This window comes from Arachis stenosperma, chromosome 3 (genome assembly GCF_014773155.1).
Source record: "Arachis stenosperma cultivar V10309 chromosome 3, arast.V10309.gnm1.PFL2, whole genome shotgun sequence".
Lineage (NCBI taxonomy): Eukaryota > Viridiplantae > Streptophyta > Magnoliopsida > Fabales > Fabaceae > Arachis > Arachis stenosperma.
The window spans coordinates 49,796,643-49,868,731 of NC_080379.1; the positions used below are offsets into that span (position 1 = coordinate 49,796,643).

Here is a 72,089-nt window from a genome sequence, read left to right on the forward strand (position 1 = left end):
TTTAACGCCCAGCCAGATATCTTGGCTGGCGTTAAACACCAGGAATCCTTCCTTACTAGGCATTTTTCTAAATGCCCAGAATGCTGCCCATTCTGGCGTTTAACGCCCAGAATGATAGCTTTACTGGCATTAAACGCCCAGAAGGATAGTCATTCTGGCGTTTAACGCCCAAAGTTCCTCTTTAATGGCGTTTTAACGCCAGTGAGCTCTTTTTCTCTGTGATTCTTCTGCTTTATGTTCTGAATCTTCATTTCTCTATATTATTTACTTGAAAAGATATATATTTTTGACTTTTTTGAATTTTTAATGAGGAGAGAGAAAAACACAAAATGACTCAAAACATAAGAATTTAAGATCAAACCAATAATGCATGCAAGAACACTTTAAATATCAAGATGAACACCAAGAACACTTTGAAGATCATGATGAACATCAAGGACATATTTTTGAAAGTTTTTAAGAAAATAGAGACATGCAAGACACCAAACTTAGAAATTTTGAATGTTTAGGCACTATGAATTCAAAAATGCATATGAAAAATAACATAAAATACAAAATAAGAAAATCATGAGATTGAACAAAGGAACTCATCAAGAACAACTTGAAGATCACAAAAGAACACAATGCATATATTTTTTTTTCGAAAACTTAAGAAAATAAAAAAAAACATGCAATTGACACCAAACTTAGGATTTGACACTAGACTCAAACAAGAAACGCAAAATATTTTTGGTTCTTTTATGATTTTATTAATTTTTTTTGTATTTTTCGAAAATAAAAATAAAAAACTTAAACATAAAATAAAATTACCTAATCTAAGCAACAAGATGAACTGTCAGTTGTCCAAACTCGAACAATCCCCAGCAACGGTGCCAAAAACTTGGTGCACGAAATTGTGATCACACTTTTCACAACTCCACACAACCAGCAAGTGCACTGGGTCGTCCAAGTAATACCTTACGTGAGTAAGGGTCGATCCCACGGAGATTGACGGCTTGAAACAAGCTATAGTCATCTTGTAAATCTCAGTCAGGTGGATTCAAATGGTTATGAGGATTTGATAATTAAAAGATAAATAAAACAAAAAATAACATAGAGATATTTATGTAATTCATTGGTGGGAATTTCAGATAAGCGTTTGGAGATGCTTTGTTGCTTCTGAACCTCTGGTTTCCTATTGTCTTCATCCAATCATGCGTCCACCCTTCCATGAAAAACTGTATGATCCTCTCAGTTAAAATGGTCCGGCTACGATTTCTGTATCGCTAATTAACTGTCGGATTTCTCGTCTCGGATGAAAAATACCAGGCACAGCTACTTCAAGGCTAATCATCTGTCGATTCTCACTTGTGTCAGAATAGGATCCCTTGATCCTTTTACACACTGTCACTACGCCCAACAGTCGTGAGTTTGAAGCTCGTCACAGTCATCCCTTCCCAGATCCTACTCGGAATACCATAGATAAGGTTTAGACTTTCCGGATCTCAGGAATGTTATCTATTGGTTCTAGCCTATACCACGAAGGTTCTAGTCACGAATTCGGATTCTCTGTTGTCAGGAGAGGCGATGCAAATCCGTGAATCAGAGACCCAAGAGAATATACTCCGGCTGTCATCCAATGACTACGTTGAACATCATGTAGACCACTTTGTGGTTGTCAGGCACGCGGATCTTGGTTAAGCGAGTAACGAAGATAGTGGGTGATTGTCACGGGTCACCCCCTTCATTCTGACTTAACTAAATTAAGTACAAGAGTATATCTTGGAGAAGAAGTAGGTGAGAATTTAAAGAAAAACAATAGTTCTTGCATTAATTCATGAGGAACAACAGAGCTCCTCACCTTAATCTATGATGTGTAGAAACTCCAACATAGAAAATACATAAGAGAAGAAGGTCTAGGCATGGCCGAATGGCCAGCCTCCCAAATGTGATCAAAAGATCAAACGATGATCCAAAGATGTTCCAAAGATGAAATACAATAGTCAAAAGTGCTATTTATACTTAAACTAATAACCTAGGTTTATAGAAAATGAGTAGGTAGTGCAGAAATCAACTTCCGGGGCCCACTTGGTGTGTGTTTGGGCTAAGCTTTGAAGCTTTCACGTGCATAGGTCATCCTTGGAGTTAAACGCCAGCTTGGATGCCAGTTTGGGCGTTTAACTCCAGTTCTGGTGCTAGTTCCGGCGTTTTATGCTAGAAAAGGGTCTCTGATGGGCTTTTAGACGCCAGTTTGGGCCATCAAATCTCGCTCAAAGTATGGACTATTATACATTTCTGGAAAGCCCAAGATGTCTACTTTCCAACGCATTTAAGAGCGCGCCAATTGGGTCTTTATAGCTCCGGAAAATACACTACGAGTGCAGGAGGGTCAGAATCCAACAACATCTGTAGTCCTTTCTCAGCCTTTGAATCAGATTTTTGCTCAGGTCCCTCAATTTCAGCCAGAAAATACTTGAAATCATAGAAAAACACACAAACTCATAGTAAAGTCCAGAAATGTGATTTTTTCATAAAAACTAATAAAAAATATACTAAAAAGTAACTAAAACATATTAAAAACTACCTAAAAATAATGCCAAAAAGCGTATAAATTATCCGCTCATCAGTTTACTTTCTTATTCTAGTTCCCATTATGTAAGTGTTGCCTTTTTTTTCTTTTCGCGATTTTGCTTAAAACCTTCCTTCAAGACTCCTCGTCATAAACTCTTTTCAACTTTATATATAAGTCGTAATACCTCACCACATCTGTTTTATGACTTAAGCATAAAGTTCTGCGTGGTAGAGTGTTATACTAATGGTCATAACAATAATGCAGCGATGATTTGTAGAACAAAACAGGAAAGATCAATTTTCTTAATCAATGCAAACAACTACTAAAGTTACAAAAGTACAAATAATAAAAGAAAAAAAGTATTCCTTTACTGCAGTAGATTCAAAATTAAAGAAAAAAGATTCACTCTTGGAATTTGGCCATCATTATATAATTAACAATCCTTTAAGAAACTCAAGGAAAAAGAAACAAACACAAAGCATTCATACTTTTGAATAATCTTATTTCATTTTTTCTATTTTATCTTTCAGTAATTGAAAAATGTTTATTCATATTTGAGTGAGAAATCACAAAAAAAGCCAAGAATGATCAAAGATAAGAGAGATTGTTTTGAAAATAGTCATAATATTCATTATATTTGTAATGATGTTTTTGATTGCTTAAACTAGGATTGGTTCTCTATTTCTAAGTTGTGTTAGAACTTAATGATTTCTTAGCTTTGTTTGAAATGAGTGGTATTTTAGAGGTGTGAGCTCAAGAAGAGTTCATGCAATCTCCTTTTCTCTAAGTTGGGTGAGTACTTTGAGGTATTCTAAGCTAGATATAACTTAGGTGTGAAATAATTAGTTTGACTTTTGTATTAGTTATTGTAATCAAGTTGATTATATATAGTAGAAATTCTATCGTGATTTGTGGTGGAGACTGGATATATCGTAGTGTCATCTTCTTCGTTATTTCTATTCTGCCATATTCAACAAAAAAAACTAAAATAATCTCTTCTTTTATCAGTTCCATTGCACTAAATGTTTTAAGTTACAAATTCCTTTGTTTCCTTAATTCAACTCCTCTTTTTACATCTTTAAGAAACATTCATTTCTAATAGGTAACAAAACCTATTTTGAGAAAAAATGGGTGATTCGTGTAACACCCTACCACACAGAGCTTTATACCTAGGATATAAAAAAGAGGCCGCGAGGCGCTATGACCTCTAAAATAAAATATAAATATGTATAATAGCTGAAAGAATGTAGTATACTAGGAGCATTGAAAAATAGGTAAAACAAAATCGCAAAATTAAAAGCGCAACGCTTAGGAAAGAGATTACCTGCGTAGGAAGAAAACTAATGGTCCATAAACATATATATAAAAGCAAGAGTAAAGGGTCAAGAATACAAAATATCAAGCTCCGAACTCAGCCTGCGAAGCTAAGGCTGGCCAGAGAATAGTTACATATATATATAATCCATAACCCAAGATACATAAAAGTAACCCTAGTTCTCCATAAACCTCTATGAGGTGTAAAAGTAGAACATATATACATAGGGAGAGTCTATACATATATATAAAAGCAAAACAAAACAAAAGTATAATCCCAAAAAGCCCACCTCGCTGCGGAAAACTCCATATGCCTAGCGAGGTGCCTCTCGACTTGCATCTGAAAAACACAAACATCGTATGGGATGGGAACCAGGGGTTCTCAGCATGGTAAAGGTGCCACGCACGTAAGATATAAGGTCCTGCGAATGCCAGAGGCAATCTTAGAGCGCTGACACTCAGATTATAAAACTTAAAAGATTAAAACAGAAACCATAAATCAAGGTGGTTTTCTAAGGCTTTCTAAACTAAACTAACTCCTTACATCTAACTAAAACTTAACTAGAACACTAACTCTCTCTTCCTTTCCTCCGTTCTTCCATCTCCAGTGAAATTACAGAAATAAACAAGCAGACAATGGCAAACACAGGTAGAATATAAGTAATACAGATAGAAAATATAACAAATAGCATGTTATAATCACTTAAACAATCCCAATTAATGCACAAACAAGCAATTCAAACAATATGCATATGATGCATGCCTGTCCTATAGCTGATGAGTCTCATCTGTTGTTTATCAAGCCAACCCGACAAGTCCAGCTGCTAAACACTAGATTGTCCCTCGTCGCGCATCCCGATGAGTTTATGCATAGTTTTTTCTATATATAGTTAACCTGAGGGATGACCCGATTATACTTCATTACATACTCTGTGTCATTTTTCTTTTGTGCTATTTAGATATCTATTTGATATGCATAGCATGCTTGTTTGTGAGCACATTTTAGGATGATTGAAGTACTAACCTTGAGATATTGAGACTGATCACCTTGATATCGATTGTATGGTGTGGATAGGAGAACCAAATGGTGCCTTATAGGCAAGGTCGACCATGTACACGAAGAGAGAATGAGAGTAACCACATTTGATTTTGGTTTACGTATAGATTATAGGGTGATTGATACAACACTAGGTAGATGGAGGATTGTTAAGTGTTGAGATAAGTAGAGCATGTATTAAGCTTGAATTTAACTAGGTTTGACATTGAGTGGCCTTTGATTTTAGCTATAATAAGTAGAAATTCATTAGTTTTTTTTTGTATATTTAAGGGAGATTGAATTGTATACATTGATAAAATTCTAAATGAATTGAATAATTAAATGCGGAATAAACGGTATGGTGGTATTGTGGACCTTGGGATTTTGTTGAATGAGTGGAGAAAATGGAGAATAGAATATTTTAGTTGTTGGAATGATTGAGTATGTTATGAGTGTGATTGTGTGGATGGTATTGAAGTTTTTGTTAGTATATAAACTATTGTTGGGTTTGAGTGATTTATTGTAGTGAATTGAATTTGAATTGTTAGGCTTTGAAAGTGTTGGATGGTTGAAAATTGATGGATGAGTACTTGAAACTGTGAAAAATTATTTAGGATTAGAGTTGGTATAGTTGTAAATAGCAGTAATAGTATGGTGACCGAAAATATCTTAGGTTTACCTGAAAGGTTAGCGAATTAATGAAAATAATGATTTTCAGTAAACTAAGTTTGAATTTGACTGTGAGATTAGATTGATTCCGAAATAGTTGTGTAGATGAGTGTAGGTGAGTAAATTGGATTTCGGTAATAAGTGAGTACAATTGCCATGTTTGAAAGATAAGGATTGTGATATTTGCTCATGATAACTTTGGTTTAGATTGAAATAGGAAATGATTGATTTGAAAGATGGATTTGGAACATATTGAGTTGAAATGTTAATGTAGTATTGAGGTTGATTTGAGTGAGCTAAGAGTGAGAAGGATGAGTACGGTATAGGCTTAAATTTGATTAAGTCATGGCATGGTAATTAGGAATAAAAGGATGTAAATATGAATTTGAGCCGATGTTGAGGATATAAGCATAATTCGTTTTAAAGTTTAGCAAAGAATTAAGGAACTAGGAGTTGGAGAAAAAGAAAACTAAGTTTGATTAAGTTTCAAATTGGTGCCATTAGACATTGCGGAAAGGAAGTTCCGCTTGTTAAGGTTGCTCAGAGATGAGCCGGAATGGATGGAACTACCATCGCGTATTTTTGTGGAGACTAACATTTTCGAGAGCGAAAATTTTATTAGGATGGGAGAATGTAAGAACCGAGAATAATTAACGTAAATAATAATCAATGAATTACTTGGAATAGGTTCGAAAAATTAGAAATATTAATTAGAAAATATATATGTGAAATTTAGATTCAGTGAATTTTTCCAAGCGGAAAAAAGAAATTTTCTGCTGAAAAATACATAAAAACGTACCAATAATTTAGGTGGCAGTACCGGCTTAAGTCTGTCCAGTATCGTGTATGAGTGGATAAATTTAGGAAATTCAATTTATTAATTAGAAAGATAAAAATAATTTAGATTTGAAATCCGGACGCTAATTCTAAAAGTTTAGCCCAATGGACCTAAAATGCTAACGAGTTGGACCAGGCCTAAGTTGGGTATATATATATATATATATATATATATATATATATATATATATATATATACAACTTTTGATGAACAACTCATTTTAATCTAATTTGAGAGAGAGGGGTGCTGAACTTGTGAAGAGGAGAAGAAAACCCTTTTTCACTATTCATCTTCATCTTCCTTGAGCCATAACTTGAGCTATGGAGATCTGATGTACAAGCCATTTCTGGCCACACAAAGCTCTCATTGAGCTTTTCAATTCTAGCTAAACAAGTTAGTAAGGAATTCGATTTCTCTGGCCCAATTCTCTCTTCCCAATAAATTTAAAACTTTGGTTATGGTTAATGAGTGATTTTTGTGATTTTTGGTGTTTAGGTACAATCTAGCACTTGATTGCTATTGGATTTTGTCCCAATCAACATTGGGTAAGATGAGCATATTCGAATCCCTTGTAGTTTTGTGTATATATGAAACCCTAGGTTTGATTTGTGAAATTTTGTGTATTTTCTAGCTTAAATTGGTTGTGTGAAGTGTATTGGTGAATTGGTTGCTTGGAAGTGGACTTGGTAGCTGAGCTCATTGAACTTGGTTGAGGATTTTGGTGTTTTGTGCATATTAGGAATCGGCCAAGGTATGGTTTCGGTTTTCTTTATATAATATGTAATCTTTCGTGACACTTAGACTAATGGTCTTTAAGATAGATTTGAATGATGTGGTTGTATGATTAATTGCATGTAAATATTATGGTTGATGATGATTTTGATGAAAATTGAAGGAGTTGTATATGGTGGAGTATGAATATTGATCATTATGATGATTGTGATGATTGGATGAATTATGATGTTAATAATGGGTGGTTATTGATGTGTTGATGATCGATGATGTTGTTGTTGATAGATGATGAGAAATTTGAGAATTTATGATAATACATTGATAAACAATATTTGTGATGGTTTAGAATGGTGTATATGTGAATTGTTTGATGTTGGAATTGTTGATTATGTTTAAGATGGTTATATTGAGAAGACATTAAAGAAATTATGAGGATTTGATGGTTTGGTAGCTATATGTTTGAGAAATAGTTGGAAAGTGTTTACTCTGGATATTTGAGCTGTGTTGAGTGTGTTTTGTTTGGGTTGGTTTTGAAGTTTTTGAAAACTAGAGCATTTTGGTGATTTTTTGTAAAACCTTATTTTTAATGAACCATGGCAGATCCTAACTTGAGCCTCGGATTTTGAAATTGACATGGTGACAGAATGGAGGATGGTTTCTCCTTTGTTTTAATTATGCTTTATTTTGGTATAGTTACTTTCTCATCCTTTGTATTTATATAACTTTGTTGCCTTAGAGGCTTTTGCTTTAATGTTTTTGAGAGATAGAAAGTAAGCCTTTTATAAAACTCTGTTGTATCTCTCGACTAGTCGGCCTAAACTCCGCAGGTTGTGACTAATTTTCTTTTTGTATATCATACTTATATATATCTTGTCTACTTTAATTATTACCTTGTGTATCATCGAGCTATCTACAAGGTTATATATGTATGTATTATGTTTTGTATCTTTTCATGCCAATGTGTTTAGTTATCGTTTATGAACCCTTCGCGCTTTATAATTCCGCTTTATTTGACTTTGAGCTTTTATTCCTTTATCGGTCTTCTAGTATTAATATTTATTTCTATATATATTACTATACAAGTTGTAGAACTGTCGTGACACTTTGTTATCCTTCGAACCTTTACGGCATGAGGTAAGGCCTAGGGTAATAGGATGTTACACTGTTGTCGTCTTATGCCACTGCAATAAGCAACACTACTGTAATAAGAACCATATTTTTCGTACATGTGCGTGCCATCGATAGAAACAAATGGCTTGTAATACTTGAAAGCCTCAACACAAGTCGGGAAGGCCCATAATACTTTGTAGAACATGCTACAGTTACAGACCATAAGGTGCTCATCATAGTAAGGTAAGGCCATGAGCTCACATATTGTTCCGGGACAACAACTCTGAAGTGCTTGTAGTAGCTTTGGCACCTTGTTGTATGACTCCTCACAGTCTCCGTATATCTGCACAATTGCCTTTTGCTTCGCCATCGAAATCTTTTTCTACTAGGGTTTGAAGTGATAGCTTTGCTAAACTGCACCTTGTAGGACACGGATACTAACAGATGGGTTAGACTATATCAACGGCGGCAGGATGACATTGCATATGAGGGTGCTGTCCAACTGTCAATGGTCTTAGGACATGGTGGGTGCTAAAAATATATATGCACTTCACCAACCCTCCGGACCTCCCTAACGAAATAAAACATTCATTATTGGAAAGTACACCATATATAACAATCATAAATGAGTAAGTACTCCACAATTAAATTTGACCTTACCAATATCTACGATTCTATCGAAGGGCTACACGGAGACTCCAGGGACATTCAGTTGTAGATTGGTGGTAATGCACATGGTACTTTAATAGGTCCGATTCAACAACTCGATACTTAGCACTTTTACGAATACTGTAGTTCTTCACACTCTACATTACTGTATTTCTACTTTTGAATCTGTGGCTAACCCGAAATTTTACCTCATTGTAATCTTCTTTCCCGGTGTTGAAAAATGGAGATTTCTCATGCATCACGTATAGATCCAATGCATGATAGTGACTTGTTACATCTGATAGCGCCGGAATCGAGTTGGGGGAGGCAAAACATAGCGCACCGCTGTCTCGGCCGGTGTCTCTGATACAAACTCCTCCTCATCATCATCTTCAGAAGAATCACTATCGTTGCTATCCGTAACATAGTCCTCATCGGAGTCTTCATCATCCACGTCAATGTCTTCCACTGGACTAGCAACATGAATCGGTGGTGGTGTGAGAGGCGGGTCATCCTGCACCAAGGTTGAGTAGGCGGATCCGCCGCCACCAATATCACCAACCTCCGTGAAAAGCTCCATCACTTGTTCTGCTATGATTCTTCCATGAATGTCAAACATGAGGCGCACATGCTCGTCGCTATGGAGCCGAAACAGACGAAATTGAAAAATTCTGTTTTCCAACAGTACTAGCAACCTATACCCCACCCTTCTGATCTCTTTTCTTCGTAAACCACAAAGGTTACTCAATATTAGACTCTTCAACTCGAACAAGCAACTTACTCACCGAGTGCGCAACAGTAATATATTTATCACACTCAAATATCACCCCATTGTCATTGTTTCTCATACAATAATTAGGATACACACAGACAACCAAATATCCGCTACTACTGGACATTTTTGCCTATTTTTTGTAAGAAAGACAGAGGAGAAGAAGATATGAAATGTATATAGAGAATACCAAGGATTGTACATCCTTTTATAGCTGTTGAAAATTTGTCTTACTGTATCTCATTTATACTGTAAACGTTATAATTTATCACATATCTCATTTACAGTGTCTTGTTTACAGACATACTACGTATTTTTGTAATTATTTTACAAATTATTTATTTCAATAAATAAAATATTTTTTATTTATTTAAAAAAATTCTCAATTAAGTCCAACAAATAAATTATCATCATTAAAAGCAAATTAATCTAATGTAATTAATATTGATGATGTTGTATATTCTACTCATTCTGCTTTGACACAAAATTTGTCTACGAGTGTGAGAACAATGCTAAGACACCTTACCTCTCCTCTAGTGCCACGCCTCTTTAGCATGGGAGAAAAAATTTTTCCTTTAGCATAGTAACATTACCCAAAAAAAAGTATATGAGATATGGTGGGTAAGAAGATGACGAAAAGAGTAAGGAAAAGGAGATGACAGGTAAAATAAAAAAAAAAGTTATCTAAAATGAGGAGATTGATAAAGTGGTTAAATAATATTATAATTATTTTTAAATTTATAACTTTTTATTATGTATGAGTTCGTTTTCTTAATTTTATTAAAAAATTACTTTGTTACTTTACCAATGTTTTTATTTTCGAAAAGCTTGATCCGTGACTAGGGGTGGCAATGGGTAGGGTAGGGTAGGGTTTGAACCCAACCCTAACCCTACCCGCGGGTTGAGTTTTTGACTAACACTCAACCCTATCCTACCCGCGGGTTGAGAAATACCCAACCCTAACCCTACCTGCGCTCAACCCGCGGGTATCCGACCCAACCCGCGGGTTGACAAAAAAAATATTATAATGACACAAATATCTCATAGATAACACAAGTATCCTTGGTTCAGTGGCTAGAAACCTTTTGCACATGCTTAAGGTGGTTCAACTCCCATATGTAACACATATTATGGGGGGTGCGGGTAGGGCGGGTAGGGTTGAGACTCAACCCGCACCCTATCCGCAACGGATCGGGTTGGCAACCCTACCCGACCGGGTTGGGTCGGGTTGGGTATCCGCGGATAGGGTCCATGCTGCCAGGCCTATCCGTGACAAAGATCCGAGGATGGAAGATGGGAGAAAGAATCGGCTACAGCAGGCAATGGGGAAAAAGTTCTCTTTTTTTAGTCGTTGTCATACATGGGTTATTAGTTATGTTTTCTTTCAGCCCCAAGTTGTGTACGTTATTGGGATGTATTGTCTTCTGTCCAATAGAAAAACGGGCTCAGCCAACACAAGTAGCTGAGTCCACAACGAGCCCAACAAATACTGAAAAGCTTGAAAGGACGGCAACCGCGAAACTCAGGTCAAGAGAGACAGATACAGATAGAGACACGCACATCCGCATTAACAGGTTAAAAGGAAATGATAGGCTGATATAGGCTGATAGTCCCACCCCAAAGACAAAAAGCAGATTCCACAGTCTCCTACTCTCCTCAAATCAAATCATCTCCTCTCCCATTAAAAACAAAAACAAACACACTTGACTTACTCTCTCTTCTTCCCACTGCCACCTGAATCCGCCAGTTACTTCCGACCACATGGTCCCCTCCCTCATACTAGTACTGTTAAACCCCCTCCTCCAATTTTCATTAATTAACTAATTAACACGCTGCTGCCACCACACTTCAATGCTCATATCTTTACATGTTTTATATATTTTTTATATATATATTTTGCAGTTTCTATCAGCAGAGAGAAGACAATCTATGATCTCGTCGTAGTAATTGAAGTCGCTGCTGCTTCTTCGCATGGCACCAACTCATAATCGTTTCTCGGTTACCACGCTTTTTTATAATCCAACAATCTGATCTAACCTTCTATTCCCCTCTCAACTCACTCTTCTTCTCTTTCAAAAGAGAAAAAGAAAAAGAAAATGCTGACTTGCATAGCTCGGCCGAAGAAACTCGGGGAAGACTCACTGAGTCACCCGGACGATCCCAATTCCAGCATCGGAAAGAATCAATCCGTCAAGTCCATCACCTCTCAGGTAACTTCTATTAGAGAAAAGGAAAAGAAACAAAAAAAAGTGCAAGAGCTCTCTCTTTCTCTCATTGCTTTATCTAAGTGTCGTGATTTAAACTCTCCACCGCGGGCGCGTGTGTTTGTTCTTTTTGGTTTTCTACAGTTAAAGGATATGGCGTTGAAGGCGTCGGGTGCGTACAAGAACTGCAGTCCGTGCGCGCCGCCGAGTCGACTCAGGACAGCCAGTGGAGTGGGCGGTGCCAGTATTGGAAGCGGTGGAGACTCGGATGGGGACTCGGATCGGTTCCGGTGGTCGTACAGACGGACAGGGAGCTCAAGCTCGTCGGCGGGGACAAGGACAGGGTGGGGAAAGGAGATGGAGGCGAGACTTAAGGGGATATCGAGCGGCGAGGGGACGCCGAGCTCCGCCGGAGGGAGCGGGCGGAGGGCGGAGCCGGTGGTGGTGCTAGTGGAGGAGAACGAGCCGAAGGAGTGGGTGGCGCAGGTGGAGCCCGGCGTCTTGATCACGTTCGTGTCGCTTCCCCGTGGCGGGAACGACCTCAAGCGCATACGATTCAGGTGCGCGTATACGTATATTATATTCCGAAAAAACTCGAACGCATTCTTTTGTTGTCGTTTGCTTGGTTTATGTTGCCGTTTTGTGTTGTATATTGTATGTAGGGAATTTTTTAGGGATGGTATTTGATAGTGACTGTTCATTAAGGTGAACGTGGTGATGGTCGATGTTATCGGAATCGCCACATTTAGTGCTATTATTTATTAATTTATTAAAAAAAATATAAAATCCTAAAAATTATTTTGGCCGTTAATTTGTTATTTACTAAAATATGTTATTGGACTATTTAACTAAAGAAATTGACTTTATAATTAAAAATAATAATAAAAAATAATAAATTTTGATGATCTTTTAAAAATATTTTTTCATTTATTAATTATTATGTAATTTCTAGAAATAATATTTTAACATAAAAAATAATTTTCTTAAATATTATCTAATATTAGCCACTACTTAGTATCCTGTTACTACTGTATTTATGTTAAATTATGGGGAATGGATATGGTCAAATGTCACTCCTATTTTACAAATTTATAAAAATAGATATAAAAAAATATGTGTAAAGTGATATTATTAAAAATAAGAGTAATAATAATAGTATTTGTTAAAATTATATATATTAATTAATTATGAAATTTTAATGGACACAAAATTTTAAAATTTTAACGCCACTTAAAAAATACAGTTAAAATTAATGTTACACTTTTTAATTTCACAACACTTTTTAATTATATATATGAGAAATTGTTATATGTGTGTATTTTTGAAAAATGTTGTGTGTGTTAGATTTATTTTTCAAATTGTATGAAATAAAAATGATGAAATTGTCATTTTTTCCCCATAATTTTAAATTAATAGTTTAACTATAAAATTCATACATTTATTTGTTATGTATAAAAGTGTGAAATTGTTAATTCAACAAAAATTATTTTTAATATAGAGATGAAAATAACGTTTTAGTTGAATATTAATATTTAAAGTATATTATAGTATTATGAATGTGCAGAAAATGTGTCCAATACACACTTTTCGTGTTGAATGTTGACACATTTAACACCATCCTACGTATTGCCAGAATGATGACACGTGTCCAACACGTAACTTGCATGTTGACTTTCCATCTGATAAATCAACCTGTAATTACACCAAATAATCTCATTTTCAACACAAAAAAAATCAATTTGAATGACAATGCAATCAATTTGAATGTGGGGATAGTGCTATAGTGATAATGACAACGGTCAATGGGTGCCTTGTGTTTTGGGGTATGGTGGACTGTCAACTTCCCTTGTCATTAAGTAGGTACTTCTATTTTTACTAACTTTTGGGACATCCTCATTTTCTTCGTTAAATGCATGGACATATATAGGAGTAGTAGTATAGTACTTATAGGTTATTAGCTTATGGTAGTTGTTTCTTCTTTGTTCTTAACCTTGTTTCGTTTGTTGGGAGATTAACGCCTTGAATTTCTGGGTCTTGTTTTGTTTGGTTTATGGTAACAATGAAATGAGTTGGGATTTGTTTCCTTACATGTTGATTTTTTTTTATTAATTTTCTCTTTATTGAAATAACAACCTGATTGAAAATTTCACCAACTTTGTTTTGATCGTAGTATTTTATTTGGAACGTTCAAAAAGTATAATATGGTATGATGTGAATAGAATTTTTGTTAGGTAGCAAATTATTATTTTATTAACCTAAAAAACTCACATTCCACCCAAAAAAAAAAAGAAGCAGCAATTTGATATGATTATGGAGTTTGAATTCACAGAACATTTAACAAGTCGGGTACAAGACTGTCTTTACTATCTAGATGTAAAACATTTAGTGCAATTAAAGTATCATTTGTCTTTGAACCATGATTCTGAATGAGGTGAATGATGGTCCACAACCAGACAATTAATGATTTCTGAATCCCGAAAATAATCCAAAATTTTAAAACCTTCTAGATATTAATCACAGCTTATTGTCTATTCTGTTTTGGTCAAGAGCGTTGCTTGGATTGGAAAAGAGGTAACAGAATATAGCTATAACTATTTTTGTGATCACTATTATCAATCATGCTCAGTCACCACACCAATCACTATTGTCCTTATTTTTGAAGCATCCTAATTCCAAAGTCTTCCAATTTCCCAAAGCCTGAATCAATCAACCCTCCTCCGTAGAGGAGTAGATATATGAAAAATGGGTTATTAGGTAGGGGTCCACAGTTCCACTGTTATTTCACGCCCTTGCCAAAAGCAATCTCAAAAAGTGGGTCCTAAAGAGAAAGAAAGAAAGAAAGAAAGAAAGAAAGAAAGGAAAAACTGACTGTGGCTTTCGTAAGTGGTGGTGGGTCAGTGTTCATTGTGCTGGTAACCTTTTTAAAACCGAGCCTTGTCGTTTGGTCGGATGAAGATGCTTATGGTTTCTTTTCTTGTTGATTCCTTATTATTAGTGACTTTGTCTTCCTCTATAATACAAGATTTTATCTTTTAATCTGCAATTTGCTGGGGGTAAGTGCTCTGAATTCTCATCATCTTCCATTCAAGAAATATGTATATATATATACAAGACAAAATTGGAATGAAATGAACCAGTACTAGGTGGGCATAAAACAAAGTTAAAGTGAAGATAACATAGTATTTTACCTTATTTTTTTTGTCTTTCTTTCATCATATCGTAGGATAAAAGCACCAGTGGTGTCAAGTGTAGTTTGGACCTACATGGTTCCTAGTAGTGCCATCCTAACCATATGGTGCTGGTGGGTGGGTCAGTGCACAAATGATTTTTCTTTTTCTTTTCTGCCGATATGTTTCTGAGTTTAATTTCTATCTACAATTTTTGTAAACTCTTTCACACTGACGATATATCATAAATCAAACCTTTTGAGCTGGTGTGTGTGGAAATTAATTGTTTTTTTCTGCACTGCAGCACTTGATTAGATGTCTTTCATAGCAATTAACTCCATCTTTCTTATTCTATTTCTTTTATTTTCTGTTTTTGAATTTAAACTCAACAATTTTAGGCTTAGAGTGTTCTTAAGCTAATATTAGAACCTAACGAACCGTCTGAATCATTACATATTTAGGCGCGCCTAGTAGTGCATTTAGTTGACACTAAAGTTTGGGACCCACTTGCATTCGTTTGCTTGGACAACTCCACTGTACGTAAGGTCAATGTTGGCCTCTTGGCCTTAGAGCAACTTTAATATTCACGCACAGAATGGCCGGTTTGCCTTTAATTATTCAAGTGAGAATTCTTTGTCAAAAAGCATCTCCAATTGAGTGACCTAGTCTAGCATGATTGGCTACAGTGTCACACACCACTAGAAATCAAAACGATTCCTATTAAAAGAGAAAAAAATGGTGGTCAACACAATTAACATAATCATAACATTAACAAGTAACAACTTGTTAGTTGGATGTTTTAAGCTTTGTTTGGTGGATCAGTCATACGCTGATGCCCACATTGGAAAAGCTTAATTATATTTGCAAATTTGAAGAATTATTATTTGGGTCTTGGTAGTTGCTACTTGCTATGGTTAGAAATGTTTAAAATTTTTTCTTCAATAAATGCATTAAAAAAGTATTGGAAAATTCAAATATTTATTTTTCAAAAAAAGCTTTCTACATTATGCATCTTTAGCAAAACTCTTATTAATTTACCACTTAATGTCCATCCTGCAAACAGAAGAAAAATGTAGAACGAGGGGGTGGTAAAGAAGAAGAGAAGAAACCCTTATTTCGCCGTTGTTAAATTATGGTTGAACTGCACTTTTCCGAACATTTCAAAGATCAGAAGTAGTGGATTAATATATGTTTAGTTTTATTGTATAGTCGGGAGATATTTAACAAATGGCAAGCTCAAAGATGGTGGGCAGAGAACTATGACAAGGTCATGGAACTTTACAATGTTCAAAGGCTTAACCGCCAAGCTTTCCCTCTTCCAACTCCACCACGGTCTGAAGATGAGGTAATTTTGAATTGAATAGCTCATGATCATTATTTGTCGTGCACAATGTAGTATTTGGAAGCTAGGTGTTACTTAGGATAATGTTTATTTTGGTCTTTTGGGAAATTCTATTGCATATCAAAATGTAATTAAGTTTTAATCTGTTACTGTATCTGCAATTTCACTCGATCACTTTCAGTATGGTGCTAATAACAGATTTTGTTCTAGTGGGTAGTTGGTTATACTTTACCATAATGTTCCTCTGTTAGGGACTTGGGTATTATGGGTGCTCAAAGTCCGACATCGAGTAGTATGAGATGCTTGATGTTGTATATAAGGAGAGTGGTTCTTCCCCCTTAGCAGCTAGCTTTTAAGGTGTGGTTTCCCACTTTCCTTAGATACCTAGAGTAAGAAATTTCGCACCTGAAAAAATAAAGAGTTGATCGTTGGATAGACTAAACTAGTATAACCCACCTAATGATTTAAGTGTTAACCAGCAGTATGTCATATCATTTGGACAAAAAGCAGAGTAAGATGTTAATTCTTTTTTCCATTATATTTGCATATTAGGCAAATGTTGAAACAAACAAGCTTTTGTAGTCGCTGTCCTCAGTTTTGATGAACTACTGGGTGGAAGTTAGTACTTAGTATTTTACTGTATTTTGATTGATGCATTTCTGGGTTGAAAACAGAGTTCAAAGCGTGAATCAATAGAAGACAGCCCTGTAACACCTCCACTAACCAAGGAACGGCTACCTCGAAATTTGTACCGCCCAACAGGGGTGGGAATGGGGTACTCATCCTCAGATTCCTTTGATCATCAGTCGATGCAATCCCGGCATTACAATGATTCAAACGGTCTGAATTCAACCCCAAAGGTTTCAACCATTAGCGCTGCCAAGACAGAGATGTCATCGATGGATGCTTCTATAAGTAGCTCATCCAGAGAAGTGGACCATTCCGGGGAACTATCAATGAGCAATGCTAGTGACTTGGAGACTGAATGGGTTGAGCAGGATGAACCTGGAGTCTACATTACCATTAGAGCACTCCCAGGTGGCAAACGGGAGCTCAAACGAGTGAGGTTCAGGTACAATATCACCAACTTCATGGCTAGATAATTCCCTCATGTATGATGATTTCGCTCACTACTATTTAACTAGGATGAAGTATTAGACATAATCCTGGGAGTTTGGGTTGTTCTAAACTTCCATGTTAGACATAAAATTGTGTATTTGCCTCTAAATAGTGGTCCTAACAATTTAAATTTTTAGTAATTATAGTTGACAAAAATTTCTGTCAAATGGGGCCCCAATTTTTATAGGTTAAAATTTTGGGTACAAGTAAGCATTATTTCAACTCAAGTTTTTCAGGGAGATGGTCTTTCAAAATTGATAGGTCATAGTTGTTTACTTCAGAGATTATATGACATTAAGAATATGCTTTAGGATTAGCTCAAAAAGTTGAAGTGAGAATCAATTTTTACTTGTTGGCTGATACAACAAAAATCTAAAAGGACTTAATGCAGAGTACTGTAAATTTTTCTAACTGGGATTTCAAGTTAGAAATATTGGTCAAGCATCCTATGTACTTAACTATGTTTGACCCTGTCGCTAGTTAATCTGTTCTGTATAATACAGTTAGACACTCTACTCTCCCGGTTTGAATTTTTTAATCATTTGTGAAGCAAGAATGAAGCTGCGCATTTGAGTTCATTTTTGTGGTTACATATTAAAACTGTTTGGAATTTTTCTTCTTATTCCCTTGAATGTGGTACAGCCGAGAAAAATTTGGGGAGATGCATGCTCGACTTTGGTGGGAGGAGAATCGTGCCAGAATACATGAACAATACTTGTAAGATTTATCAAGTTGGTGGCTCCTGCTGATGCTGTGGAATATGTGGAGGTGGTGTTGCTTATTTAATTAAATTTTTTCGCATCTCTTGTTATACAAGGTATCTTTATAGATGATCAGATGTTAGGGGCTGGCGCTACTCGTGCCACTTCCTTTTTTGGGTTTATACACACATCCTAGACCTTCGCACGCTGGCGTCTCATCTTCATGCCATCGGTTCTGGGTATTACCATGGACATGGGAAGTAAATTTAGCATCTATTAGTCAAAGATATTGGTGGATCAAGGCAGCAATTGCTTACTTGAAAGTTGAAAACTTCTGAGTCTGGTGGGTGTAAATTACATGGCCGTTGAAATTGGATACAAAGAAATCTGCTCAATCATTTTTGTTTCTACTCTACATATCTAATTTCTGCATCCAGTTTGCAATAGCATATCTACTCATAATACTAACTTCAACCTGTCTATCGCTGGAATAGCCTACAATGGTCATCAATACTGATAATATTTGTCCTTACTTTTGTTAACAATTGACATTATTCACCACTTTCATCTTTGCTGCCATGCTATTCATCTTTGCAAATGACTGTGCAACGCCTCAGTTAAATAGTTGTATGTATTTGCACACTCTCGTGTTCAATAAATATGACCTTATTACATATCTTCATCCTTAATTTATAGCTCTTATAATATAAAAGAAAAGGTTAAGGAAAAAAACAATGATGGAAATCTAAACATGACAACTTTGTGTCTGTTATGGACAGTGTATTCAAATCTTAGTTGTATTGTGTTCTCTCTACCAGAATGAATTTAGAGGAATGAAAAAGTAAAGTGGCACACATGGGAAAATTAGTTAAAATTCATTTAAGTAGATATTATTCTACCTTATGTTTGGATTGCCTTTCCCACCTTTTGTTCACCAGTTACCCATTCGATCTGAACAGAATTACTGGAGGCCGAAAAATTCTATGCTTCACTTGACACTCAAAAAAGTGAAAACACAAGTTTCTACTTATACATTTGTTAAGTAAATTCCTCTAAAAAAGTCCCCGAAAAATTTTAAAAATTTCAAAACAGTCCCTACAAAATTTTAAAAATTTTAAAATAGTCTCTTTGAATATTTTTAATCTTTTTTAAAAGTGATTGTCTTATAATATTTTTATTAATTAAAAAAATAAAATATTATTAAAAATATACAATAATAAAGAATATTATATAGTAAAATATAATTTTATTTATTAATACTAAAATGTCATGAAAAATAATATTATTTAATTATTAACATATGATATTTATGTTGAGATGATGTAGAAACCATAATAATAATAATAATTAAATTTAAGAAGTTATTGAATTATGAAAATTATTATTTATATACTAACTTTCTAAGATATTGACATTAAATAAATTTAGAAAGATATTTTCAAGTAAAAAAAATATGTTTTTTTTTGGCATAATTGTTAACTATTGTAGCACAAATAGTTTTAACTCTAAGCCTATTTTGTGTAATATTTCAACAACTAAATTTTAAAATTTTTTAAAGAATATGAACAAAATACTTGGATTTGTTAAGACATTTCTTCTTCAAGTATTACAAAGTACGAGGAGTTTCATATTGGGATTTTGTAAATCTACATTGATCTTGTGGTTGACCAACACTTATAAATTTGACTTCATAGATGACTTGGTTCACAACGCATGCAAGTTCTAAAGTGTTAGTCCATAAACATTTGCACAAACATTTTTAATTGTTTATGTTAACAAGTTTATGTTAAATGAGAGTTCTCCTATCTCTTTAAACAACAATAGCTCATTTTTTTCTTCATTATTAAAGAATAATCATAGAATATGACACCTATAAATTACATTAAATTAATATCTTGCATGATAAAAAATAAATATGGATTTATTTATTTTAAAAATTATTTCTTTTTGAAAAAATGCCTTTTTAAAATTAATTTATAATTTATTTTGAAAATAAATAAAAAATTTTGTATATAAATAATCAAATTTGAGATAAATAGATAAAAAATATTAAAAATTAAAATTTATTAATTTAGAAATAATTATATATAAATAATTCGAAAGGACTATTTTAAAAAATTTAAAACTCTTGTTAAGTACTGTTTTGAGATTTTTTAAATCCTTTGAAGACTATTTTGTACTTCATCCTAGAGATTGATTTGTCCATAACGCACATATGGACACTTAATGGCAATGTATGTAAGTTAAAGTTTTACGTCAGCAGTCATTATTTGTCTAATGAAAATAATATTAAAGTATTTTTTATATCTTAAAACTTGAAGTACGTTTTAAAAATTTAAGGGATTGATTTGGATAATTACTCTAAAAAATTTCTATACTTATATTAAATTTTATCATTAATATTTTAAAAATAATAAAATTTCAACAAATTATAATCAGAAACTTATAATTCGGTTATTATTAAATAAGTATATAAAATTTTAGTAACTTTTCATAATAAATACTTTTTTAATTTTATTTTTATATTAAAGTAAATTTTTTTATTTTAATAACTAACTAATTAGTTTATATTTATTATATTGTTATATACTATATGTATTTATTGAAAAATAATATTAATAAATATTATATAATCATAAAAAAATATAATTATATTGTAATTAATAAAAATATTTAATATTTTTATTTATATATTTAATTATATTTATATTAATAATTATGAATAATAAAAAATATAATTAATTTAAATATAAATGAGTATAAAATTAAAATAATATTCTAAAAAAATTATTATATATTTTTATTATATAATTAATAATTAATATTTAAAATAATAAAAAATAATATAGTTTAGTGGCAAAAAAACCATGCAGGTTTAAACTACAGTTTCATTAAATTAAAATTTTTTTTCGAATAGTTCAATTGAATCGATTTTTATTGGTTTTAGACAATTTTTATCCATTTTAATCGGTTCTAATCTTTAAACAGTTTAAAAACAAGACTGGACTGAATCAGTTAAAAGTCCAATTCCCTAATTTTGTATCGAATCGGCGGCCGATTCGTTTTTCTCACAATTATAGTTTCTTATCTTTTGGAAAGTGAATTTTTTCATATTAGGATAAAACTCATAAAAAGCCAAATATCGTAATGTAACATACATCTTTGACCAATATTAAGAAAATTTAGCCGATTATATGTCTCTTTCAATTAGTCAAGTTAGATAGGAAAACTTATCTGATTCTTTTCATTTTTCCCTTAATAGTTTTATTGGTTTATCTTTCTTTTATCCGAGACAAATGAAACGTTTTGGATCAAGATAGAAAGAAAAGGCATAATGTGCAATGTAATGGTTTTTCAACATCTAAGGCATAATGTCTTTTTTGATGTATAATGTTTGAAGGCATTTATCTAACTGCAAATTTAGGCTAAATTTTTAAAGTGATCTCTGATCAAAATTATTTTTGAGATTTTAATTGTACTAATTATATTTTTAAGATTGAAAAAATTACATCATATTAGTCATTGACCCATTTTCTCTTAACAACATGTCGACGTGGCTTGATGACGTGGACCTTTGGAGATACGTGTTAACTCATGGTTTGGCCACATATAACAATATGATGACGTGTCAGTCAGCGACATGTAGCATGCTGACATAGATAGTTATACCATGTGTTACAATATTATTTGTCCACGTGTCATCCACTATGTCATCGTTACGTATGCACCAAATTGGTCTATTTGCATCAAATGACTCATTTTAATTCTTAAAATTGAATATCGCGCACCAAATTAGTTCATTCATCAGTTTTTTCTCTTTTTTTTTTATAAATTCAAAATTTTTAATATTTTTAATACACTAATTTTTTAATGCACGCCCTTCAATTTTAGGGACTAAATGAGTCATTTGACCAATGCTAACACGTCATGACCAATGCTAGCCGCAAGGCGTTATTACACGGCTTTTTCTAGAGACTTTAGACCTTATACTTATATATATTATATATATATATATATATATGAGCCTGTAACGCTAGTCGAGATTGCGTGTCAGATATATAGACATAACTAAATAGGTAATAGTTAAATAGATAATATATACATGAAGCATAGAAAACACAAGAAACATAGTAATATCATACATATATACCCGAAGGCTCATTTAATACATCATAATTCATAGCGGGTTACGTCATTGCTTATTCATGAAAATATTTACAAACTCTATATTTAAACTAACAAGTCTCGACTCACAAGAGTCACTCTAGTTTGGGACCTGTTCTAACTTTTTTATATAGGTATTTACAAAAGTACCTAGCCCTCTAAACGTCTATACAGAGTGAGGGCAAAGACTACTACCACTACTGCTACTATTATAACTATTGCTGGTCATCGATTCCTAGTAGCTGAAGAAACACGAAAGTGCTGTGTGAAAGTAAAAGAAGTCGTTCTGACCCTCCGGTAATGCTACTGCTGCTCGCTAGTCCCAAGGTTGGAAACTCAAAGAAATCATCGATTTACATCTGTGGAACGGGGAAATAAGGGGTAAGAATCTAAGGTTCCCAGCAACTTACTACACAAGAATCCTAAGGGATTCTGTAGCCTAAGTCTAAAACTTCACGCAGTTAGGTCGGTAAGTCACACAAACAAGTACAAGCACAAGTATATAGCAGAATAGTAAACAAACACAAAATACAGCAAGTAGAGATAAATCACAATCACAGATAAATGCAGCAACCATGTATGATGCATGTCTGGTCCTATGCAGGCCATGAGCTCATGCGTCGGTTGACTACCCGCAACCCGACTTTACCTAGGAACTAGTCCTAGATATGGTTTTCCAATTGCGTCCGTCCATGCTTACGTGTCGATGTGGTTAAAAATACCACCATTCCGTGACAACAAAAAATCGTCGCAAAACTTGACGCCATAATATACACACAAAGAGAAAATGGAGTTTAGCAATCAGTTAGTAATACCCGCCTTTAAACAACCTCAAGCACCTTAGGATTTACAGTTCTTTTTCTGCAGCACATCTCAATAAAATTTATCTCTAAGGGACTTCTCTGCCCTTCTTTTTTAAATAAAACTTGTGTCCGATCCTTTCTTAAAATATCTCAGTCTTGTCACATATTTTACCATTTTTTTTTGATATTTTTGTACATTTTCAATTTTGTCCTTTTTGTACATAAACTTTATTTTTCTAGTTTTCTTTAGACTTTTAGTGACACTTTCACCACTAGTGTTATTACTTCACTATTTTACCCTCATATTTTTTTTTCTAAAAGACCTTCTTACCCTTCATTAAGTTAATTAATAATTTTTAATTTTGACTTTTATGTCTAAAATTACTAATATGCACCTAAGTACAATAGTTTTACCGTTTAACTTGATTTACCGTCAAAATGTTACCGGATTAATCCTAATATTTTTTTATGACCAAATTATCTATAATAATTTTAGTTAATACCAATTCTAACCTTAGAGATTTAAAAGATCATTTTGTCCTTTATTAATTTATTTACTTATTCTAGTTACCGTTTTTTACCGTTTTACTTCTAATTTTTACTAAAATTTTTATTTAGACCTAAAATTTTATTGTAATTATAATTTTGACTCAATTAATTTATATAATTACTAATTTATCCTTGATGATACTAAGTTCAGAATTTTAATTATCTTTCAATTAAATTACATTTTTAGCCCTTTTTTTTATCCAAAAATAACCATAACACCCTTTTTACTTTTACACCTTTGTTCCATAGGATTAAAATCGGTTTTCTAACCTCTTATTAACCCTTACCCTCGTGACTTTCATGATCATTTAGTGGCTGGATTTTCAGGAGTGCAGTTTTTCATTTTTATCAACATTTAGTGACTTTTAAGACTTGAAACTTAAACTCCAAGTGCTCCAAATAATTTCAGTGATTTCATGCAATTTTCAGAGGCAAATAAGCTTTATATATCACTCAAATAACAGTCCAAAAATAGAGAAGCATCATCGAATTTTCAAAATTAAAAATCAAGTACAAAATCACCACAAAGTGGCTCATATGAAAACCAAAAACAAGCACAAACAAACTCTAACTAATCCTAACCCTTACCTCTTATGTCATTCAGTTATTAAACCTTTCACACACTAGAAAATGTGCACAAAAGGACAGGATCACAGTTGGTGATGGTGCAGTTTTGTTTTTGGCCCAAAGTATCGCAAAAACGTCGAAATTCAACCACTTTGAGCTCGAATCTCTCTAACTCCTTAGGTGTGCTCCATGAGTGCTTCAAGAGGAGTTTTCTATATATGAAGGAGAGTAATAATTCATCATGGCAACTATTTTTTAAAATAAAAGGAAAGGAGAAAGAATCAAGAATTTACCTAGCCGAAATTTCGATATAAACGCAAGAATTAGCGAAAACGGACAAGAGTTTGTGTTTGTATGAATTGAGTACTTGAATAACACATAAAGAACAATGGAAGAAGAGTTGAAATAGGGGCTGAGACTCAGAGAATAAGTGCAAGAATTTTCTCTCTTTCTTTCTCAAAAATTCTGTTAAAAGAGTGTAAAAATGTGTAAAGTGTTTTGTGAATTTTGTGGCCAATGCTTCTGGTGCACGAAATTGCAATCACACTTTTGCAATCCCGCACAACTAACTAGCAAGTGCACTGGGTCGTCCAAGTAATACCTTACGTGAGTAAGGGTCGATCCCACGGAGATTGTCGGCTTGAAGCAAGCTATGGTTATCTTGTAAATCTTAGTCAGGATATCAGAAATTATCAGGGTTGATTGTGAAAAGCAAAAGAACATGAAATAAGTACTTGTTATGCAGTAATGGAGAATAGGTTGAGGTTTTGGAGATGCTCCATCTTCTGAATCTCTGCTTTCCTACTGTCTTCTTCATCAAACACGCAAAGCTCCTTCCATGGCAAGCTGTATGTAGGGTTTCACCGTTGTCAGTGGCTACCTCCCATCCTCTCAGTGGAAATGTTCAACGCACCCTGTCACGGCACGGCTATCCATCTGTCGGTTCTCGATCAGGCCGGAATAGAATCCATTGATTCTTTTGCGTCTGTCACTAACGCCCCGCCTTCAGGAGTTTGAAGCTCGTCACAGTCATTCAATCATTGAATCCTACTCAGAATACCACAGACAAGGTTTAGACCTTCCGGATTCTCTTGAATGCCGCCATCAGTTCTAGCTTATACCACGAAGATTCTGATTAAGGAATCCAAGAGATATCTACTCAATCTAAGGTAGAACGGAGGTGGTTGTCAGGCACACGTTCATAGTTGAGAATATGATAAGTGTCACAGATCATCACATTCATCCGGGTTAAGAACAAGTGATATCTTAGAATGGAAGCAAGCATGATTGAATAAGAAACAGTAGTAATTGCATTAATCCATCAAGACACAGCAGAGCTCCTCACCCCCAACCATGGGGTTTAGAGACTCATGCCGTGGAAGGTATACAAAGAAACGTGTAAAGTGTCATGAGGTATAGATACAATGTCAAAAGATCCTATTAATAGTGAACTAGTAACCTAGGGTATACAGAAATGAGTAAATGACGTAAAAATCCACTTCTGGGTCCACTTAGTGTGTGCTTGGGCTGAGCATTGAAGTTTTTATGTGTAGAGACCTTTTCTGGAGTTAAACGCCAGCTTTCATGCCAGTTTGGGCGTTTAACTCCAAGTTTTATGCCAGTTCCAGCGTTAAACGCTGGAAGTTCTGAGGCTGATTTGAAACGCCGGTTTGGGCCATCAAATCTCGGGCAAAGTATGGACTATTATACATTGCTGGAAAGCCCAGGATGTCTACTTTTCAATGCCATTGAGAGCGCACCAATTGGGCTTCTGTAGCTCCAGAAAATCCACTTCGAGTGCAGGGAGGTCAGAATCCAACAGCATCTGCAGTCCTTTTCAGCCTCTAAATCAGATTTTTGCTCAGATCCCTCAATTTCAGCCAGAAAATACCTGAAATTACAGAAAAACACACAAACTCATAGTAAAGTCCAGGAAAGTGAATTTAACTAAAAACTAATAAAAAATATACTAAAAACTAACTAAATCATACTAAAAACATACTAAAAACAATGCCAAAAAGCGTATAAATTATCCGCTCATCACAACACCAAACTTAAATTGTTGCTTGTCCCCAAGCAACTGAAAATCAAAATAGAATAAAAGAAGAGAATATACTATAGACTCCAAAATATCAAAGAAACATAGCTCCAATTAGATGAGCGGGACCAGTAGCTTTTTGCTTCCGAACAGTTTTGGCATCTCACTCTATCCTTTGAAGTTCAGAATGATTGGCATCTATAAGAACTCAGAACTCAGATAGTGTTATTGATTCTCCTAGTTAAGTATAATGATTCTTGAACATAGCTAGTGTATGAGTCTTGGCTGTGGCCCAAAGCACTCTGTCTTCCAGTATTACCACCGGATACATACATGCCACAGACACATAATTGGGTGAACCTTTTCAGATTGTGACCCAGCTTTGCTAGAGTCCCCAATTAGAGGTGTCCAGGGTTCTTAGGCACACTCTTTTTGCCTTGGTTCACAATTTTTTTTTTCGAAAATTTTTTTTCTTTTTTTCTTTTTTTTTTCACTGCTTTTTCTTGCTTCAAGAATCATTTTGATGATTTTTCAGATCCTCAGTAACATGTCTCCTTTTTCATCATTCTTTCAAGAGCCAACAATTTTAACATTCTCAAAACAACAATTTCAAGAGACATATGCACTGTTCAAGCATTCATTCAGAAAACAAAAAGTATTGTCACCACATCAAACTAATTCAACTAGTTTCAAGGATAAATTTCGAAATCCTGTACTTCTTGTTCTTTTGTGATTGAAGCATTTTTCATTTAAGAGATGTGATGGATTCATAGGACATTCATAGCTTTAAGACATGAATTTTAAATTTTATTAATTATGAATTAAGAACAAGACTAAAAAAAAATAGATATAAGATGAGACTAAAAAAATTAGAAAACAAAAATTTAAACTAGGCTCCTAATGATAGAGGTTTTCACAGAGTTAGGACTCAACAACCTTGATTTTGAGAAGTGGATGCTCCCTCAGCTTGAGAGGAGAGCTTTTGGCGTTTCCACTCTTGGAGTTCACGCCCCTGCTTCTCTTGTTCCTTCAGCAATTTGCAGAGCATGCAGTTCTGATTCTGCTGTTCTTCCTTAAGTTGCTCCATAGTCTCTTGCAACTTGTTGATAGATGCTTCTAGGCTGGCCCAGTAGCCAATTTCAGGGAATTCAGGGAGGAACTCTTGCGCCCTCCTTTTGATAGAGTTGTCTTGCATTTGTCCTTCCATTGACTTCTTGGTGATTGGATGTTCAATGGGTATGAATTCATCTACTCCCATCTTTACCCCAGCCTCTTTACAGAGCAAGGAGATCAAGCTTGGGTAAGCCAATTTGGCTTCAGTGGAATTCTTATTTGCAATTGTGTAGATCTCACAAGCAATCACATGATGAACCTCAACTTCTTTTCCAAGCATAATGCAATGAATCATCACTGCTCTCTTGATGGTGACCTCAGAACGGTTGCTAGTGGGCAGTATGGAACGCCCAATAAAGTCTAGCCAACCTCTTGCAATTGGTTTGAGGTCTCTCCTCTTGAGTTGGTTTGGGACACCCTTTGAATTGGTTATCCACTTAGTTCCAGAGAGGCATATGTCCTCTAGAACTTGATCCAACCCTTTATCTGCTCTCACCATTCTCCTATTAAAGGATTCAGGATCATCTTGCAGTTGAGGTAATTTGAAGATTTCTCTTATTTTGTCCAGATGGAAGTACATAACTTTCCCTCTGACCATGGTTCTGTAAGTATGGTAAGCGGTTCTAGTCATTCTCTGCTTATCTGTTAGCCACAGATTTGAGTAGAATTCCTGAACCATATTCCTTCCAACCTTTATCTCAGGATTGGTTAGAACTTCCCATCCTCTGTTTCGGATTTGCTCTTGGATCCCCGGATATTCATCTTCTTTCAGATCAAATTTTACTTCCGGAATCACTGACCTCAGACCCATTATTTTGTGATAATGGTCTTCATGTTCTTTGGTTAAGAACTTCTCTTGATTCCAAAGATTCTTTGGATTATTCTCTTTCTTTCCTCTTAAATTGGTTTGTTTTCCCTTAGGGGCCATGACCTTGATGAATCTTGGCTTAATGATCACGGAAAAGCACACCAAACTTAGAGGTTTGCTTGTCCTCAAGCAAAAGAAAGGAAGAAAGAGAGAGAGGAGAAGAGCAAATTCGAATGGTGTGGGGGAATGAGGAGGCCGAACTTGTTTTTATAAGGGGGGGAAGGAGATTTCGAAAAATTGAAAAGAGATTTGAGAAGATATGGAGAGGATTTGAGAAAAGGGTGAGTTTTTGAAAAAGATTTGGGATTGATTTGAGATAGATTTGAAGAATGGCTATGATTTTTGAAGATTTGAAAGTGAATGATGAAAGGTTGAAGTGTATTTATGTAGAAGAGTATGGGTAAAAAAAGGAAAGTTTTAAAAAAAATTTGATTGAAAAACGAAATCTTGGTCCCCCACCTTTCTGGCGTTAAACGCCCAGAATGGCATCCATTCTGGCGTTTAACGCCCATTTGATGCCCATTGTGGGCGTTTAACGCCCAGCCAGGTGCCCTGGCTGGCGTTAAACGCCAGAATCCCCTTTATCACTGGGCGTTTTGTTAAACGCCCAGGATGCTGCACACCTGGCGTTAAACGCCCAGAATGGTGCCCATTCTGGCATTTAACGCCCAAAATGGCACCATTCCTGGCGTTAAACGCCCAGAATGGTACCCATTCTGGCGTTTAACGCCCAAAATGCCCCTTACTGGTGTTTTTTCGCCAGTAAGCTCTTTTTCTCTGCTTTTTGAGCTGAATCCTTCTGTAACTCTGTGAATTCCTTCATTTTTGATACTTGCCTCTGTAAAAACAAATCATATAACCTCCTAATGACTGGGTTGCCTCCCAGCAAGCGCTTCTTTACTGTCTTTAGCTGGACCTTTACTGAGAATCACTCAAGTCTCAGTTTTGAGCATTCTTGCTCAAAATTGCTTTCAAGATAATGCTTGATTCTCTGTCCATTAACAATGAACTTTTTGTCAGAATCAATATCCTGAAGTTCAACATATCCATATGGTGACACTCCTGTAATCACATACGGACCCCTCCACCGGGATTTAAGTTTTTCTGGAAACAATTTGAGCCTAGAGTTGAAGAGCAGAACTTTTTGTCCTGGCTCAAAGACTCTGGTTGACAACTTCTTGTCATGCCACTTCTTTGCCTTTTCCTTATAAATTTTTGCATTTTCAAAGGCATTGAGTCTGAACTCCTCTAGCTCATTTAACTGGAGCAATCTTTTTTCACCAGCTAACTGAGCATCCATGTTTAGGAATCTGGTTGCCCAGTAGGCTTTATGTTCCAGTTCCACGGGCAGATGACATGCCTTCCCATACACCAGTTGGTATGGAGAGGTTCCTATAGGAGTCTTGAATGCTGTTCTGTATGCCCACAGAGCATCATCCAAGCTCTTTGCCCAATCCTTTCTTCGGGCTATCACAGTCCGTTCTAGGATTCTTTTTAGCTCTCTGTTAGAGACTTCAGCTTGCCCATTTGTCTGTGGATGATACGGAGTTGCCACTTTGTGGCTAATTCCATATCTAACCATAGCAGAGTATAGCTGTCTATTGCAGAAATGAGTGCCCCCGTCACTGATTAGTACTCGGGGAACACCAAACCTGCTGAAGATGTGTTTCTGGAGGAATTTCAGCACGGTCTTGGTATCATTGGTGGGTGTAGCAATTGCTTCTACCCACTTAGATACATAGTCCACTGCCACCAGAATGTAAGTGTTTGAGTATGATGGTGGGAATGGCCCCATGAAGTCAATTCCCCATACATCAAACAATTCTATCTCTAATATCCCTTGTTGAGGCATGGCATATCCGTGAGGTAAGTTACCAGCTCTTTGGCAACTGTCATAGTTACGCATAAACTCTCGGGAATCTTTATAGAGAGTAGGCCAGTAGAAGCCACATTGGAGGACTTTAGTGGCTGTTCGCTCACTTCCAAAATGTCCTCCATACTGTGATCCATGGCAATGCCATAGGATCCTTTGTGCTTCTTCTCTGGGTACACATCTGCGGATCATTCCGTCTGCACATCTCTTAAAGAGATATGGCTCATCCCATAGGTAGTACTTGGCATCTGAAATTAATTTCTTTCTTTGCACTCTGCTGTACTCCTGGGGTATGAACCTCACAGCTTTATAGTTTGCGATGTCTGCAAACCATGGAGCTTCCTGAATGGCAAAGAGTTGCTCATCTGGGAAAGTCTCAGAGATCTCAGTAGAAGGGAGGGACGTCCCAGCTACTGGTTCTATTCGGGACAGATGATCAGCTACTTGGTTCTCTGTCCCTTTTCTGTCTCTTATTTCTATATCAAACTCTTGCAGAAGCAACACCCATCTTATTAGCCTGGGTTTTGAATCCTGCTTTGTGAGTAAGTATTTAAGAGCAGCATGGTCAGTGTACACAACCACTTTGGATCCCACTAGATAGGATCTAAACTTGTCAATGGCATAGACCACTGCAAGTAACTCTTTTTCTGTGGTTGTGTAGTTCTTCTGTGCGTCATTTAGAACACGGCTGGCATAATAAATGACGTGCAGAAGCTTGTTATGCCTCTGTCCCAACACTGCACCAATGGCATGGTCACTGGCATCACACATTAGTTCAAATGGCAATGTCCAATCTGGTGCAGAGATGACTGGTGCTGTGACTAGCTTAGCTTTCAGGGTCTCAAATGCCTGCAGACACTGTATGTCAAACACAAATGGTGTGTCAGTAGCTAGCAGATTACTTAGAGGTTTTGCAATTTTCGAAAAATCCTTTATGAACCTTCTATAGAATCCTGCATGCCCCAGAAAGCTTCTGATTGCCTTAACATTGGCAGGTGGTGGTAATTTTTCAATTACCTCTACCTTTGCCTTATCCACCTCTATTCCCCTGCTTGAAATTTTGTGCCCAAGGACAATTCCCTCAGTCACCATAAAGTGACATTTCTCCCAATTTAAAACCAGGTTAGTCTCTTGGCACCTTTTCAGGACAAGTGCTAGGTGATTAAGACAGGAGCTGAATGAGTCTCCATATACTGAGAAGTCATCCATGAAGACTTCCAGAAATTTCTCTACCATATCTGAGAAGATAGAGAGCATGCACCTCTGAAAGGTTGCAGGTGCATTGCACAGACCAAAGGGCATCCTTCTGTAGGCAAACACGCCAGAAGGGCAAGTAAATGCTGTTTTCTCTTGGTCCTGAGGATCTGCTGCAATTTGGTTGTAGCCTGAATAGCCATCCAAAAAGCAGTAATAATCATGACCAGCCAGTCTTTCTAGCATTTGGTCTATGAATGGTAAAGAAAAATGATCCTTTCTGGTGGCTGTATTGAGCCTTCTGTAGTCAATACACATACGCCACCCTGTGACTGTTCTTGTAGGGACCAATTCATTTTTTTCATTATGAACCACTGTCATGCCTCCCTTTTTGGGGACAACTTGGACAGGGCTCACCCAGGGGCTATCAGAAATAGGATAAATAATCCCAGCCTCTAGTAATTTAGTGACCTCTTTCTGCACCACCTCCTTCATGGCTGGATTTAGCCTCCTTTGTGGTTGGACCACTGGTTTGGCATCATCCTCCAACAGGATCTTGTGCATGCATCTAGCTGGGCTAATGCCCTTAAGATCACTTATGGACCACCCAAGAGCTGTCTTGTGTGTCCTTAGCACTTGAATCAGTGCTTCCTCTTCCTGTGGATTTAAAGCAGAGCTTATAATCACTGGAAAAGTGTCACCCTTTCCCAGAAATGCATACTTCAGGGATGGTGGTAGAGGTTTGAGTTCAGGTTTGGGAGGCTTATCCTCCTCCTGAGGAATTTTCGAAAATTCCTTTGTTTCCTCTGGTTCTTCTTGATCAGGTTGAGCATCTTTGAAGATGTCCTCAAGCTCTGATTCTAGGCTTTCAGTCATATTGATCTCTTCTACCAGAGAGTCAATAATGTTAGCGCCCATGCAGTCATTTGGTGTGTCTGGATGCTGCATAGCCTTTACAGCATTCAACTTGAACTCATCCTCATTGACTCTCAAGGTCACTTCCCCTTTCTGTACATCAATGAGAGTTCGTCCAGTTGCTAGGAAAGGTCTTCCTAGAATGAGAGTTGCACTCTTGTGCTCCTCCATTTCCAGCACCACAAAGTCAGTTGGGAAGGCGAATGGTCCAACTTTAACAATCATATCCTCTATTATGCCTGATGGGTATTTAATGGAGCCATCAGCAAGTTGGAGGCATATCCGGGTTGGTTTGACTTCTCCAGTCAACCCAAGCTTTCTGATAGTGGATCCAGGTATTAGATTGATGCTTGCTCCAAGATCACATAGGGCTGTCTTGGTGCAAGCGCCTTCTAATGTGCATGGTATCATAAAGCTTCCTGGATCTTGAAGCTTTTCTGGTAAGCTTTTCAGAATGACTGCACTGCATTCTTCAGTGAGAAATACTTTTTCAGTTTCTCTCCAATCCTTCTTATGACTTAAGATCTCTTTCATGAACTTAGCATAAGAAGGTATTTGCTCAAGTGCCTCTGCAAACGGAATCTTTATTTCAAGAGTCCTTAGATAATCTGCAAAGCGGGCAAATTACTTATCCTGCTCCGCTTGGCAGAGTTTCTGAGGATAAGGCATCTTGGCTTTATATTCTTCAACCTTAGTTGCTGCAGGTTTGTTCCTTACAGAAGTGGTTGAAGAAGCCTTGTTAGAGGGATTAATGTCAGCACTCCCAGGTGTCTGATCCTCCCTTGGCGTCTGAAGGCCAGGAATGGGTGAAGATTGGGCGTTAAACGCCAACTTCTCTCCCTTTTCTGGCGTTTGAACGCCAGAACTGGGCAAGGAATGGGCGTTTAACGCCAGCTTTCCTTCCCTCTCTGGCGTTTGAACGCCAAAAGTATTCCTCTCTGGGCTCTTACTGTCCTCAGAGGAATTTTGAACAGTGGGTTGGTTATCCTCTGTCAATTGTTCCTTATTTGGCCTTTTGCTCTTTTGAGCAGTGTTATCCAGTGTCTTCCCACTCCTCAGTTGAACTGCTTGACATTCCTCTGTTATCTGTTTAGATATTTGCTATTTTGCTTGATTCAACTGCAGTTCTATGTTCTTGTTAGCAACTTTAGTTTCATGGAGCATCTCTTTAAATTCTGCTAACTGTTCTGTCATCAGGAGCAATTGTTGATTAAGCTCAATCATCTGTTCTTGAGGATTAGGGTCAGTGACTACTGTTATGACTTCCTCTTTTGGAGAGAACTCATTGCTAGAGTACAAATATTGATTTCTAGCAACAGTGTCTATAAGCTCTTGAGCTTCTTCAATTGTCTTCCTCATGTGGATAGATCCACCGGCTGAGTGGTCTAAAGACATCTGAGCTTTTTCTGTAAGCCCATAGTAGAAGATGTCTAACTGTACCCATTCTGAAAACATTTCAGAGGGACATTTTCTTAGCATACCTCTATACCTCTCCCAGGCATTATAAAGGGATTCATTATCCTCTTGTTTAAAGCCTTGGATGTCCAGCCTTAGCTGTGTCATCCTCTTTGGAGGGTAAAAGTGATTCAGGAATTTGTCTGATAATTGTTTCCATGTCTTTATGCTTGCTGTAGGTTGGTTATTCAACCACCTTTTAGCTTGATCTTTTACAGCAAATGGAAACAGTAATAATCTGTAGACATCCTGATCTACCTCTTTATCATGTACTGTGTCAGCAATTTGTAAGAACTGTGCCAGAAACTCAGTAGGCTCTTCCTGTGGAAGACCGGAATACTGGCAATTTTGCTGCACTATGATAATGAGTTGAGGATTTAGCTCAAAGCTGCTTGCTTTGATGGGAGGTGTACAGATGCTACTCCCATATGCAGCTGTAATGGGGTTAGCATATGACCCGAGAGTCCTTCTGGACTGATCAATCCCACTTAGGTCCATAGTGGATAAAGCGAACTGATATGGATTGCAAATAGATAATTTTGTTTTTTTTTTTTGAATTAACCGAAAAATAAAATAAAAACAAAAGGGAAAATAAAAAAAATTCGAAAATTAAAAGAAAATGAGATCAAAGCAAATTGAAAAGTGAATCAATTAGTTAATTAAAAAGATTTCGAGATTAGCAATTAGAAAGATATGATTGAAAAAATTTTATGAAAAAGATTTGATTTTTGAAAAGAGGAAAGAGAAAAACAACAAAATGACACCAAACTTAAAATTTTTAGAAAATCAAACACTAATTTTCGAAAATTTTTAAGGGAAAAACACAAAGAGGACACCAAACTTAGAATTTTCACGGATCAAAAAGGGACTAAGGACATGCAAAATCGAAAATTAAAAGAAAAGCAAAAGCATGCAATTGACACCAAACTTAAAATATGAAACTAGACTCAACTAAAAGACTCTAAACCAACAAAAATAAAACAGTCCTAATCTAAGCAACAAGATAAGCCGTCAGTTTTCCAAACTCGAACAATCCCCGGCAACGCGCGCCAAAAACTTGGTGCACGAAATTCCAATCACACTTTTGCAATCCCGCACAACTAACCAGTAAGTGCACTGGGTCGTCCAAGTAATACCTTACGTGAGTAAGGGTCGATCCCACGGAGATTGTGGCTTGAAGCAAGCTATGGTTATCTTGTAAATCTTAGTCAGGATATCAGAAATTATCAGGGTTGATTGTGAAAAGCAAAAGAACATGAAATAAGTACTTGTTATGCAGTAATGGAGAATAGGTTGAGGTTTTGGAGATGCTCCATCTTCTGAATCTCTGCTTTCCTACTGCCTTCTTCATCAAACACGCAAAGCTCCTTCCATGGCAAGCTGTATGTAGGGTTTCACCGATGTCAGTGGCTACCTCCCATCCTCTCAGTGGAAATGTTCAACGCACCCTGTCACGGCACGGCTATCCATCTGTCGGTTCTCGATCAGGCCGGAATAGAATCCATTGATTCTTTTGCGTCTGTCACTAACGCCCCGCCTTCAGGAGTTTGAAGCTCATCACAGTCATTCAATCATTGAATCCTACTCAGAATACCACAGACAAGGTTTAGACCTTCCAGATTCTCTTGAATGCCGCCATCAGTTCTAGCTTATACCACGAAGATTCTGATTAAGGAATCCAAGAGATATCTACTCAATCTAAGGTAGAACGGAGGTGGTTGTCAGGCACACATTCATAGTTGAGAATATGATGAGTGTCACAGATCATCACATTCATCCGGGTTAAGAACAAGTGATATCTTAGAATGGAAGCAAGCATGATTGAATAAGAAACAGTAGTAATTGCATTAATCCATCAAGACACAGCAGAGCTCCTCACCCCCAACCATGGGGTTTAGAGACTCATGCCGTGGAAGGTATACAAAGAAACGTGTAAAGTGTCATGAGGTACAGATACAATGTCAAAAGATCCTATTAATAGTGAACTAGTAACCTAGGGTATACAGAAATGAGTAAATGACGTAAAAATCCACTTCTGGGTCCACTTAGTGTGTGCTTGGGCTGAGCATTGAAGCTTTTATGTGTAGAGACCTTTTCTGGAGTTAAACGCCAGCTTTCATGCCAGTTTGGGCGTTTAACTCCAAGTTTTATGCCAGTTCCAGCGTTAAAAGCTGGAAGTTCTGAGGCTGATTTGCAACGCCAGTTTGGGCCATCAAATCTCGGGCAAAGTATGGACTATTATACATTGCTGGAAAGTCCAGGATGTCTACTTTCCAATGCCGTTGAGAGCGCACCAATTGGGCTTCTGTAGCTCCAGAAAATCCACTTCGAGTGCAAGGAGGTCAGAATCCAACAACATCTGCAGTCCTTTTCAGCCTCTAAATCAGATTTTTGCTCAGATCCCTCAATTTCAGCCAGAAAATACCTGAAATCACAGAAAAACACACAAACTCATAGTAAAGTCCAGGAAAGTGAATTTAACTAAAAACTAATAAAAAATATACTAAAAACTAACTAAATCATACTAAAAACATACTAAAAATAATGCCAAAAAGCGTATAAATTATCCGCTCATCAGCTTCCTTAAATAAAAAATCAAAGTCTTGCTGAATTTATGATGGTAAAAGAGTCTCTAAAGTTTTTGTAGTCGAGGGATGGGTTTTAATGAATAACGGGCGTGAAAACGAAGAAGCTTGGTCAGCGCTTGTATGTCGAGCTTATATGTAATTAACTGCATTTAGTTACTCGAGGTTAAAAGCAAAACAGAGAGGGGTGAAAGGTTGAAATAGTCTCAGCCATGAGAAGGAGAGACACGTTACTTGGGTGGCAAGTGATGAGCGGATAATTTATATGCTTTTTGGCATTGTTTTTAGGTAGTTTTTAGTAAGATCTAGCTACTTTTAGGGATGTTTTTATTAGTTTTTATGAAAAATTCACATTTCTGGACTTTTACTATGAGTTTGTGTGTTTTTCTGTGATTTCAAGTATTTTCTGGCTGAAATTGAGGGACCTGAGCAAAAATCTGATAGGAGGCTGAAAAAGGACTACAGATGCTGTTGGATTCTGACCTCCCTGCACTCAAAATGGATTTTCTGCCCAGACATTGTTCTTATGTATTTTCAACGGTGGAGTTTCTACACACCATAGATTAAGGTGTGGAGCTCTGCTGTACCTCGAGTATTAATGCAATTACTAGTGTTTTCTATTCAATTCATGCTTATTCTTATTCTAAGATATTCATTTGCACTTCAACCTGATGAATGTGATGATCCGTGACACTTATCACCATTCTCACTTATGAACGCGTGCCTGACAAACACTTCCGTTCTACCTGCGAAAGCTAGAGTGTGTATCTCTTGGACTCCTGACCCACGACGCATGGTTGCCTCGCCTGACAACCGAGCCTCCCATTCTGTGAGATCAGAGTCTTCGTGGTATAAGCTAGAATCCATTGGCAGCATTCTTGAGAATCCAAAAAGTCTAAACATTGTCTGTGGTATTCCGAGTAGGATTCAGGGATTGAACGACTGTGACGAGCTTCAAATTCTCAAGTGTTGGGCGTAGTGACAAACGCAAAAGGATCAATGGATCTTATTCCGACATGATCGAGAACCGACAGATGATTAGCCGTGCTGTGACAGCGCATTTGGACCATTTTCACTGAGAGGATAGGAAGTAGCCATTGACAACGGTGACGCCCTACATACATCTTGCCATAGGAAGGAGTAAGAATGATTGGATGAAAGCTGTAGGAAAGCAGAGATTCAGAAGGAACATAATATCTTCATGCAATTATCAGAAATTCCCACCAAAGAATTACATAAGTATCTCTATCTCTATTTTATGCTTTATTTATTTTTATATTTTCGGAAACCATTATAACCATTATAATCCGCCTGACTGAGATTTACAAGATGACCATAGCTTGCTTCATACCAACAATCTCCGTGGGATCGACCCTTACTCATGTAAGGTTTATTACTTGGACGACCCAGTGCACTTGCTGGTTAGTTGTGCAAAGTTGTGAAGAAGAGTGATATTACAATTGTGTGTACCAAGTTGGTGGCGCCATTGAGATCACAATTTCGTGCACCATGTTTTTGGCGCCGTTGCCGGGGATTGTTTGAGTTTGGACAACTGACGGTTCATCTTGTTGCTCAGATTAGGTAATTTTCTTTTCAAAAAGCTTTCAAAATTTTTCTTTGTTTTCGTTTTTCCAAAATATAATTTTCAAAAAAATCCAAAAAAATTTTATAAAATCATAAAATCAAAAAAATAATTTTGTGTTTCTTGTTTGAGTCTAGTGTCAGTTTTTAAGTTTGTTGTCAATTGCATATTTTTAAAATTCTTGCATTTTTCGAAAAATTCATGCATTGCATTCTTCATGATCTTCAAGTTGTTCTTGACAAGTCTTCTTGTTTGATCTTCATATTTTCTTGTTTTGTGTCTTTTGTTGTTTTTCATATGCATTTTTGCATTCATAGTGTCTAAACATGAAAAATTTCTAAGTTTGGTGTCTTGTATGTTTTCGTTTCTTGAAAATTTTTCAAAAATGTCTTGATGTTCATCTTGATCTTCAAAGTGTTCTTGGTGTTCATCTTGACATTCAAAGTGTTCTTGCATGCATCATTGGTTTTGATCCAAAATTTTCATGTTTTGGGTCATATTTGTGTTTTTCTCTCTCCTCATTAAAAATTCAAAAATTCAAAAAAAAATCAAAAAAATATCTTTTCCTCATTTTACTCATAAATTTCGAAATCTTTGGGTTGACTTAGTCAAAAAATTTTAAAATTAGTTGTTTCTTGTTAGTCAAGTCAAGATTTCAATTTTAAAAAAATCTTATCTTTTCAAAACTTTTTCAAAAATCAAATCTTTTTCATTTTTCTTTTGTCTTTTCAAAAATTTTTTAAAATTGATTTTCAAAATCTTTTTCTTAATTTTATTTCATAATTTTCAAAAACTTTACTAACAATTAATGTGATTGATTAAAAAATTTGAAATTTGTTACTTTCTTGTTAAGAAAGGTTCAACCTTTAAATTCTAAAATCATATCTTTTAGTTTCTTGTTAGTCAAGTAATCAATTTTAATTTTAAAAATCAAATCTTTTTAATTTCCTTTTCAAATCTTTTTCAAAACAAATCTCAATCATATCTTTTCAATCATATCTTTTTTTCAAAATCAATTTCAAAAATCTTTTCTAACTCCTTATCTTTTCAAAATTGATATTCAAATCTTTTTCAACTAACTGATTGACTTTTTGTTTGTTTTTTATCTTTTTCAAAACCACCTAACTACTTTTCTCTCTCTAATTTTTGAAAATTCCTTCCTCTTTTCCAAAAATTTTTTTATTTAACTAATTATTTTAAATTTTAATTTTATTCTATTTCTTCTCCTAATTTTCGAAACTAACATCATAAATAAAATAAAAACAAAAATATTTCTCCTCTCTCTTCTTTTAATATTCGAATTCTCTCCCTCTCTCATCTCCTTCTATTTATTTATTTATCTACTAACACTTCTCTTCTACTCAAAATTCGAACCCTCTTCTCCCTTCTACCTGTGTTCGGATTTTCTTCTTATCTTTTTCTACTCACATAAAGGAATCTCTCTACTGTGGTAAAGAGGATCCCTATTATTATTTTCTGTTCCCTTCTTTTTCATATGAGCAGGAGCAAGGACAAGAACATTCTTGTTGAAGCAGATCCTAAACCTGAAAGGACTCTGAAGAAAAAACTAAGAGAAGCTAAAATACAACAATCCAGAGAAAACCTTACAGAAATATTCGAAAAAGAAGAGGAGATGGCAGCCGAAAATAATGACAACAACAATAATGCAAGGAGGATGCTTGGTGATTATACTACACTTACTTCTAATTTTTATGAAAGAAGCATCTCAATCCCTGCCATTGGAGCAAACAATTTTGAGCTGAAGCCTCAACTAGTTGCTCTAATGCAACAGAACTGTAAGTTTTATGGACTTCCATCAGAAGATCCTTATCAGTTTTTAACTGAGTTCTTGCAGATCTGTGATACTGTTAAGACTAATGGAGTAGATCCTGAAGTCTATAGGCTCATGCTTTTCCCTTTTACTATAAGAGACAAAGCTAGAACATGGTTGGACTCACAACCTAAAGATAGCCTGGACTCTTGGGATAAGCTGGTCACGGCCTTCTTGGCCAAGTTCTTTCCTCCTAAAAAGCTGAGCAAGCTTAGAGTGGATGTTCAGACCTTCAGGCAAAAGATGGTGAATCCCTCTATAAAGCTTGGGAAAGATACAAGCAGTTGACTAAAAAGTATCCTTCTGACATGTTTTCAGAGTGGACCATTTTAGATATATTCTATGATGGTCTATCTGAGTTCTCTAAGATGTCACTGGACCATTCTGCAGGTGGATCCATTCACCTAAAGAAAACGCCTGCAGAAGCTCAAGAACTCATTAACATGGTTGCAAATAACCAATTCATGTACACCTCTGAGAGGAATCCTGTGAGTAATGGGATGCCTCAGAAGAAGGGAGTTCTTGAAATTGATGCTTTGAATGCCATACTGGCCCAGAATAAAATATTGACCCAACAAGTCAATATGATATCTCAGAGTCGAATGGATTGCAAAATGCATCCAACAGTACTAAAGAAGCATCTTCTGAAGAAGAAGCTTATGATCCTGAGAACCCTGCAATGGCAGAGGTGAATTACATGGGTGAACCCTATGGAAACACCTACAATCCCTCATGGAGAAATCATCCAAATTTCCCATAGAAGGATTAACAAAAGCCCCAACAAGGCTTTAATAATGGTGGAAGAAACAGGCTTAGCAATAGCAAGCCTTTTCCATCATCTTCTCAGCAACAGACAGAGAATTCTGAGCAAAGCCCCTCTAGCTTAGCAAACATAGTCTCTGATCTATCTAAGGCCACTTTAAGTTTTATGAATGAAACAAGGTCCTCTATTAGAAACTTGGAGGCACAAGTGGGTCAGTTGAGTAAGAAAATCACTGAAACTCCTCGTAGTACTCTCCCAAGCAATACAGAAGAGAATCCAAAAAGAGAGTGCAAGGCCATTGATATAATCAAAATGGCCGAATCCAAAGAGGAAGGGGAAGATGTGAATTCCAATAAGGAAGACCTCATGGGATGTCCTCCAGACAGAAATGAGTTCCCTATTGAGGACCTAAAGGAATCTGAAGCTCATATAGAGACCATAGAGATTCCATTAAACTTCTTTCTGCCATTCATGAGCTCTGAGAACTATTCTTCCTCTGAAGAGGATGAAGATATAACTGAAGAACAAGTTGCTCAATATCTAGAAGCCATCATGAAGCTGAATGCCACGTTGTTTGGTAATGAGACTTGGGAAGATGAACCTCCCTTGCTTATTAGTGAACTAAATACATGGGTCCAACAAACTTTACCTCAAAAGAAACAAGATCCTGGTAAATTTTTAATACCATGTACCATAGGCACCATGACCTTTGAGAAGGCTCTGTGTGACCTGGGGTCAGGTATAAATCTTATGCCACTCTCTGTAATGGAGAAACTGGGGATCTTTGAGGTACAAGCTGCAAGAATCTCATTAGAGATGGCAGACAAGTCAATAAAATAAGCTTATGGATTGGTAGAGGATGTGTTAGTGAAGATTAAAGGCCTTTACATCCCTGCTGATTTCATAATCCTAGACACTGGGAAGGATGAGGATGAATGCATCATCCTTGGAAGACTCTTCCTAGCCACAGCAGGAGCTGTGATTGATGTTGACAGAGGAGAGCTAGTCCTTCAATTAAATGAGGACTACCTTGTGTTTAAAGCTCAAAGATCTTCCTCTGTAACCATGGAGAGGAAGCATGAAAAGCTTCTCTCAATACAGAGTCAAACAATGCCCCCACAATTAAACTCTAAGTTTGGTGTTGGGAGGCCACAACCAAACTCTAAGTTTGGTGTTGAACCCCCACAATCAAACTCTAAGTTTGGTATTGGGAGGTCCCAACAATGCTCTGAACATTTGTGAAGCTCCATGAGAGCTCACTGTCAAGCTCTTGACATTAAAGAAGTGCTTATTAGGAGGCAACCCAATTTTTATTTATCTATATTTCTATTGTTCTTTTATGTTTTATTAGGTTTATGATAATGTGAAGTCACAAAACAATTGCAAAAATTAAAAACAGAATAAAAAATAGCAAAAGAAAAAGCACACCCTGGAGGAAGAGCTGTCTGGCGTTTAAACGCCAAAAACAAGTATCTGTCTGGCATTTAACGCCAGAAACAAGCACCAAGTTGGCGTTTAACGCCAGAAATAAGCATCAGGCTGGCGTTAAATGCCAGAAACAGGCTACATTTGGGCGTTTAACGCTAGAAACAAGCATCAGTCTGGCGTTAAACACCAGAAACAGGCTATATTTGGGTGTTTAACGCCAGATGATTGCATACAGAGGGTGTTTTACACACCTAAAAGATGCAGGGATGAGAAATCCTTGACACTTCAAGATCTGTGGATCCCACAGGATCACCTCAGGATCTTTGGACCCCACAAGATCACCTCAGGATCTGTGGACCCCACAGGATCCCCACCTACCCCACTTCTCTCTTCTTCACACAATCCAATAACACTATACCCTTCACCAATCACCTCAATCACTCTTCCCCATTACTCCTTCACCAATCACATCCATCCACTCTTCCCCATAAACCCCACCTACCTTCAAAATCAAAATCTCTTTTCCACACAAACCCACCTTAAATGACCGAACCCTAACCCCTCTCCCTCCACTATATAAACCCCTCCATCCGTCTTCATTTTCACACAACACTACCCTCTCTTCTCCCCCTTGGACGAAACCCAAACCTCTCTCCCTCTCCTCCATATCTTCTTCTTCTTCTTCTTCTATTCTTTCTTCTTTTTCTCGAGGGCGAGCAACATTCTAAGTTTGGTGTGGTAAAAGCATAGCTTTTTTGTTTTTCCATAACCATTGATGGCACCTAAGGCCAGAGAAACCTCAAGAAAGAGGAAAGGGAAGGCAATTGCTTCCACGTCTGAGTCATGGGAGATGGAGAGATTCATCTCAAAAGCCCATCAAGACCACTTCTATGAAGTTGTGGCCAAGAAAAAGGTGATCCCTGAGGTCTCTTTTAAGCTTAGAAAGGGCGAATATCTGGAGATCCGACAAGAGATTAGAAGAAGAGGATGGGAAGTTCTCTCTAATCCCATTCAACAAGTCGGAATCTTAATGGTTCAAGAGTTCTATGCAAATGCATGGATCACTAGGAACCATGATCAAAGCATGAACCCAAACCCAAAGAATTGGCTTATAATGGTTCGGGAAAAATGTTTAGATTTCAGTCCAGAAAACGTAAGGTTGGCGTTCAACTTGCCTATGATGCAAGAAGACGTACGCCCCTACACTAGAAGGGTCAACTTTGATCAAAGGTTGGACCAAGTCCTCATGGACATATGTGTGGAATGAGCTCAATGGAAAAGAGACTCAAAAGGCAAGCCGGTTCAATTGAGAAGACTGGACCTTAAGCCTGTGGCTAGAGGATGGTTGGAGTTCATCCAACGCTCCATCATCCCCACTAGCAACCGATCCGAAGTAACTGTGGATCGGGCTATCATGATCCATAGCATCATGATTGAAGAGGAAGTAGAAGTTCATGAAGTCATCTCTCTAGAACTCTACAAAGTAGCCGAAAAGTCCTCCACCTTGGCAAGGCTAGCTTTTCCTCATGTCATTTGCCATTTATGCAACTTAGCTGGAGTTGTCATAGAAGGAGACATCCTCATTGAAGAGGACAAGCCCATCACTAAGAAGAGAATAGAGCAAATAAGAGAGCCCATTCATTGATCTTAAGAGACGCATGAGGAAGCTCATCATCAAGAAATCCCTGAGATGCCTCAAGGGATGCATTTTTCTCCAAACAACTATTGGGAACAACTCAACACTTCTCTAGAAGGATTAAGTCATGACATGAACTAATTAAGGGTGGAACACCAAGAACACTTCATCATTCTCAATGAGATTAGAGAAGATCAAAGAGCTATAAGGGAGGAGCAACAAAGGCAAGGAAGAGACATAGAGGAGCTCAAGGACACCATTGGTCCTTCAAGAAGAAGGTGCCACCATCACTAAAGTGGACTCATTCCTTAACTTTCTTGTTCTTATCTCTCTGTTTTTTTTTTTTGTTTTTGAGCTTCATGTTTGTCTATGTTTGTGTCTTTATTACATGATCATTAGTGTCTAGTGTCTATGTCTTAAGGCTATGAATAATTCCATGAATCCTTCACCTTTCTTAAATGAAAAATGTTTTTAATACAAAAGAACAAGAAGTACATGAATTTCGAATTCATCCTTGAAATTAGTTTAATTATATTGATGTGGTGACAATACTTTTTGTTTTCTAAATGAATGATTAAACAGTGCATATTTTTTATCTTGTTGTTTATGAATGTTAAAATTGTTGGCTCTTGAAAGAATGATGAACAAAGAGAAATGTTATTGATAATCTGAAAAATCATGAAATTGATTCTTGAAGCAAGAAAAAGCAGTGAAAAAGAAGAAGCTTGTGAAAAAAAATGGCAAAAAAAGCAAGCAGAAAAAGCTAATAGCCCTTAAAACCAAAAGGCAAGGGTAAAAAGGATCCAAGGCTTTGAGCATTAGTGGATAGGAGGGCCCAAGGAAATAAAATCCAGGCCTAAGCGGCTAAATCAAGCTGTCCCTAACCATATGCTTGTGTCATGAAGGTCCAAGTAAAAAGCTTGAGACTGAGTGGTTAAAGTCGTGATCCAAAGCAAAAAGAGTGTGCTTAAGAGCTCTGAAAAACCTCTAACTGGGGACTTTAGCAAAGCTGAGTCACAATCTGAAAAGGTTTACCCAGTCATGTGTCTGTGGCATTTATGTATCCCGTGGTAATACTGGAAAACAAAGTGCTTAGGGCCACGGCCAAGACTCATAAAAGTAGCTGTATTCAAGAATCAACATACTTAACTAGGAGAATCAATAACACTATCTGAACTCTGAGTTCCTATGGATGCCAATCATTCTAAACTTCTAAGGATAAAGTGAGATGCCAAAACTGTTCAGAAGCAAAAAAGCTACAAGTCTCGCTCATCTAATTAGAACTAATATTCATTGATATTTTGAGATTTATAGTATATTATCTTATTTTTATCCTATTTGATTTTCAGTTGCTTGGGGACAAGCAACAATTTAAGTTTGGTGTTGTGATGAGCGGATAATTTATACGCTTTTTGGCATTATTTTTAGGTAGTTTTTAGTAAGATCTAGCTACTTTTAGGGATATTTTTATTAGTTTTTATGCAAAATTCACATTTCTGGACTTTTACTTTGAGTTTGTGTGTTTTTCTGTGATTTCTGCTAAATAGTATCCCATAGTATAATTATTACCATTAATAGTATAATTTACCTCTGGAGTACGGTCATTTAGAATATCATCGAACACTGGAGAACGATCTAAGATGTTGATATCGTTATTTGAACCAGAAACTCCAAAGAACGCATACCATATCCAAAGGTCTGAAGATGCTACAACCTCAAGTACTATGGTTGCTACCCCACGATAACCACTTATGTACATACCTTTCCACGTCTTTGGACAATTTTTCCATTGCCAATGCATGCAGTCAATGCTACCCAACATGCTAGGGAAGCCACGACCCTCCGCCATTTGTAGCAGGCGTTGTACGTCATTTGGTTTAGGTTTACGCAAGTATTCATCCTCGAACACCGAAATGACACCTTCAACAAATTTTTTCAAGCATTCAATTGTAGTGCTTTCGCCTATGTGCACATAATCATCAATAGCATCAGCTCCTACGCCATAGGCTAACATCCGTATCGCAGCGGTACATTTCTAGAGTGGCGACAAGCCTCTTCTTCCAGTTGCATCAACCCTATGTTGGAAATACGGATAGACGTTTGAGAGAGCATTTACTATCCGAAGGAACACATGTCTTCTCATTCGAAATTTCCGTCGAAAAATGTCAGCATTATACACCGATTCATCTGCAAAGTAATCTTGAAAAAGGCGATCATGTCCTGCTTCTCGATCTCTGTTGATCCATCTACGAGTAATTGGGATAGAGCTTCTATTGATACCTTCTTCTTCTGAATCTTGGAGTAAACACTCATAGATCTAATTATCTATAAGTGTGTCTGCAATAAGTACCTTAACGGCTAGTTTTGCAACGGCTAGTTTTACAACGGCTACTTAACGGCTAGTTTTGCAATGGTCACTTTCATGAACAATAAGGGCACAATAATATTGACTAATTTAAAAACTTACATCAGAAATAAATAAAACAAACTATATCACATACCAGTAATACGCAATAAAAATAAGAACATACTACATAACTCTACGAATACAAGAAACCATTAAGTAAACCACTTGGTGATTATTTTCTCACATGCAATCTCATGAAGAGCTCGTCATTTTTCACTCATTGTAGACGTGTCAGCATTAAGTATTTGCATATCCATCTCCCTTTCCCTTTCCTTGGCTATCCTTTCCATTTCCCTTTCTTTTGCTTTTATCTCCATTTCTTAATATACCTCTGAGTTTGTAATTCTTGTTCTTTCATTGTCGCTTGAGCTTGTAATTCTTGTTCTTTCATTGCCACTTGAATTTGTAACTCCTTCTCTTTGATTGCCATAATCTTTGCTCTATGTTCATTCTCCTCTTCTCTTTCTTTTTTCCTATCCATTAGTTCCTTTTCTCTAACATTCTTAATATCTTCCATGAGAGAGAATTTTTTGACAATCGATGATTTTCTTTCGCTAAAATCTTCAGAAATCGATCTGTGCTTTTTTTTACCTTTTCGCTTGCTCTTCTTTGATCCTTGTGGGCGAACGGAAGAGTCCACACCGGGTTTGTCAGCCAACGGTGTTTCTGGGTTTGATGAGGATGAGTATGCTCCACTTGCATTAACGTTGGTTCTCTTTGAGCCGCCACTCTGTGTAGGTAGTTGGCTTCTCCATTTTTTCTCCAACCTAAGCATGTTCCAATGCCTCTCAAAAGTAAATTTTTGACCATAATTTGTGGAATAAAGTTTATAGGCCAACTCATTTATATCATCAGCGTTTGAACCACTCCTTATGTTTCGACTAGCTTGATCGTAGCAACCAGCAAATTGTGCAACAGCCTTGTTGATCTTATACCATCGTTTCTTACATGCAACTATCCCCCTTGTCATGTCAGAGCAAAATTTTACACAGTAGCTATGAATTCGACTCCAAAATGTTTTCCCCTTTTGATCGGTACCAACTATAGGGTCAGTTGAAACATTTAACCACGCACTGATCAACATCTCATCTTCTTCCCAATGCTAGTGTTAAATACTATCTTGCCTCTGATCTTCAATATCATCATCGTTGAGGTCGATAGCATCTAATCCACGAGGATTGGCAAAATCTGAATATTGCGAATTTGGACTAAATTGTATAGGAGTATAAGAGGATGGGTTAGAAGAGCCACCAACACCAGATGTGTTATGTCTTGATGCACTGAATTGAGTTGAAAACGGTAAAGAAGTTAGAGTAACATTTCCGATAAAGGGGTTAAATATGGATGAAAATTGAAAATGTGGTGTTTGTGAATTTTGATTTTGCGGTTGGAATATAGGAAATTGATTGTTATAAGGAGCTTGAAAATAGAAATTAGAAAGATTTTGTGGATTTGGATGTTGAAATGTATTCGGTAATGTGAAGTTTTGATTTGGGACTTGAGAGTTTGATGTTTGAGATTGTTGGGTATTTGGAATTTGTGAAAAGTTTTGTAAGTAATTGAAGAAAGAGTTGACTTATTTTGGATCCATTTTTTCGAACAAAAAATAATATTAGCAGAACTTTGATTTCGTAAATTTGGAAGAAGATGAAGAAGAGTAGTAGAAAGTGTGAGAATAGAAGTGTATCTAAGTGGTATTTATAGAGTAACAAAATATCAATTTATTAATAATAACGGTAACATAATAACGGCTAGTTTCTAACAGCTAATTTTGCAACGGCTAATTTTGCAACGACTAACTAAATATAATAATATAAATCATTAATTAAATAAAAATATAATTATTTAATTAATTAATTATTATAATAATTAATTATATATGTAAGGTATACTATATATATAACGTTAATATGTATTATGTATATAAAGTATACTCTATATATATATATATATATATATATATATATATATATATATATAATGGTCAGCTCAATACATAGGTATATAAAGTATTAATTTTATTAATAAAATATTATTTTTTTGAAAAAAAGGAAGTCCTTTTGAATGGATCCAGAAATATTATCATAGGGCCAATAACACATATAATATTAAAAATTATGTAAAAAAATTATATAATATAAGATGTATTGCAAAAATATATCGATAGAGAATATATTTTGAGGTACAAAAAATATGTGTGTACTTTTTTACTAACGAAGTAATCGATTCTTTTTCGTATCATAAAATTCATCGATAATAGAATTTGTGTCAAATTTTTTAACAATTTTCTTTTCAATATAATTAAAAGACAATTAACAAAAAATTTATCTTTTATTTTGTTTCTGAGTTATTTTTCACAATATTCATAATTAAAAAATATCTCTTAGTTGTAGAAAAAAATTGAAATAAAAAAAATTAACACCAAATGAATAAAAAAAAGACGGTCACAAGAAAAAAAAGAATTCACTTTATGAAATTTAAAAATTTTTATTTAATTAAAAAATATTAGTAATAATATCTTTTTTAAATTTTTTAATATTGTTACTTACTTTTTATATATTAAAAATTATTAATATTTAAATTAGACTAAATTTTTATTTATATTAGACTAAATATTAAATAATTTTTTAAAAAAATTAAATTATACATAATAACTTATTACTATTAAATTTTTTAAAAAAAGTTGGGGGACTCGAGGCCTCCACTCGCTCCCCCCTTATGTCCGTCCCTGCCCTCTGAGCATGGCTTCTTCTATTATTTTGAACTTTACAAAGGAACTCACTTTTGATTTACTTTAATGATTGGTCTTCACTTTTTACTGACACACAATAAATAAGACTCAAAATTCTTCTATCATTAAAGTTGCTCTTATTAACTTTATCATTTCTTCATTTTTAATCTTTTACTTTTAGGAAGGATTATCTGATGGAACGGTGTTCAATTCATGTCAACCAAGTTGGTCATCGTGTTTCATATATATTCTACAATATTAAACATCATATAAGTTACTTATACTTTCTCATAAACTAATATTTATACAATTTTCTTGAGATATCGTTTTAATTAAATACTTAAACAAGATGAGAACTTCCTTAGATATAATTTATATTTGAATACATTTAAAATCTGACAGCAGTTATTTTTTCGTTCCTATCAAGGGAATATTGAAATACAGTTAAATTTGAATACATTTAAAGCTTCAATTCATTTTGGTAAGTAAGGTCTCTCTATCCTTCTCTACTAGTAGTGTGTTATTCTCATGGCTGAAATGCCCATTTCGCATGGCGTGCTTGGCATTTCGCGTGCGCCTTGTGTGGATTGGCCTGAAAACCTGTTTCGTGTAGCTAGGTAAATTGAGCCTTACGCATTTTCGTAAATATTTTTTTAATTAAAAATATTATTTATAAATTAAAATTAATTATTATATATTTATGTATATCTATATGTATTTAACTTATTTTTATTGTTACTCATTGATTTTAATATATATCTAATATAATTAATTTTTACTATATATATTTTTTAAAAAACCGACCTTACTACATGTCGAATATTCCAATTCGAAAGAGCTCTATTCTGTTTGATGTATGCTTGCTTCCATTAATTCTATTTCTATTTTTGTTATATATGTTTATTCTGAACGACTAGGGTAGCATCAATTTTGGCTTTACAACTAAGAGGTGTACATGTTCCAGTTTAAATTCACACTGTAATCTCAATTTTTTACTAAATCTCCATAAAAATGGTTAAGATTCACGATATGCACTGATTTAATATTGAAGTTTCAATTACATTATTGTTCTTTCGATATTGAACTTCGAATACTATAATAATTTCTCAGCCACTTTTCAAAAGTAACCCAACAAACAAAGTGATGAGTTAGCTCTCTCTTACCGCACTAGATAATGGTGAAATAATATTGTTTGTTTTTAGCGCCTATTCAAAATGAACACTTAATCAAAATTTGTGTGTAATCCGTTTTACATGCCCCAAATCATCAAAACAACATCGCTTCTGCTTTGATTAGACCTAAAAGCAAAAAATTAATGTTGTTTCACCATTGTTCAACGTGGCAAAAAAGTATCAATTCATCACTCCATTTTCTAAGTCACTTTCAAAAAAAATCAAGAGACTGCTATAATACTTGGAACTCAATCTTAAAGACAACAAAATCTTAAAAACCAAATTAATATACAACGTGAATATTCACATTTTTTATTTAAATTGTTTAAATATTTTATTTTTTGAAATGTGCAACGTGTAAAAAATTTATCTTTTTACGCTCACATCCCGGATACTAAGATCGAAAGAATTGAAAAAACTAGGGTGGCACATATGAATCGGATAATATTCGCATATCTGCGGTAATTATCCGCATCCGATCCGATCTGAATTTTACGGATATTATTCGATCCGCAGAGCCATCGGATCGAATCGGATCCGATCCGCACTATAGCAGGATCGGATTGCGAATTCGGCAATGATATCCGCGAATCCGATCCGCAAATCCGCATATCCGCACATCACATATAAATAGCATAGTTTAAGAAAATAAATCCTAATGTGATATGAATTTTAGTGTGTTATTTTATGAATTTTATGATATTTTATTTTTAATTTTTTATGTTGTACTTCAACTTAGAATAATTAAACTTAAATCTTGTGTTGTTATTTTATTTTTGTTATTCAAGAGAACTATTATTAATAATATTTTAGGAGTAAATAGGCTTAAACAGATAAAAAATGAATTTTCTGAATATTTTTTTGTAAAAACAGTCAAATAGAATCTTAAAATAGTTTTTTTTTTAATTATGCGGATATACCCGATATCCGATCCGATCCGATCCGGTCTAAAAAAATGCGGATATCGTATCCAATTCGATCCGATAAGTGCAGTGCAGATCGGATAGAATTTTAGGCTATATCCGATCCGATCCAATCCGTGTGCAGCTCTAGAAAAAACACATTCCAAGTATTCAGTTGTTGGGACATATAATAAAGAGAAAAAAACGGATAGGTCCCTAATTTTTTAAATTTTTGACAAATATCATTCCTAACAAAATTTAAATACAAAAAAGTCCCTGACTTTAACAAATGGAAGACAATTTAAACCTTCTGTCTATTTGCCTCTTATACACTAAATGGAACTGGCTGACGTGGCTGAAATAAACAGTGTTCAGGTGTCCGTTACGGTGCCACGCTGAAAGGGGAATAAAGTTCGAAGGACAAATAAGTCCTTGACGTCATTTTGCAAATAAAGTTCGAAGGACAAATAGGTCCTTGAGAATTTAGTTCACTATGCTTCTATATGTATCATATATTACTATCTAATTGAAATATACATATATTATTATCTAATTTAATAATCAAATGTGTCACATGACACTCTTATTAAAATTGAGAGAAAATATTTTTTTTCAAAATTAATAAACTCCTTTTTCTAAATTCTCTCATCTACCTCTCTTCATTTTTCTATTTCTCTCTACTATTTTTACTCTATATATAATTATATTTTATATTAGTAATTTGACAAATCAAAATATGTCATCCGATATTTTTTACAATTAAAATATTTTAAATATAAAAGTATACACATTAAATTATTTTAAATTTTAGATAACGAATGTTAAAATTAATTATTAATAAAAAATTAGACTTTTTCATATAAAAATAATAACTAAAAATCTTATTATTTAATTTTTTTATCTATAGATATCTTGATCTTCTCAACCAGAAACTTTTGTCAACTTACGAACTTTTTTGTAAAAGTAGTTTGATTTTATAAATCTTTTGTGCCATGCATAATTTATACTGTTAGAACAAAGTGAACTATAATTTTTTTAAAAAATATTCTCGTAATGTTATTATGGATAAAAATACTAGTTCTAATATAATACACGAATGCACTAATGCTAACTTAATACATGAATGATTGATAAACCACTATTTTATGGTTTATCTTGTGCTTAATTGAGTGGATTTTATCAATCTTTCATACATTTATTCATATGATTTGCATGTTTTACAATTCCTTCCCAAGATTTGTTCTATGATTGAAAACATGCTTTTTTGGCTTTTATTTTCTTTTATTTAATTCTCTCTTATTACCATTAGATGCCTTGATATGTGTGTTAAGTAATTTCAGGAATTACAAGGCAGGAATGGCTTAGAGGATGGAAAGGAAGCATGCAAAAGTGGAAGGAATACAAGAAGTTGAAGGAACTGAAAAGCTGTCAGCCTGACCCTCTCGCACTAAAACGACCATAACTTGAGCTACAGAGGTCCAAATGATGCGGTTCCATTTGCATTGGAAAGCTAACGTCCGGGGCTTCGATTTGATATATAATTCGCTATAGTGGTCATATAGATAGGCAACGCGAACGCGCGCTCTACGCGGACGCGTCGCGTCTGCGAATCTCATTCCACGCAAATGCGTGGATGACGCCTCCGCGTCACTTTGCCGCGACCTGTACGGACCAGATTTCACAATCAGCGATTTTTGGACTGTTTCTGACCCAGTTTTCGACCCAGAGAACACAAATTAGAGGCTATAAAGTGGGAGAATGCATCCATTCATAATCAGGCTTTCATAACTCATAATTTTTAGTTTTAGATGTAGTTTTTAGAGAGAGAGGCTCTCTCCTCTCTCTTAGGATTTAGGATTAGAATTCCTCTTAAAGGATTTAGGATTTATTATTATTTCAACTTATAATTCTTCTGAGCTCCAGGTTTAATATTCCTTTATTTTGACTTCTCTTATTTTTAATTATATATGTTGCCAATTTGGCTTAATGACATTCATGTTATGATTTTCTTAATAAATATTATTTGAGGTATTTTCAGATCTATGATTTGTTTCTCTTATTTATGATATAAATAATTTAGATTTTTCTACCTTTTGGCTCTGGTTAATTAATAGGTGACTCTTGAGTTATCAAACTCATTGTTGACCGAAAATTGAAATTCTTCAAGAATTAATTCGAGTTCCACTAACTCTAGCCTTTCCCAAGGAAAGACTAGGATCTGAGGAACCAAACTTATTCCATCCACTTGACTTACCTTCATAGTTAGAGGTTAACTTAGTGGGAGAAGAATCCAATTCTCATCACAATTGATAAGGATAACTGGGATAGGACTTCCAGTTTTCATACCTTGCCAAGAGTTTTATTAATTATTAATTTATTAATTCTTGCAATCTATTTCTCTTGCTTAAAACCTTTTTCAAACCCAAACACTATTTTTTCCATAACCAATAATAAATCATACTTCCCTGCAATTCCTTGAGAAGACGACCCGAGGTTTGAATACTTCGGTTTATAAATTTATTGGGTTTGTTACTTGTGACAACCAAACGTTTGTACGAAGGGGTTTTCTGTTAGTTTAGAAGCTATACTTACAACGCGACTATTTTTGTAAAATTCTTTACTAGCAAAAATCCTAACGTCAAAATGGCGCCGTTGCCGGGGAATTGCAAACGTGTGCCTTATTATTGGTTGTTGTAAATATTTTTCAAAAAAAAATTCAAATTTTTATTTTAAAATTTTTATCTTATCTTATCTTAGTTTTAAATTTCAAAATTCAAATCTTTTTCAAAATAAAAAAATCATATCTTTTTCAAAAATCTTATCTTATCTTTTTTTCAAAAATCATATTTTTCTCAAAATCTTATCTTATTTTTTTCAAAAATCATATCTTTTTCAAAATATTTTCTTTTTGTTAGTTTTTGTTTTTATTTTCTCTTACTACTATGAACTCTCACCCCTTTAGCTATGACTCTGGTTACAATTATGTTGCAGGAAGAGCAAATTACAATGAGAACAGGCATCAAGGTTGGAAGTATCAAAGATGGGAGGAGCCACAAGGATTTGATCAACCCTCATGGCAACAACCACCTCCAATGGACTATCAACAACCATTATGTGATGCATACCAAGATAACGGCTATGGTGGGCACTCTTTTGATTATCAACAACCACCACCATACGCCTATGAACCCCCTCCTCAACATAGCTTTGGACCACCATACTCACAAGCCCCTTACCACCAAACACCCTCATATGATCCTAACCCTCAACCACCATACCAACCATCTTATGAGCCAAATGAACCATATATAGAACCACCACAATTCCACCCTAATTACTCCCAAGAACCACCACCTCAATATACACCATCTCCATATCCATCAATCCAAGAGCACTATGGTCTTACTTATGATACCCAAGTGAAACAAGAATCAACGGATCGTCTCAAGAAAATAGTGGATCAATTTCACGCAACCCTTCATCAATTGAATCAAGCGATAAATCAATTAGCTTCCCGACATTCGGACACTCAAGGAACCACATGGCTTCATGTGGACAATCTAATGAAGAACGTAGCATGAAAGAGACACTAGAGACTCCAGTGGACAATAAGGAGCATGACTTTGTACTGGAACAAGTGGAGGAAGCTATAATAGTTGCAGAGGAAGAAGTGGTTGAAGATTTAGGAGATGCAGAACCTCCACGGAAACCTCAAGTCACAGAACCCTCTTCTAAGGAGTTTGAATTTGTTGTTGAGGAGGGTGTACAACCTCCAAGGCATGTCATGGTTGAAGACTTGGAAGAGGTTGATCAAGAGATGGAGTTTAAAGAAGAAGAAGCACAACCTCCCATGCCCTTGGTAAACAATGAAGAAGAGGTTGAATTGGAAGAAAGCTACCAAGAGGAAGAGGTTGAAATTGAAGAAGCTTACAAAGAGGTGAAAGTTGTCAGAGAAGAGCACAAGGGAGTGGAGCTTGCAAATTCATTAAAAATATCTCTCCCAAGACCATTACCGTCCAACACAACATTTAAGTGGGTAAAATTCCTATCCTTATCCTTTACTTTCCCACTTGAATATGGGCTACTAGAGACGGATGGTCAGCTTAGAGCTCTTTTTGGCATTAAGAGTAAGAGGAAGATGGTCAGTGGTGAGAATTGTCCTGCAAAGTTCATTATGGTTGGAATCTTTAAGTTTAACTGCAAGGGTTGGTATAGAGCTCAATTGAATGGGTCTAGGAAATTGTTTGGACGCTTCAGTGAGAATTCTAAAGCTGAACCACCCGGATGGAATCATGATAATCAACTTGAAGACGGGTGCAGAAACAAGATTTGGGATCCCGGAGGATATTGAATTTGCAAACATTGGTGGAGATTCCTAGATCAGTTTAAGCATAAGCCACCATGACAAGGAGCTCACCAAATGTCCAACTTAAGGACTTTAACTAAAAGTGCTAGGTGGGAGACAACCCACCATGGTATGATCGTCCTTTTTCAGTTTTAATTCTAGTATGTTTTGTTTGTTTTTGAATATTGATTGAACCTGGAATTTTTTCTTAACATTCATTGCATTTTTCATTCTGCACACTGCATAAAAAAAGAAAAAAAAAGGGGAAAGCACGCATGCGACGCGAAAATGTCGCTGACGCGTCCGCGTCATCGGTGCGTTGGGAAGAAAAGAAAAGTGAACAGAGAGTCACGCGAGAGCGTGGCTAGAGGTGTGCCTTTGGCACAATTTGACCGACGCGGACGCGTCAGCGGAAAAACGCCTCCCACGCGTCCGCGTCACCCACGTGAACACGTGCCTTGAAATTGACGTAAAAAGGGTGTATGGCCGAAAGTTGAGCTAGAATTGGGCTGGACTCATGCTAGAAGCACAAGCCTTGTCACGCGTACGCGTGCCCCATGCGTCCGCGCCGTTTTCACATTCAGGTTCACGCGATCGCGTCACCCAAGGATTTTGGCAATATGAATTTCTAACAGAGAGTTGCGCGACCGCGAGGCTGTCCTCGCGCTAGTAGCACAAATTCACTCACGCGACCGCGTGCCCCACGCAGCCGCGTCACTTGACAATAGCGCCACCCGCGCGAACGCGTCACCCCACGCGTCCGTGTCACCTGCGCCGCACAACTTATCCAGATCAGCGCCAATTATCTTATTTTTTTGTCTCTAATCATAATCTCTTCTATCTTTTCTTCTTTCTTCCTCCTTTTCTTACTTTCTTCTTCTTCATCTATTTCACTTCTCATCTCTCTTCACTTCCATTCTATTTCATTCAATTTATTTGCATACCCTCATTCATTGCATTATCTTCATTGGTGTTGGAATTTTATTTGGGTCATTATTTTTATATGTTGCTTATGGATTGTTTGGGATTTGTTTAAACAATTATATATTATTATAAGGGTTAATTGCATGTTCTAATTAATATTTTTCATACCTTATTTAACATGCATGCTATGTGTTTGTGAAAACGCCCATATGGCATTTTTGCACTATTCTTGGATTTCTTTTAAATCTACTACTCTAAATGCCTGCTTTTCACATAACCCCTTCTCTATTTTATTATTTAAATATAATTGTTTTTACAAACATATTATTAATTTGAGAGACTTGGTAATCTAATTTAGATATTGAATGCTTGACCTATGCTACTCATGCCCTTTGCCAGCATGCCAATAAACACCTTGCATTCAACTTTTCTCACATGCACTTGCTATATTTCCGTTGTTGATTTGCCACATGTAGTCATGACCATGCGTTCACATCATTATCCATACCTGTGCATTGATTAACACCTTTCCTATTCTTTTTCTTGCCACAACCCTTGAATGCTAATGTCTTTCCTCGTTTCCTTTCAGGATGGCCACCAAGAAAGGTAAAGAGAAAGCTACTCCCATACCACTGGCAAGGAAATGAACAAAAAGAGCACTAGCTGCGGAGCCACCCATCCACCTGTACATCTTAGCATGCACCGAGGACGGTGCAATCTTTAAGTGTGGGGAGGTCGATACCGATCTCCGTGGGTTAGTTACTTCTTTTTTTCAACACCAATGTTAATTTGTTAATTGCTGCATTTGCATATTTGATTGCATGTTTGTTTGATTTTATGCATTTAGTCACTACTTGGTTGAAGTAATATTTTCTTTTTCAAGAAATTTTTATAGTATTTCACTAATTTAAATTGAAAATTTGTGTTAAACTTGTTTTGAAGTTGTATTTGGAACATGGTTTTTGAGCCAAAGAACACACAACCTGTGAGATTTTGAGCTTAATTGCATGGTTACATTATTTAACCATAATATTTTATTCTTGTGTGTTTTCTTCTCTATGATTGCAATCTTTACTTTGTTTCAGTCTATATGTCCATTGTTTAGTATATTTACATGCTTGCATATGATTGAGGCCATGTTTGATTATTGACTCACTTATCCCAAATAAAGCCTACCCTTTTATGTTACCCTTGTCAGCCACCTTGAGCTTGTTAATCCCCTTTTGTTTTATAACCACATTACTAGCCTTAAGCAGAAAAACAAATTAAAAATCCCAAGTTGAATCCTTGGTTAGCTTAAGATAGATATTGTGTATAATTTAAGTGTGGAGAATTTTATAGGAACATGGGATGATAGGAAAAAAAGAGAAATTAAATTGAATAAGTTATTTGAAAATTTGGGAAGCATGCTCACATGAAATCAAAATAATTAAATTACCATGTGTATTGACACAAAAAAAAATTATTATTAAGTAATTAAATAAGGGGATACAAAAAAATATATATTACCCCGAATGCAAAATAAAAAGAATCAATGCACATGGGACCAAATTCAAAAATAAGTTTGATACATGAGCATGTAATACAAAAGTGGGAAAATTTGGGTAGTTAGGTAAAGAACTTTGAAATTATATAAAGTATGTATATGTTAGGTGAGATTTTAGACTAATCAAGGATTCACTTTGTTAGCTCACTTAGCCTTATATATACATCCTCACCTTTACCTCATCCCCATTACAACCTTGAAAAGACCTCATGATGTTTGCATTGGTATACTAAATATTTGTTGATTGGTTAGTTGAAGAACAAGGTTTAGAAAGCATGATTAGAGAAGATTAGAGTGAAGTACCCTATACACTTGAGAGACTAGAGTGATATACACTACCAATGAGGGTTCAATGCTTGATTCTATGTTCCCTGCTTTCATGAGCTGTCTTCTTACAAGTTTACTTGTCTTTTATTGTGTAATTTGAATTAGTAGAATTTGATTCATGTTTGTCTTGGAGAACTTATTCACTTTTAACCAAGTAGGTAGAAACATTTTGTATGTAGTTGCATTCACATAGATAGGTTGCATTGCATACTCTCTATCATTCCTCTTCACTTCTTTATAGCTTCTCTTGAGCTTAGCATGAGGACATGCTAATGTTTAAGTGTGGGGAGGTTGATAAACCACTATTTTATGGTTTATCTTGTGCTTAATTGAGTGGATTTTATCAATCTTTCATACATTTATTCATATGATTTGCATGTTTTACAATTTCTTCCCAGAATTTGTTCTATGATTGAAAACATGCTTCTTTGGTTTTTATTTTCTTTTATTTAATCATCTATTATTACCATTAGATGCCTTGATATGTGTGTTAAGTAATTTCAGGAATTACAGGGCAGGAATGACTTAGAGGATGGAAAGGAAGCATGCAAAAGTGGAAGGAATACAAGAAGTTGAAGGAACTGAAAAGCTGTCAGCCTGACCCTCTCGCACTAAAACGACCATAACTTGAGCTACAGAGGTCCAAATGATGCGGTTCCATTTGCATTGGAAAGCTAACGTCCGGGGCTTCGATTTGATATATAATTCACCATAGTGGCCGTACAGATAAGTGACACGAACGCGCGCTCTACACGGACGCGTTGCATCTGCGAATCTCATTCCATGCAAACACGTGGATGACGCCTCCGCGTCACTTTGCCGCGACCTGTACGGACCATATTTCACAATCAGCGATTTCTGGGCTGTTTCTGACCCAGTTTTCGGCCCAGAGAACACAGATTAGAGGCTATAAAGTGGGGGGAATGCATCCATTCATAATCAGGCTTTCATAACTCATAATTTTTAGTTTTAGATGTAATTTTTAGAGAGAGAGGCTCTCTCCTCTCTCTTAGGATTTAGGATTAGAATTCCTCTTAAAGGATTTAGGATTTATTATTATTTCAACTTATTTTAATATTCCTTTATTTTGACTTCTCTTATTTTTAATTATATATGTTGCCAATTTGGCTTAATGACATTCATGTTATGATTTTCTTAATAAATATTATTTGAGGTATTTTCAGATCTATGATTTGTTTCTCTTATTTATGATATAAATAATTTAGATTTTTCTACCTTTTGGCTTTGGTTAATTAATTGGTGACTCTTGAGTTATCAAACTCATTGTTGACCGAAAATTGGAATTCTTCAAGAATTAATTCGAGTTCCACTAACTCTAGCCTTTCCCAAAGAAAGACTAGGATCTGAGGAACCAAACTTATTCCATCCACTTGACTTACCTTCATAGTTAGAGGTTAACTTAGTGGGAGAAGAATCAAATTCTCATCACAATTGATAAGGATAACTGGGATAGAACTTCCAGTTTTCATACCTTGCCAAGAGTTTTATTAATTATTAATTTATTAATTCTTGCAATCTATTTCTCTTGCTTAAAATCTTTTTCAAACCCAAACACTGTTTTTTCCATAACCAATAATAAATCATACTTCCCTGCAATTCCTTGAGAAGACGACCCGAGATTTGAATACTTCGGTTTATAAATTTATTGGGTTTGTTACTTGTAACAACCAAACGTTTGTACGAAGGGGTTTTCTGTTAGTTTAGAAGCTATACTTACAACGCGACTATTTTTGTAAAATTCTTTACTAACAAAAATCCTAACGTCAATGATGCACAAATGAACTAATACTAACTTGATGCATAAATGAACTGATGCTAACTAATGCTGTAAAACCCGGTTAATTAACGACTAATTAAACTATAAATGAGAATTTATTCTAGAAAGACTAAAATGTGATTTTTATGGCTAAATGTGATAGAGGAGATTGAGACGAGAATTTCGGTACCAATTTTATAGAATTCGGACCAAGATTGGACCGAACGGCCCAAACCGGGCCAACCGGACCCAAAGTGGGCCCTTGGCCCAACATAACTAAATCAAAACCCTAGTTTTCAGCACTCTCTCTCCTCACTTATCACTCAAAAACGCTGAAATGGAGGCCATGGAGGGGAGAACTCTCTCTCAAGTTCTTTCTCTCACTTGATCTTCAAACCACCATAACTTTTGATCTAGAGCTCCGATTGCCGCTCTGTTTGCGGCTACGCATTCATCGCGGAGAGCTCTACAAAACCCATACAATCAATCTTGAAGTAAGCCAGGTTTTGCTCTTCGAAATTCCAGCCTTGTTTTCGAGTTTTATGGGCAAAAAATGTTGAGATTTTGGACTCTTTGATGTTATAGGACCCAACTCTCTTGAAGGAAAAGGTTAATCTTGTCTCCTTGGACCTTGGGTGTGGTAAGATTCTCAACCCTAGTGTAATTTGTTGTTCTATGATATTTGGGTATTGAGATGTTGTGTATGGGTATGATGATTGTGGTTTAGGTTGTGTATGTATGAATATTGGAGCTTGATTGGTGATTTTGGAAAGCTTGGAAAGGGTTTGGTGGTGAAAAATCTGTTCTTGGAGGTATTAAGGCCTTGAAAGCTTGAGAAAAAGTGGTTTGGAAGTGCTCCGGTTGAGCTTGGGAATTCGGCTAAGGTATGGTTTCGGTTTCCCGTATCTAATATGTAATGTGGTAGGAAATACTTAGGCTAGAGGCTCTAAGATAGGCATTGAATGGTTGATATTGTTGAATGATTGAGATATATGATGTGGTCATATATGTGATGGTGATTATTGATGCCTTGGTGGTATGATGTATGAGAAATATGCATGTTGTGATATATGCTTGATGATTGGTTATGGTTGAATTGTGGGTTGAACCATGTTGATGGTGAGTATGATATTGATTGTGTACAATAATGATTTATTAGAATTGGTGTTGTTGAAAATTGGCATGAGGAAGAGTATATGATATGTCAATGTGTTTGGGTTTGAACCACTTGGGTGAAGTGGGTTGGAATGATGGGATAATGATTCTGGTAAATTAAGATAATGTGTCAATATGTGAGTTGAGGAGGCTTGATGTTGAATTTGATATATTTTGATTGATTTCAAAGAAAAGGGATGAAATTGGCATGTTTTGATTGATTTTGAAAAGAGTTGAAAATGGCTTGTTTTGAAAATGGCACTTTGTGGTTTTGTATGAAAAACATGGTTTTTGGGCATACTTTGACGAGACATAACTTGGACTACGGATCTCTGTTTTGTGCCAAATCTGTTTAGAAATGAAATTGGATCCGGGATGTCCATGCCGTTTGAAGAACGGGTGAGAAACGATTTAAAATGAGGAAGTTATGTCCGTCGGAAGATTGGGGGTTGAATCTGTGAATTCTGCAGTTTTAACTTAGAAAATTTTTAGCTGAATGACCCCCCGCGCGTAGGCGCACTTGGCGCGTACGCGCCGTTCTTCTCGAAAGTGCCATCCACACGTGCGCGTGATGTGCGGGGGCGCGCCGATGTGCTGCACCCAATGCCCAGCCATTTTCCAGAGAGTTATGCCAGAACTGTGCCAGTTTTGTGCCTGGGGCACGAGAGTACCCACGCGTACGCGTGGTTGACGCGTGCGTGTCGTTTGGCTATTTTTCAATCCACGCGTTAGCGTGCATGACGCATACGCGTCGATGAGTTGTGCGCGTACGCGTGGCCTTGTTTTCATCCCAAAGTTAATTTTGGAGTTTTAAAAGCCAAATCTCATACTTCTAAGCCTCCGATCTCACCACTTATGTCTTAAATCATTATGATATGCCTAACTATTAGAAAAGGAGCTAGTGAATGTGGTAACTTGCGAGTGAAGCAAGGAAAAATGAATGATCAATGAGGATCAAGCATGATTATGTGAGAGGCGGAGGATGGTGGTGGAAGTGCTTGTTATGCCATGGGCCGAAAGGCTGTGATTGATAATGAAACGGCTGGTTATAGATTTAACCGTGAGCCGGGTGGCTGGTTATGGATTTAACCGTGAGCCGGATGGCTGGATTATTGCCGTGTTACGGCAGAGCCATGATTATGGCTAAGAATAAATGCATATATATGATGTTGAATGAATTGTGAATGTTGCACTTCCATTATCGGAGATGAGAGTTTCCCTGGGAGAAAGCAGTGGCTCGCCACCACGTGCTCCAGGTTGAGACTTGAAGCTCTTTTGACCCTATGTCGTCAGGGTGGCCGGGCACTGTGAAAGCCCCGGATGAGCTCACCCCCATAAATATTCACCAGTGAAGGTGATGGATATGGATCATGATTATGATCAAGTTTATATTGAGTATAACTCGAGTTGGGGAGACACGACAGAGGGACAGTCCAATGGTTAGCTGCCAGGACTTGTCGGGTTGGCTCTATAACCGACAGATGATATCATCAGCCACTAAGGACAGGCATTCATCATATGCATACTATACGAATTGTTTGAGATTGCCTATTTGACTGCGTATTACTTGCTAATTGTCTAAATGCCTTATTTGTTCCTATTTGTATATTTCTTGTTTGCTATAACTGTGTTTGCTACATTATACTCCTGCTGGTGGTTGGGAGGTGTGAAGGAGTTGGAAAGGGAAGTATTAGTTAGACTGAAGAATCTTTAGTCAGTCGCCACATATGGTTTAGCTTGTTTATAAGCTTTGAATTATTTGGAGGAAGTTCTAGGATTGCCTTCGGCTTTCCTCTATTATTATGTATTATATATGTGGAAGCTGTTACCATGCTGGGGACCTCTGGTTCTCACCCATGCGGATTTTGTGGTTTTCAGATGCAGAACGTGAGGTTTCTCGCTGAGGCCTGCTGGAGACTGCTAGATTTGCAAAGATCCTTTGTTCTCGGGACTATGTTTTGGTTTATATGTTTTGCTTAGATACTTTTATCTCCATTAAATAATACACACTGTGATGACTCCTCTTATGGGAGATTTTGGAGAATAGGTTTCTGTATTTGTGTCCCTTTGGGTTTCCTTGGGGTTTTTCTTATTTTATCATATGTATATATTGCTATGCTCGAACCGGTTATCTTCGCAGCCGGATTTTGAGTCTTGATATTCCTGTCTTTGACACTCCCTTGTATATATATTATCGCGCGTTGGTTTATCCTTGTTCGTTATGTTATCGATTAGAGTGTTGCGCTTTCAAGTTGCTATTTTTGTTTACCCCTTTTTTCTATAAAGGCTCCTAGTTATAATCAATCATTCATACAACTATATGTACTAAATTTTTTATTTTAGAGGTCGTAATACCTTGCCATCTCTAAATTATGACTTAAGCATAAGACTCTGTATGGTAGGGTGTTACATTATGGTATCAGAGCAATTCGTTCCTTTAGAGCCTGAGGGATGGACTGACTATGCTTCTGTGCATTATCTGTATGTGTGTTATGTGCTATTAGTATATCTACTTAATATAATTGGCATAAACGTTCATGAGCATGCATTTGGGACTTGAAGCACTAAACTTCCGATATTGAGACTGATAAACTTAATATCGATTGTTTGGTGTGTATAGGAACCAGATGGCACCTCGTGGACACGGTAGAGGCCGTGGTAGAGGCCGTGGTAGAGGTCGTACTAATGCTCGTGCATCGGAGGTTAACCCTAATGACCTGGTGAACCTTATGACTATGTTGGAAAACATGGCTGCTGCGATGCAAGCCACTGCTGAAGCTCTTGGACAACGGATAAACAATCATGGCAACAATAGAAATAGAGCTCAGGGACCAATAGAGGTCCAAACTTTCTCTGTGATGGTAAACAAGTGTAGGGTTGCTGAGGAGTATGTGAAGAAGGCAGCCGCTGAGAGAGGAAGTCACAAGGGACCATTCCCACAGAACCGAGGGAAGAGCTTTGCACCTAGAGGTCCGCCTTTCAAGTGGAGAAGTTCTTTCAGGAGGCCCAACAACAACAACTCCCAAGGGAAAAGGTTTAGGAAGCAACCACAGAATGAGCAAGCTTGTGCTAGGTGTGGAAGTCACCATCCGGGAGCCCCGTGTATGGCCGGATGGGGTCTGTGCTATTACTATAGTAAGGCGGGACATAAGGTCCCAAACTGTCCAGAGAAGCAGAAATAAGGTGCTGAGAAAGCACAACAGACTGGTCGGATGTTCACCACCTCAGCTATAGGTGTCGTGGGATCCGAGACACTCATTCGAGGTAACTGTGAAATGGCTGGTCAAACTTTAAATGCTTTATTTGATTCGAGAGCATCGCATTCATTCATTGCACTTGAGAAAGTCCATGAGTTAGGATTGAAGATCGTAACCTTAGGTTATGATCTAAGAGTGTACAATGCTAACCATGAAGCCACGGTAACTAGGCTAGGATGCCCGGAAGTTTCCTTTAGGTTCAAGCAGCGTGATTTTGTTCATAATTTAGTCTGCTTGCCGATGATCGGTCTTGATCTTATCTTGGGATTGGACTGGTTATCTAAGAACCATGTCCTGCTTGATTGTTCTACAAAGTCGGTGTACTTTATGCCGGAAGATACAGAAGGACCGGTCGTGGTAAATAATTATTACTTGAATTCGATGATGGTGAACTGTTCTGGAATCGAATGTCAGGGTATCCTGTTGTTAACCGTGGGTGTTTCGGGGGATGATCAAAGGTTGGAGCAGATTCCGGTTGTGTGTGAGTTTCCGGAAGTGTTTCCCGATGATGTTGATGAGTTTCCACCTAACCGAGAGGTTGAGTTTGCTATTGAGTTGGTGCCCGGGGCGGGACCAATCTCTAGCGCTCCTTATAGGATGTCACCGTTAGAGATGAACGAGCTAAAGTCTCAGTTAGAGGATTTGTTGGGTAAAAATTTTATCCGACCAAGTGTCTCTCCATGGGGTGCTCCAGTGCTACTGGTAAAGAAGAAAGATGGGAGTATGCGGCTCTGTGTGGATTACAGGCAGTTGAACAAGGTTACAATAAAGAATAAGTACCCATTGCCGAGAGTTGATGATCTCATGGATCAGTTGCAAGGAGCTTGGGTTTTCTCCAAGATCGATTTGTGATCCGGCTATCACCAGATAAGGGTGAGGGGTGAGGATATCCCTAAGACCGCTTTCAGGACTCGTTATGGTCATTACGAGTACACTGTAATGTCCTTTGGGTTGACGAACGCTCCTGCGGTATTCATGGATTACATGAATAGAGTTTTCCGTCCGTTTTTGGATAAATTCGTTGTTGTCTTCATCGACGACATACTGATTTATTCCAAGACTGAAGAAGAGCATGCAGAACACTTGAGGACCGTGTTGCAGATTCTAAAGGAGAAGAAACTCTATGCAAAACTCTCTAAGTGTGAGTTTTGGAAGAGTGAGGTGAAGTTTTTGGGTCACGTGGTGAGTAAGAAGGGAATAGCCATAGATCCAACTAAGGTGGAGGCTGTGATGGATTGGAAGCAACCAACAACCGTAACAGAGATAAGGAGTTTTCTGGGCTTAGCTGGCTATTACCAAAGGTTTATCAAGGGCTTTTCACATATAGCTTTGCCAATGACAAAGTTAACCCGCAAAGACACTCCATTTGTTTGGACTCCTGAGTGCGAGGAGAGCTTTCAGACATTGAAGAAAAAATTGACCACTGCACCTGTATTAGTGTTACCTGAGCCGAATGAGCCATTTGAGGTGTACTGTTGATGAGCGGATAATTTATACGCTTTTTGGCATTGTTTTTAGGTAGTTTTTAGTAAGTTCAAGCTACTTTTAGGGATTTTTTCATTAGTTTTTATGTAAAATTCACATTTCTGGACTTTACTATGAGTTTGTGTGTTTTTCTGTGACTTCAGGTAATTTCTGGCTGAAATTGAGGGACTTGAGCAAAACTCTGAAAAAGGCTGACAAAAGGACTGCTGATGCTGTTGGAATCTGACCTTCTTGCACTCAAAATAAATTTTCTGGAGCTACAGAACTCCAAATGGCGCGCTCTCAACGGCGTTGGAAAGTAGACATCCAGAGCTTTCCAGCAATATATAATAGTCCATACTTTATTCGGGAATTGACGATGTAAAGTGGAGCTCAACGCCAAGTACATGCTGCTGTCTGGAGTCAAACGCCAGAAACACGTCACAACCCGGAGTTGAACGCCAGAAACACGCTATAACTCGGCGTTCAACTCCAAGAAAAGCCTCAGCTCGTAGAAAGATCAAGCTCAGCCCAAGCATACACCAAGTGGGCCCCGGAAGTGGATTTATGCATCAATTACTTACTCATGTAAACCCTAGTAGCTAGTTTATTATAAATAGAACTTTTTACTAGTGTATTAGACATCTTGGGACGATTAGTTCTCAGATCATGGGGGCTGGCCATTCGGCCATGGCTGAACCTTTCACTTATGTACTTTCAACGGTGGAGTTTCTACACACCATAGATTAAGGGTGTGGAGCTCCGCTGTACCTCAAGTTTCAATACAATTACTATTATTTTCTATTCAATTCTCTTTTATTCTTATTCCAAGATATACGTTGCACTTCAACTTGATGAATGTGATAATCCGTGACACTCATCATCATTCTCACCTATGAACGCGCGTGACTGACAACCACTTCCGTTCTACTTTAGGCCGGGCGCATATCTCTTAGATTCCCCAACAGAATCTTCGTGGTATAAGCTAGATAGATGGCAGCATTCATGGGAATCCGGAAAGTCTAACCTTGTCTGTGGTATTCCGAGTAGGATTCCGGGAATCCAGAAAGTCTAACCTTGTCTGTGGTATTCCGAGTAGGATTCTGGTATTGAATGACTGTGACGAGCTTCAAACTCCTGAAGGCTGCGCGTTAGTGACAGACGCAAAAGAATCAAGGGATTCTATTCCAACCTGATTGAGAACCGACAGATGATTAGCCGTGCTGTGACAGAGCATAGGACCATTTTCACTGAGAGGATGGGATGTAGCCATTGACAACGGTGATGCCCTACATACAGCTTGCCATGGAAAGGAGTAAGAAGGATTGGATGAATGTAATAAGAAAGTAGAGATTCGAGAGGAGCACAGCATCTCCATATGCCTACCTGAAATTCCCACCATGGAATTATATAAGTAACTATTTACTATTTTATTTTCTATTTATTATTTATTTTCGAACTTATCATAAACCATTTAATCTGCCTAACTGAGATTTACAAGGTGACCATAGCTTGCTTCATACCAACAATCTCTGTGGGATCGACCCTTACTCACGTAAGGTATTACTTGGATGACCCAGTACACTTGCTGGTTAAGTTGAACGGAGTTGTGATCGCACGTGCCATTACCAGGGATTATTAAGATCCCAAATCATGATACCATGATCTCTTTGGGGTATTTTTGATAGAGCCAATATTTAAATTTCATACAAGTACAAAGAGACTAATTTTGAGGATCACATTTTCGTCCACCAAGTTTTTGGCGCCGTTGCCGGGGATTGTTCGAGTTTGGACAACTAACGGTTCATCCTGTTGCTCAGATTAGGTAATTTTCTTTTCAAAAAGTTTTCAAAATTTTTCTCTTATTTTCATTTGTCTAAAGAATATTTTCGAAAAAGAATTAATAAAAATACAAAAAAATTAGAAAATCATAAAAACCAAAAATATTTTGTGTTTCTTGTTTGAGTCTTGGGTCAATTTTTAAGTTTGGTGTCAATTGCATGCTTAAAAAATTTTTTCTAGCATATTTTCGAAAATTCCATGCATTCAAAGTGTTCTTCATGATCTTCAAGTTGTTCTTGGTAAGTCTTCTTGTTTGATCTTGATGTTTTCTTGTTTTGTGTTGTTTGTTATTTTTCATATGCATTTTTTGTTTATTAGAGTCCATGCATTACAGATTTATCTTGCATATTTTCCTTGCATCAAAAATTTTTCAAAATTATGTTCTTGATGTTCATCATGATCTTCAAAGTGTTCTTGGTGTTCATCTTGACATTCATAGCATTCTTGCATGCATTCATTATTTTGATCTAAAAATTTCATGCATTGAGTATTTTTGTTGTTTTTCTCTCTCATCATTAAAAATTTAAAAATAAAAAAAATAAAAAATCTTTTCCTTTTTTCTCTCAAAATTTTGAAAATTTGAGTTGACTTAGTCAAAAATTTTCAAAATTAGTTGTTTCTTACAAGTCAAGTCAAATTTTCAATTTTTAAAAATCTTATCTTTTCAAAATCTTTTTCAAAAATCATATCTTTTCCAAGTTTTTTTCCTTTTTTTTTCGAAAATTAAAAAAAAAATCTTTTTCAAAATATTTTCAAAATCATTTTCTTATCTTTATATCAAATTTTTGAAAATTCACGAACAATTAATGTGATTGGTTCAAAAATTTGAAGTTTGTTACTTTCTTGTTAAGAAAGGTTCAATCTTTAAATTCTAGAATCTTATCTTGTAGTTTCTTGTTAGTGAAGTAATTAAATTTTAATTTTAAAATTAAAATCTTTTTCAATCATATTTTTTTTCTATCTTATCTTTTTATCTTATCTTTTTATCATATCTTTTTCAAAATTTTATCTTTTTTCAAATTTTGATTTAAAAATATCTTATCTAACTTCTTATCTTCTAATCTTTTCAAATTTGATTTTAATATCTTTTTCAACTAATTATTTGACTTTTTGTTTGTTTCTTATCTTTTTCAAAACCACCTAACTACTTTTTCCTCTCTAATTTTCGAAAACATCTCATCTCTTTTTCAAAAATTCTTTTTTTGTTTTAAATTTTAATTTTAATCTTATCTTATCTCTAATTTTTGAAAATTACTACCCCCTTTTTAAAATTATTTTCGAATTTTCTATCTCTTCTCTCTTATTCTATTTAATTATTTAATTACTAACACTTCTCTTCACCTCTCTTCATCTAAATATCCGAACCCACTCTTCTTCACTCTTCTCCCCTTTCTTTTTCTACTAACATAAAGGAATCTCTATACTGTGACATAGAGGATTCCTTTTTCTTTTCTTGTTTTCTTCTCTTTCATATGAGCAGGAACAAGGACAAAAGCACTCTTGTTGAAGCTGATCCTGAACCTGAAAGGACTTTGAAGAGGAAACTAAGAGAAGCTAAATTACAAAAATCCAGAAGTAACCTTTCAGAAATTTTCGAACAAGAGAAGGAGATGGCAGCCGAACCCAATAATGATAATGCAAGAAGGATTCTTGATGACTTTACCAAACCCACGTCCAAATTTGATGGAAGAAGTATCTCCATTCCTGCCATTGGAGCCAATAATTTTGAGCTTAAGCCTCAACTAGTTGCTTTAATGCAACAGAACTGCAAGTTTTATGGACTTCCATCTGAAGATCCTTACTAGTTTTTAACTGAGTTTTTACAGATTTGTGAGACTGTTAAGACGAATGGAGTTGATCCTGAAGTCTACAGACTCATGCTTTTCCCTTTTGCTGTAAGAGACAGAGCTAGAATATGGTTGGATTCATAACCTAAGGATAGCCTGGACTCCTGGGAGAAGCTGGTCACGGCCTTCTTGGATAAATTCTTTCCTCCTCAAAAGCTGAGCAAGCTTAGAGTGGATGTTCAGACCTTCAAACAAAAAGATGGTGAATCCCTCTATGAAGCTTGGGAAAGATACAAGCAGTTGACCAAAAGGTGTCCATCTGACATGTTTTCAGAATGGACCATATTAGATATATTCTATTATGGTCTATTTGAGTTTTCAAAAATGTCATTGGACCATTCTGTAGGTGGATCCATCCACCTAAAGAAAACACCTGCAGAAGCTCAAGAACTCATTGACATGGTTGCAAATAACCAATTCATGTACACTTATGAGAGGAATTCCGTGAATAATGGGACGCCTCAGAGGAAGGGAGTTCTTAAAATTGATGCTCTGAATGCCATATTGGCTCAGAACAAAGTGTTGACTCAGCAAGTCAACATGATCTCTCAAAGTCTGAATGGATGGCAAAATGCATCCAACAGTACTAAAGAGGCAGCTTCTGAAGAAGCTTATGATCCTGAAAATCCTGCAATAGCAGAGGTAAATTACATGGGTGAACCTTATAGAAACACCTATAATTCATCATGGAGAAATCACCCAAATTTCTCATGGAAGGATCAACAAAAGCCTCAACAAGGCTTTAACAATGGTGGACGCAATAGGCTGAGCAATAGCAAGCCTTTTCCATCATCTTCTCAGCAACAGACAGAGAATTCTGAACAGAGCACTTCTAATTTATCCAATCTAGTCTCTGATCTATCAAAAGCCACTTTCAGTTTCATGAGTGAAACAAGATCCTCCATCAGAAATCTGGAGGCACAAGTGGGCCAGCTGAGTAAGAAAGTCATTGAAACTCCTCCCAGTATTCTCCCAAGCAATACAGAAGAGAATCCAAAAGGAGAGTGCAAGGCCATTGATGTGATCAATATGGCCGAATGCACAAGGGAGGAGAAGGACGAAAATTCTAGTGAGGAAGACCTCCTGGGACGTCTCTCAAGCAAGAGGGAGTTTCCTATTAAGGATCCAAAGGAATCTGAGGCTCATACAGAGACCATAAAGATTCCATTAAATCTCCTTCTGCCGTTCATAAGCTCTGAAGACTATTCTTCCTCTGAGGAGGATGAAGATGTGACTGCAGAGCAAGTTACTCAATATTTAGGAGCTATCATGAAGCTGAATGCCAAGTTGTTTGGTAATGAGACTTGGGAAAGTGAACCTTTCTTGCTCATTAATGAACTAGATACCTGGATTCAGCAAATTTTACCTCAAAAGAGACAAGATCCTGGCATGTTCTTAATACCTTGTACCATAGGCACCATGACCTTTGAAAAAGCTCTATGTGATCTGGGGTCAGGGATAAATCTTATGCCACTCTCTGTAATGGAGAAGCTGGGGATCATTGAGGTACAACCTACCTTGTTCTCATTACAATTGGCAGACAAGTCATTGAGATAAGCTTATGGAATAGTAGAGGACGTGTTAGTAAAGGTTGAAGGCCTTTACATCCCTGCTGATTTCATAATCTTAGACACTAGGAAGGAAGAGGATGAATGCATCATCCTTGGAAGACCTTTCCTAGCCACAGCAGGAGCTGTGATAGATGTCAACAGAGGTGAATTAGTCCTCCAATTGAATGGGGACTACCTTGTGTTTAAGGCACATGGCCATCCCTCTGTGACAAAAGAGAGTGAGCACAAAGAGCTTCTCTCAGTTCAGAGTCAAGAAGAGCCCCCACAGTCAAACTCTAAGTTTGGTGTTGGGAGGCCACAACCAAACACTAAGTTTGGTGTTAAGACCCCATATCCAAACTCTAAGTTTGGTGTTGGGACTATATAACATTGACCTGATCACCTTGTGGCTCCATGAGAGCCCACTGTCAAGCTATTGACATTAAAGAAGCGCTTGTTGGGAGGCAACCCAATTTTTATTTATCTAATTTTAATTTTAATTTTATTGTTATTTTGTGTTTTATTAGGTACATGATCATGTGGAGTCATGAAAAAATATAAACATTTAAAAACAGAATCAAAAACAGCAGAAGAAAAATCACACCCTAGAGGAAGGACAGACTGGCGTTCAACGCCAGTAAGGAGCATCTGGCTGGCGTTCAACGCCAGAACAGAGCATGAATATGGCACTGAACGCCAGAAACAAGCAACATTCTGGCGTTTGAACGCCAGGAATGTGCCTTGAGAAAAGCTGGCGCTGAACACCAGTAACAAGCATGGAACTGGCGTTCAACGCCAAAAACATGCTACATATGGGCGTTGAACACCCAGAACATGCTTCACATGGGCGTTGAACGCCCAGAACGTGCATCACCTCGGCGTTTAAACGCCAGAATGGTATGCAAAGGCATTTTACATGCCTATTTGGTGCAGGGATGTAATTCCTTGACACCTCAGGATCTGTGGACCCCACAGAATCACCTCAGGATCTGTGGACCCCACAGGATCCCCACCTAACATATTCCCACCTTACCTCCTAATCCTATAACAATCTTCCCCATGTCACACTTCCCAACAACTTCAATCTCTGAATCTCTCCTCCCAATAAACACTATTTCCCAAATCCCTTCACCAATCACCTCAATCTCTCTTCCCCATCACCTCTTCACCACTCACATCCATCCACTCTTCCCCATAAACCCCACCTACCTTCAAAATTCAAAAATACTTTCCCACCCAAACCCACCCTAAAATGGCCGAACCTACCCTCTCCCCT

General features: G+C 36.3%; 1 protein-coding gene, 1 non-coding gene and 1 pseudogene across 4 annotated transcripts; 1 reads left to right on the forward strand and 2 right to left on the reverse strand.

The window, feature by feature from the left end:
* The first annotated feature begins 11,287 nt into the window (after window positions 1-11,287).
* Window positions 11,288-18,877, forward strand: LOC130970799 (protein Brevis radix-like 4). 3 transcript variants are annotated; one of them, XM_057896988.1, is made up of 7 exons: window positions 11,288-11,452; window positions 11,573-11,880; window positions 12,019-12,434; window positions 16,251-16,386; window positions 17,058-17,455; window positions 18,145-18,219; window positions 18,320-18,877. In XM_057896988.1, exons 2-7 carry the CDS (start codon window positions 11,767-11,769, stop codon window positions 18,333-18,335), a joined length of 1,155 nt encoding a protein of 384 aa, XP_057752971.1. In that variant the 5' UTR covers window positions 11,288-11,452; window positions 11,573-11,766; the 3' UTR covers window positions 18,336-18,877. The 3 variants fall into 3 exon arrangements, with proteins under 3 accessions (XP_057752971.1, XP_057752972.1, XP_057752973.1); XM_057896989.1 differs by having other exon boundaries at window positions 11,352-11,880; XM_057896990.1 differs by having other exon boundaries at window positions 11,372-11,880; window positions 18,145-18,877.
* A 3,705-nt stretch (window positions 18,878-22,582) lies between these two features.
* LOC130966080 (glutathione S-transferase T3-like) lies at window positions 22,583-47,058 on the reverse strand (annotated as a pseudogene).
* Window positions 47,059-69,425: 22,367 nt separating this feature from the next.
* Window positions 69,426-69,529, reverse strand: LOC130971370 (small nucleolar RNA R71). The gene has a single exon (XR_009082592.1). It is a non-coding gene; the product is annotated as a small nucleolar RNA R71 (small nucleolar RNA).
* Window positions 69,530-72,089: the final 2,560 nt, after the last annotated feature.

Coding starts and splice junctions, on each gene's coding strand:
- LOC130970799 (XM_057896988.1), top strand. CDS start 11,767: ATGCTGACTTGCATAGCTCGGCCGAAGAAACTCGGGGAAGACTCACTG. Junction 11,881..12,018: donor TCAAGTCCATCACCTCTCAG/GTAACTTCTATT, acceptor GGTTTTCTACAG/TTAAAGGATATGGCGTTGAA. Junction 17,456..18,144: donor CTCAAACGAGTGAGGTTCAG/GTACAATATCAC, acceptor AATGTGGTACAG/CCGAGAAAAATTTGGGGAGA.